This window comes from Saccopteryx bilineata, chromosome 3 (assembly GCF_036850765.1).
Source record: "Saccopteryx bilineata isolate mSacBil1 chromosome 3, mSacBil1_pri_phased_curated, whole genome shotgun sequence".
Lineage (NCBI taxonomy): Eukaryota > Metazoa > Chordata > Mammalia > Chiroptera > Emballonuridae > Saccopteryx > Saccopteryx bilineata.
The window spans coordinates 301,944,758-302,005,705 of NC_089492.1; the positions used below are offsets into that span (position 1 = coordinate 301,944,758).

The 60,948-nt window shown below is 39.4% G+C and overlaps 1 pseudogene; it reads left to right on the top strand.

Moving 5' to 3' along the window:
* Nucleotides 1-4,790: 4,790 nt before the first annotated feature.
* On the top strand, nucleotides 4,791-56,831 carry LOC136330142 (leukocyte immunoglobulin-like receptor subfamily A member 5; annotated as a pseudogene).
* The last annotated feature ends 4,117 nt before the right edge of the window (nucleotides 56,832-60,948 follow it).

Below are 60,948 nucleotides of genomic sequence, written 5' to 3' on the forward strand. Positions count from 1 at the left end.
TGGAGCCTCTGGAAGGAACGCAGCCCTGCTGACACCTTGATTTCAGCCCGTGAGGCCCCTTTCGACCTGCGACCTCCAGATCCGGAAGATCACACACCGTGTTGCTGTGAGCCACCACCGGGTGCTGACCGGTCACAGCAGAAGCAGGAATCTCACGCACCTGGTGTCCGACACTCTGTGGTCTCAGGACACCCTCAGGCTTCTAAATAATCTAGGCCGAGCTTTCCTCAGAAGCCTCTGGCCTCACCCCTGAGCTTTCAAGCAAAGCTCCTCCTCAGAGCTGGAAGTCCAGCCCTGCACACCGAGGGCAGCAGGGGCTGGAGGACGCCTGTAACTCTGAGACACCTGCTGCCTGGTGGCTGGGCTGTCGTGTGCCGGGTCCCTGTGTGACCGGAGCGCAGTCCTCCCTCACCTCTCTCCTGCAGAGCAGGGCTGGGCAGGGTGACCCCGGGCCCTCCCCGGTCCGCAGCACAGGACGGAGACTGTGAGGAGGAGGCTCACTCTGCTGTGACCGAGGTGTCTCCTCTTCAGAAACTGTCGACCCCTTGACCCCTCTGTGCTCCTGACTCTGTGTTCCTCTGAGGGAGGAAGAGGCTCTTCCAACACGGGGGCTGAATGCAAGGCCCCAGCACCCTGCTGGGAGCAGGGACCATCCCCTCTAACAGTGCTGCTCAGCTTCCCAAACGTAGCTCCTGAAGGTCCTTTTGAGGCGGGAGAGTAAGAAGCTGGGGAAATTCCTTGACAAATGGAATAAGGGAGGCTGAGACCACATCAGGAAACAAGGCCACACAATTTGCATAACTCACAGCCAGTGGATGAATCATAAAGTTTTATCCTCCCTAACCAAGGACACTGAGGAGGAAATAGTTTACACATTCCAGACCATTCCAGGCAAATGAGCCTCAGTCTCAGTTCCTCTACAATAACACTTTTGAAAAAATGAAATGATACTGACCAGGAAGGAACCCTAACACCACTTTACACACATTTTGATGACTGAGCATATTGAAGGACAGACCTGGAAAGCTAATAAATATTCTGGTAAGACCCTTACTCTGAGACCTGACCTAGGATTCACGGCCTCTGTCTGCTGAAGAAAGAGAAAAAGCCTCCAGACAAAGAACCCAGAGGCATTCTCAGTCTAGAGCACGCCCATACTTTTTGCTCCTACACTAAGGGTCCCCATGAGACTTGCACCCAGGGAGCAGTGGTGGTGGCAGCTCCTCTCAGGCTAACCCCCTGAACCTGTCTCCAAGGCCTCCTTTTCTGTGACTTCCCAGTGAGCTAAAGCAGCCCTGCCTGGGCTCTCCTGTGGCTTCTCCTGTCCTAAGCCCTTCCTTCATTGCACTGTCCACAGCTGGAATAAACACCCTCCCAAACCACCTGGACTCGTCTGGTGAAATCTTTCCTGCATGAAGTCAAGAAACCTCAGACTACTTGCTGACCCAAGACAGACCTGCTCCGGGCCCAGTCCCCGTCCTGTAATGCTTTCAGCTTCCCGAGGTCCTTTTTGAGACATTTCCTCTTGTCACCTGTGCCCCATTGTCACCTGTGCCCCATTGTGCTTTCTAGATCTGAAGGGAACCCAGGCTTATGTGTGCACCTCCCGCCCTGGACCAAGGGTCCACCTTGTCTCCAAGTTCTTGAGTTTCTTTTACTGGGAACAATACATACTTAGAAAACACGACCTGGGGTTATGTGAACTCGGGGCTATGGAGGTTTTGTTCCGTATGGACCGCTTAGTACCAGGAAGGGTGCACAGTGTAACACCACACAGGTATCCCCACTGGGTGTGACATTACAGGATTCACTTATATTGTATTTGTGTCCCTTATATAAAAACCCAATTCTTAACACAATCTTATAGATCCCTTACAAAAAAAAGTTTATTTAATCACGTGGCTCTGGTCATTGAGCGTAAGCTTATCTTTACTTTCATTTGCTTATATTCATGTCAGGCTGTGCTTCCCAATTCTTAATGGTTTAATTGTGTTTTGGAAGATGTCAAATCCTTTTAGGTTTCAGAAGAGACAATTATGTAGAGTGGTATGTTCAGAGATAACCACTTCGTTCTGTCCCCTTCACCCTACACCCCTACCTATAGGAGGTAACTAGTTTTGTTAGTGTCAGGTTTTCAGAATGAAAATGTAGGTAAAAAACACCTCCTTTCTTTAAAAAAATATTATCAAAGTATATACATTGTCTTGTAACTTGTTGTTTTTCTTGTTTCCCATTGCTCCTGTAAGAAACTCCAACAAACGTCATGCTCAACAAGAGCCACACTTACGATCTGACAGGTCTAGAGCCTGGGCATCTGACACAGGTCCCCTGGGCTGACAGGATGGTGTCTGCAGGATTTGTGTTCTCCGGGGGCTCGAGAGGTGGATTCATTCCCTCACCTTTTCCAGAGTCACAGGTCTCCCCGCAATGCCCCATTCCTCAGTTCATAGCTCCTCCTTCATCTTCAAAGGCAGTAGTCTGTGGCAGGTTGCATTCTCTTCGGCTGCATCTCACTGACCCCTTTTCCATCATTCACTCCACTTCTTTGACACTCATCTGTACAGCTTCTCCTGAGGTGCGGAATCCCACACAACTGGGGAATCCAGAGACTCACTCCCCTGTTCCCCCTTTCGATTGGCTCCCCCTAGGCAGAGGCACAGCATTGAAAAAGCTCTTCCCACGTTCTCAAATGCATCCCCATTTTCTTACTTGACCTACAACATCAAGATGCATAATTCATTTTTTAAATACACGCATCCTAAGACTCAGTTCTCTCTGCAAAGTGTTTAGTTACTTATCTCTTGAGCTGTTCCTATATGGCATTCTCACTTCTTCTTAACTCATGATGGCTGAGACATTTGTCCTCCTCGTTCTAGTTCCAAGGTATCTTGAATTCCCACTTCTGGAATTCGCAGCCTCACAACCTGGAAATTTCCTCCATTTTGTACTCCAGTTTATAAATGTCTCTTCAGCTGTGTCTTGTCCTGGATGGAAAAACTTTCTTTGCTTATCTTCATTCTGCTATGTTGTTCATATCTAAAACTTCCAAATCATCTCAAGGATGTCCTACTCTTCTGTAATAGAGTCCATACTCTTGTCTGAACAATTCAGTATTCCTCTTTATTTTTATCAGATATTTACACATTTCATCTTAAGTCACTCTTACGTTTTCTTACTGACTCTATTTCATTGCATACGACAGTCCCCATTAGTGTAGACCACTATCCTTAGCACTTTGTCATGTATGAGGGTTACTCTACGGTCCATTCTTGTTGGAAGTCTTTTCCCCTCACACACCTGATCTTCCGCAGGTTTCTTCCAAGGCCGTCCTGGGAGTCAGGCTGATGGTGGAGAGGTAACGATAGTAGCTGCTCCTGCTCATTGGTGTCCACTCTTTCAGACCTAGCATCTGCCCAGGGTTGTGTAAGGTGGGGACAGGTAATGCTGGCCTCATGCTCACATTTTGGATGCACTTATGCTACTAAAAATAACCAGTGAGTTTGTGCAATAACTCTGTTTCCCACACCCCATGGGAGGAGTGATTCAGTGCTGACAAAGGGGGTGGGTCCATGAGCAGAGCAAGAGCAGCCCACCCACAAACACAAGGTAAGGGGCACCCCAGCTTCCAGCCTTCACCTGAAGCCCTACCCTTCCTTTTTGCAAGAACCTGACTGGGAAGTCGCATTCTAGGGACCCTTGATGGGCCTGGGCTCTGGCTGCCATTCAGCTTTATTCTCTGTTTTTTTGTTTTGTTTTTTATTCTGGTTTCCTGTCTCTTTTGGGAACTTTCATATCTCTTTTCCCTCAAATGGTGACTTTTGCATATTTCACAAACAGTCTAGTGGCATTTATGAGTATTCGAAGCAGACAAGGGCTCTAGAGTGGATGGAACAAATGTTTCTCTTTGCTGTAGAGTCGGACACCATGATCCTGCTGTGTCTGCACGTGGTCTGAACCAGAACAGTGGACCGGTCCCCTCTCCTGAGCCAGGAACCGGGGACACCGCGACCACGCTGAGGAGAGAGGTTCATGACAATACGATCCAAATAAGGAAAGAGATAAGATGCTACTGTCCGGGTCACACAGGCAGTAGATGACAGATGAATATTTACGTAATGGTTATCTGTTTCTTAAATATTAAACGTTGAACCCAAATAAAAGTTCTCTAAAGCTTACATGCAGGACCGCAAAATGAGGAAGAGAACCCTGCCCAAGGAGCAAGGGGCTCTGAGGGCCAGGAAGGAGTCCGGCTTGTTCCTAGAAAGGAAACCCACACTCTGGGGCTGGAAGGGACATGTTTCTTTCCTTTATTTTTATCTAGTTCCCCTTGGTGCTCATTGTCAGAGACACTGGACCTGAACTGCACAGGGAGACGGTGGACCTGTCCCTGCTGATCTGAGCTCCGCAGTCACCGAGACCCACGTCTTCCTGAAGCATCTCCAGGGCTGGTGACCACTGTCCATGGTGAGGACCCCACAGGGAGGACCTGATGGATGGGCTGAGGATGACGGTGACCCCATGGGGGAGGCTCTGACAGAAAAGGACCTGCCCTGAGTCAGCTCACCTGAAAGAGGCCTCTCAGGAGATTCCAGGTAAGTTTGCCATTTCATCATGAAAGTGAGAGCTAGGTTCCCAGGGAGGGAATGTTCCCCTTTCTGGAAAGCTGTTCATGTGACAAACCTGTGACAGAGAGGGCCAGCCTTCCATGACCCCACCCTGTATGTCTTTTTCTGCTGAGGACCCCATGGTTTCTTCCATCTGCACAGTCAGGACAAGAGAGAAGAGACACCATGACCCCCACGCTCACAGCCCTGCTCTGCCTCAGTGAGAATGAGGAGGGGAGGGGAAGCCCTGGTCTGGGAGGGACCCCAGGACTCAGGAGGCTCACGGGAAAGAGGGTTCTCCTCAGGATTCTGGGCTCAATCTCACATGAAATTACTTCTAGGACTGAGTGTGGCTCTGAGAACCCGAGTGCAGGCAGGTGAGTTGGTCCCCAGGTGTCTCAGGTCCCACTCCTCATGGGGACAAGGGGTCATCCCTGGGAAGTTGTGAATAGAATAAAGAAGTTCTGGGCTGATGGACACGGGGACATCTGAGGTGTTCTGGCTGAGAGCTGGAGACTGGGGGACGGAAATGTCTTGTGACTCAGCCTCTGATTTCCTTTCAGGGACCCTCCCCAAACTCACCCTCTAGGCTGATCCAGAACTTGTCATCCCCTGGGGCAGCCCTGTGACCATCTGGTGTCAGGGGACCCTGAAGGCCCAGGAGTGCCATCTTTACAAAGACAGAAGCTCTGAACCTTGGTACAAAAAGAAGCCACTGGATTCCAGGGACAAAGCCAACTTCTCCATCACACAGATGACAGAGCACTGCAGGGATATATCACTGTCACTATCTCAGCGCCACTGCTGGTCAGAGCAGAGTGACCCCTGAAGCTAGTGGTAACAGGTGAGGGGACACTCAGGGGTACAAGCTTCAGGCTCTGCCTCAGGAAGGGGGTCTGTTCTCAGGGGGTCTCCCCTCTCACAGCCCAGTCATGGGGGATGTGAGGGAGGTGTGAGCCCATCTAACATGCTGCCCTTTCCTCTCCTAGGATTCTACAGCAAACCCAGCCTCTCAGCCCTGCCCAGCCCTGTCATGATCTCAGGCGGGTATGTGACCCTCCAGTGTGGCTCAGAGAAAGGGTTTGGAAAGTTCACTCTCACTAAGGAAGGAGAACACAGGTCCTCTTGGACCCAGGATTCAAAACAACACCCAAATGGGCGGTTCCAGGCCCTGTTCCCTGTGGGCCCCATGACCTCCAGCCACAGGTGGACGTTCAGATGCTATGGCTGTTACAGTAACATCCCCCAGGTGTGGTCACAGCCCAGTGACATCCTGGAGCTCCTGGTCTCAGGTGAATAAGTTTCATTAGTCCCATCCATGGATTTAAGCATCAGACTCATTACTGGCATCATTGCTGTGAGGGAGCCCTATGTGAGAGGGTGGGGGGAGGGAACACTGTGGCTACTGGTCAGAGACCCAGAGAGACAGTGCGACCTGGGCCAGGACAGGAGAAGGCATTGTATGGGAGGAGCAGCCCCCATAACTCACGTCTGGTCTCCCCAGGTGTGTCTCAGAAGCCCTCCCTCCTGACCTAGCAGGGCCCCATCGTGGTCTATGGACAGAGCCTGACTCTCCAGTGTCACTCTAATGTTGGCTACGACAGATTTGTTCTCATCAAGGAGAGAGGACATGACCTCCCCCAGGGCCTTGTCTGCAGCCCCAGGCTGGGCTCTCTCAGGCCAACTTCTCCCTGGACACTGTGAGCAGCTCCCACTGGGGCCGGTACAGATGCTACGGTGGACACAGCCTCTCCTCCGAGTGGTCGGCGCCCAGTGACCCCGTGGACATCCTGGTGGCAGGTGAGGGGCCTGTGGGTTCAGTCAGGGACCCAGACTCTGCACAGGCCCTGCTGGGGGATCTCAGGTGGTGATGGGCAGAGTGAACATGCAGGTCTCCAGGGAGGGAAACAGAGAGAGACAGGGGATGGGAGGGAGGGGAGACTCAGAGAAACAGAGACAGACAGGAAGAGGGTCCTCGGAGAGAAGCCTGCTGACGCTCAGGTCAGAACAAGGTGGCAGCAGCCCCTCACCCACCTCCCTCTCTCTAGGACGGCTCCCAGACAGACCCTCTCTCTCAGTGCAGCTGGGCCCCACGGTGGCCTCAGGAGAGACCATGACCCTTCTTTGGACACAGATCCCGATGGACACTTTCCTTCTGTCCAATGAGTGGACAGCCGATCCCCCCTGGCGTCTTATATCAGAGCTCTGAGCTCAGCAGTACCAGGCAGAGATCTCCATGCATCCTGTGACCTCAGCCCACGGGGGGACCTACAGGTGCTACAGCTCAAACAGCACCAACGTCTACCTGCTGTCACACCCCAGTGAGCCCCTGGAGCTCCTGGTCTCAGGTGAGGGGACACTGACCCTGTCCTTCCTATACTTGGTCCCCTCAGGGCCGTGCCCCTAGGAAAGTCGGGGACAGTAATAAATGAGGGGGTGCAGGAGGTTTCACAGAGGAAGGTCCAGCCCACATGAGGTTGGAAACACACAGGACCTCCCACCCTGAGCCCCCATTTCTGATCTTAGCAGAGATAACAAGGGGCGGGTAGAGTGAGGCATGTGGGAAATGAGCAGGGAGATGATCATGCCGAGCAGAGAGAACAGACCCGGCCCCCACGGGACGCTCTCCTGTAGAGGGAAGTATCCCCACCTGTGGGAAACACTCTGCATGGCCCCTGTGCTCCCCTGGGGGCCTCCAGGCACTCTGTGCTCCCCTGGGAATAAGGAGGGGGTGTGCACAGCTCACGAGGACCCGGGGCCTCGCCCAGACGGTGTGCATTCGTATCAGTGGGCTGTGCACATGGCTCTGTTATTGCTCTTGTGTGAGAACTTCTAGACAACTCTTCAATGTCTAAACTAACAATTTAACTTTTGTTATATGGAGTCACGATTCAAATATAAATAACTCTATTTCCATTTTCATTGGGAGTACATTAAATTCATACACTTATTATTGAGAGTAACATCTTGTTGATATTATTTTTTTATCACACACATTTTCAAATTAGATATAAATCTTTTATTTTTATTTTTTTAGTGAAAGTAGGGGAGGTAGAGACAGACTCAAGTACGCATCCGACCAGGATCCACCTGGCAAGCCCACTACAGGGTGATGCTCTGCCCATCTGGGGCCTTTGCTTTGTTGCAACTCGAGCCATTTTTTAGCACCTGAGGCAGAGGCCATGGCCATCCTCAGCGCCCGGGACCAACTTGCTCTAATCGAGCCATGGCTGCAGGAGGCGAAGAGAGAGAGAGAGAAAGTACGGAGAGGGGGAGGGGTGGAGAAGCAGGTGGCTGCTTCTCCTCTGTGTCCTGGCTGGGAATCAAACCTGGCATATCCATATGCCAGGTGGATTTTCTACCACTGAGCAACTGGCCAGCACTAGGTTTAAACATTTTTGAAGCTAATAAACATCAGAAACATTTGATAGGTATTTGTAAAATTCAGGAAATTTAGAATCTTCTTTAAGAATTGTACGCCTGAGGTGGGGTAAGGAAAAATGAGGTACATTGGGTGTCATGGGAAAAACTGAAGAGAAAACATCAGTTTACAGTCTATTGCAGGTCCCAAGTGAGGCAGAACCACAGCCCAAATATGAGAGCAAAAGTAGAAATGGAAAGAATGTTAAGAGAAAATTAGCTGTTAAAATTGAAAGCTTTAAACTGTAGTATCAGCAGTTTATGCATTTGTAGAATTTCTCTTCATAATTACAGACACACTTCATTTTATCACACATCACAAATGTTGTGTTATTTTAAAAAATTGAAGGAAGACATTCCACCAGCAATAAGATGTTATTTGCTTTGCCGCGGTGCTCTGGAAGGAAACCAGCGATATCTCCTAGGCACGCCTGCACTCTGCAATCCAGATACAAGAGCAGAGTAGACAGATGGTTAAATTGATGTAGGGCTAGAATTTTATATGGTAGTAAGTATAATTGTGAAGGTAGCAAGTGATATGATGGGGCTGGTGAGAAAATAAACAATTTAACATAAATCTTAAATTTGTGTGGTATACCCACAAACCTATTTAAGGATATTTGTGTGGTTTCTACTTTTTGGAAAGGAACGTTCTGAGACATGATAGAACTAGTCTACCTCTTGGTCATGATAATGATCACAAATGACTGTGCAGTTATTAAAACTCATAGGTATTTATACACAAAAAGTGAATTTTATTATTTCTAAACTAAAAAATGCATAGTAATTTGGAAAGAGAGCTATTGAACAATTGATTCAGATATCAGATAAGAACTTGAAGGTCAACTTATAATGTATATACTCACAAACATTAAAAAATAAAATGTTCTGTTATTCAAAAAAAAAAAAAAGAATTGTACGCCTGAAACCAGTATGGCTTTGTTAACAAATGTTACCCCAATAAATTCAATATTAAAAATTTGAAAAAAGAATTACACATCTAATTTGTAATTTGTAAGCAAGCTGTTTGATTCCCTTGTATTTTCTAAATAATAGTAAGTACATATGAGGAAGCTGTTGGTTTGAGCATATTTATTTGATGATCTGCTAGATTTCTTAGATCTTCTTTCTCTGATTGTTTTTTCTTTCTTTTTTAAAAACTTATTTAGAAAATTAAATTTCACAGGGTGACATTGATCAATAAGAGTACATAGGTACCAGTAAACAATTCTATAGCATTTAAACATTTTTTCTTTGGATTTTATTTATTCACTTTAAGAAAGAGGACAGTGAGAGGGTGAGAGAGAGAGAGAGAGAGATAGATATGAAGGCAGAGGAGCAGGAAGCATCAACTCCTATATGTGCCTTGACCAGGCAAGCCCAGGGTTTCGAACTGGCGATTTCAGCATTTCAGGTCAATGCTATATCCACTGTGCCACCACAGGTCAGGCTAGCATTTAAACTTTTGATTATGTTGTATACCCATCTCCAAAAGTCAAATAATTTTCTGTCACCATATATTTCTTCCTCTTTATTCACTTCACCCTCTCCCTCCACCATAGCCCCCTTTCCCAAGAACCACTTCACTTTTTTCTCTAGCCATGAGTCTCAGTTTTATATCCCACCGATATGTGAAATCATATCATTCTTAGCTTTTCCTATTTCATTCAGTATGATGTTCTCAAGGTTCATCCATGTTGTTGTAAATGGCAATGTCTTCATTTCTTATGTCTGAGTAGTATTCTGTTGTATATATATACCACTTCTCCTTTATCCAATCCTCTACCTGGGGACACTGTGGTTGTTTTCATGTTTTGGCCACTGTGAATAATGCTGTGATGAACATGGGGAGGGATACGTGTGTGTTTTTGTCACAATCTTTTTGAGATTTTTGGGGTAGATACCCTGTAGAGAGATTGCTGGGTCATATGGTAGTTCTATTCTTAATTTTTTGAGGAACCTCCACACTTTCTTACATAATGGCGGTACCAGTCTACATTCCCACGAGCAGTGAATAATGGTTCCTTTTTCTCCACAGCATCTCCAACACTTGTTATTACCTTTCTTGTTGATAATAGTCACTCTAACAGGTGTGAGGTGGTATCTCATTATAGTTTTGATTTCCATTTCTCGAATAGCTAGTGAAGATGAACATCTTTTCATATATCTGTTGGCCATTTGTATATCCTCTTGGGAGAAAGGTCTGTTCAGGTCCTCTCCCTATTTTTTTATTGGATTGTTTGCTCATTTGTTACTGAGTTTTGTAAGTTCTTTATATATTTTGAATATTAACCCCTTATAGGAACTGTTTGCAAATATCATCTCCCATTTAGTTGGCTGCCTATTTGTTTTGCTGTAGGTTTCTTTTGCTGTGCCGAAGCTTTCTAGTTTGATATAGTCCTATTCATTTATTTCTGCCTTTACTTCCCTTGCCTTTGGGGTCAAATTCATAAAATGTGCTCCACAGTTAAGGTCCATAAGTTTAGTACTTACATTTTCTTCTCTGTAATTTATTGTTTTAGATCTTATATTTAGGTCTTTGATCCATTCTGAATTAATTTTAGTGCAAGGGGACAAACTGTAGTCAAGCTTCATTCTTTTGCATGTGACTTTCCTATTTTCCCAGCACCATTTATTGAAGAGGCTTTTTTTTCTCTATTGTGTGTTTTTGCTCCTTTATCAAATATTATTCATCCATATATAGGTGGTTTTATTTCTGGGCTTTTTATTCTGTTCCATTGATCTGTATGTCTGTTTTTCTGCCAATAACATGGTGTTTTAATTATTATGGCTCTATAGAATAATTTGAAGTCAGTTGGTGTGATACCTCCAGCTTCATTCTTTTTCCTCAGGATTGCTTTGACTATTTGAGTTATTTTATGGTTTCATACAAACCTTGTAATTATTTATTCTACTGCATTAAAAATAACATTGGGATTTTTATGGGGGTTGCATTAAATTTGTATATTGTTTTGGGTAATATAGCCATTTTAAATATATTAATTCTCCCAATCCATGAACACAAACTATTTTTCCATTTCATTGTGTGTTTTTCAATTTCTTTCTTTTTTTTTTTAAATGTTGATAATTTTTTTTTAAAAAATTTTTATTAATGTTAATGGGATGACATTAATAAATCAGGGTACATATATTGAAAAAAAACATGTCTAGGTTATCTTGTCATTAAATTATGTTGCATACCCCTCGCCCAGAGTCAGATTGTCCTCCGTCATCCTCTATCTAGTTCTCTGTGCCCCTCCCCCTCCCCCTAACTCTCTCCCTCCCTCCCTCCCTCCCATGTCCTCCCTCCTCCCACCCCTGGTAACCATCACTCTTGTTCATGTCTCTTAGTCTCGTTTTTATGTTCCACCAATGTATGGAATCATGTACTTTTTGTTTTTTTCTGATTTACTTATTTCACTCCGTATAATGTTATCAAGATCCCACCATTTTGCTGTAAATGATCCGATGTCATCATTTCTTATGGCTGAGTAGTATTCCATAGTGTATATGTGCCACATATTCTTTATCCAGTCTTCTATTGAAGGGCTTTTTGGTTGTTTCCATGTCTTGGCCACTGTGAACAGTGCTGCAATGAACATGGGGCTACATGTGTCTTTACGTATCAATGTTTCTGAGGTTTTGGGGTATATACCCAGTAGAGGGATTGCTGGGTCATAAGGTAGTTCTATTTTCAGTTTTTTGAGGAACCAAAAACTGCCCTTATCTGAGCTGTTGTTTGAAAATATACTTTCCTCCATAATGGTTGTACCTCTTTACAGTCCTACCAACAGTGGATGAGAGTTCCCTTTTCTCCGCAGCCTCTCCAACATTTGCTATTACCCGTCTTGTTGATAATAGCTAATCTAACAGGGGTGAGGTGGTATCTCATTGTAGTTTTGATTTGCATTTCTCTAATAACTAATGAAGCTGAACATCTTTTCATATATCTGTTGGCCATTTGTATCTCTTCCTGGGAGAAGTGTCTGTTCATGTCCTCTTCCCATTTTTTTATTGGATTGTTTGTTTGTTTGTTGTTGAGTTTTATGAGTTCTTTGTAAATTTTGGATATTAGGCCCTTATCTGAGCTGTTGTTTGAAAATATCATTTCCCATTTAGTTGGCTGTCTGTTTATTTTGATATCAGTTTCTCTTGCTGAGCAAAAACTTTTTATTCTGATGTAGTCCCATTCATTTATCTTTGCCTTCACTTCTCTTGCCATTGGAGTCAAGTTCATAAAATGTTCTTTAAAACCCAGGTCCATGAGTTGAGTACCTATGTCTTCTTCTATGTACTTTATTGTTTCAGGTCTTATATTTAGGTCTTTGATCCATTTTGAATTAATTTTAGTACATGGGGACAGGCTGTAGTCGAGTTTCATTCTTTTGCATGTGGCTTTCCAGTTTTCCCAACACCATTTATTGAAGAGGCTTTCTTTTCTCCATTGTGTGTTGTTGGCCCCTTTATCAAAGATTATTTGACCATATATATGTGGTTTTATTTCTGGGCTTTCTATTCTGTTCCATTGGTCTGAGTGTCTATTTTTCTGCCAATACCATGCTGTTTTGATTATCGTGGCTCTATAATATAGTTTAAAGTCAGGTATTGTAATGCCCCCAGCTTCATTCTTTTTCCTTAGGATTGCTTTGGCTATTCAGGGTTTTTTATATTTCCATATAAATCTGATGATTTTTTGTTCCATTTCTTTAAAAAATGTCACAGGAATTTTGATGGGAATTGCATTAAATTTATATATTGCTTTGGGTAATATGGCCATTTTAATTATATTTATTCTTCCTATCCAAGAACAAGGAATATTTTTCCATCTCATTGTGTCTTTTTCTATTTCTCTTAATAATGCCTTGTAGTTTTTGTTATATAGGTCCTTTACATTCTTTGTTATGTTTATTCCTAGGTATTTTTTGTTGTTGTTGCAATCGTAAAGGGAATTATTTTTTTGAGTTCGTTTTCTAATATTTCATTGTTGGCATATAGAAAGGCTATGGACTTTTGTATGTTAATTTTGTATCCTGCAACCTTACTGTATTGGTTTATTGTTTCTAATAATCTTTTTGTGGAGTCCTTCAGGTTTTCAATGTATAGGATCATATCATCAGCAAAAAGTGATAGCTTTACTTCTTCTTTTCCGATATGGATGCCTTTTATTTCTTTGTCTTGTCTGATTGCTCTGGCCAGAACTTCTAGCACCACATTAAATAAGAGTGGAGAGAGTGGACAACCCTGTCTTGTTCCTGATTTAAGGTGGAAAGTCCTCAGTTTTATGCCATTTAATATGATGTTGGCTGATGGTTTATCATATATGGCCTTTATCATGTTGAGATATTTTCCTTCTATACCCATTTTGTTGAGAGTCTTAAACATAAAATTGTGTTGTATTTTATCAAAAGCCTTTTCTGCATCTATTGATAAGATCATGTGGTTTTTGTTCTTTGTTTTGTTGATATGGTGTATTACATTAACTGTTTTACATATGTTGAACCATCCTTGAGATTCTGGTATGAATCCCACTTGGTCATGGTGTATAATCTTTTTAATATGTTGTTGAATTCGGTTTGCCAGTATTTTGTTGAGGATTTTAGCATCTGTATTCATTAGAGATATTGGTCTGTAGTTTTCTTTCTTTGTGCCATCCTTGCCAGGTTTTGGTATGAGGGTTATGTTGGCCTCATAAAATGTGTTTGGAAGTATTGCTTCTTCTTCAATTTTTTGGAAGACTTTGAGTAGAATAGGAACCAAGTCTTCTTTGAATGTTTGATAGAATTCACTAGTATAACCGTCTGGGCCTGGGCTTTTATTTTGGGGGAGGTTTTTAATAGTTTTTTCTATTTCCTCCCTGCTAATTGGTCTGTTTAGGCTTTCTGTTTCTTCATGACTCAATCTAGGAAGGTTGTATTGTTCTAGGAATTTATCCATTTCTTCTAGATTGTTGTATTTGGTGGCATATAGTTTTTCATAGTATTCTACAATAATTCTTTGTATATCTATGATGTCTGTGGTGATTTCTCCTCTTTCATTTTGGATTTTATTTGAGTCCTGTACCTTTTTTCCTTGGTGAGTCTTGCCAAGGGTTTGTCAATTTTGTTGATCTTTTCAAAGAACCAGCTTCTTGTTTTATTGATTTTTTCTATAGTTTTTCTGTTCTCTATTTCATTTATTTCTGCTCTGATTTTTATTATCTCCTTTCTTCGGCTGGTTTTGGGTTGTCTTTGTTCTTTTTCTAGTTCCTTAAGGTGTGAAGTTAAGTGGTTTACTTCGGCTCTCTCTTGTTTGTTCATATAGGCCTGAAGTGATATGAACTTTCCTCTTATTACTGCTTTTACTGCATCCCAGAAATTTTGATGTCATATTTTCATTTTCATTTGTCTGTATATATCTTTTGATCTCTGCACTTATTTCTTCTTTGACCCATTCATTTTTTAGAAGTATGTTGTTTAGTTTCCACATTTTTGTGGGTTTTTCCCCCTCTTTTTTGCAGTTGAATTCTAGTTTCAAGGCTTTATGATCAGAGAATATGCTTGGCACAATTTCAATTTTTCTAAATTTGCTGATATTGTCTTTGTGGCCCAACATATGGTCAATTCTTGAGAATGTTCCATGTACACTAGAGAAAAATGTATACTCTGTCGCTTTGGGATGAAGTGTCCTGTAGATGTCTATCATATCCAGGTGTTCTAGTATTTCATTTAAGGCCACTATATCTTTATTGATTCTCTGTTTGGATGACCGATCTAGAGCCGTCAGAGGTGTATTGAGGTCTCCAAGTATGATTGTATTTTTGTTAGTTTTTGTTTTAAGGTCAATAAGTAGCTGTCTTATATATTTTGGTGCTCCTTGGTTTGTTGCATATATATTAAGGATTGTTATGTCTTCTTGATTCAACTTCCCCTTAATCATTATGAAATGACCATTTTTGTCTCTGAGTACTTTTTCTGTCTTGTAGTCAGCATTATTAGATATGAGTATTGCTACACCTGCTTTTTTTGGGGTGTTGTTTGCTTGGAGTATTGTTTTACAGCCTTTCACTTTGAATTTGTTTTTATCCTTGTTGCTTAGATGTGTTTCTTGTAGGCAGCATATAGTTGGATTTTCTTTTTTAATCCATTCTGCTACTCTGTGTCTTTTTATTGGTAAGTTTAATCCATTTACATTTAGTGTAATTATTGACACTTGTGGGTTCCCTACTGCCATTTTATAAATTGCTTTCTGTTAGTTTTGTATCTAGTTTGATTCTTCTCTTTTGTTTTTCTATCGTTTGTTTTTGTTTGTTTGTATTCCATTCTTCTTTCCTCCGTTGCTACCTTTTTTAAGTCAAGTGTTTTTGTGGTGGTTTTTTCAAGGGTGGTTACCATTAAGTAATGAAAAGGGTACCTACCATATTCATTGTAGTACCCTATCTTATGAGTATTTCTGCACTTCATCGTCCTTTGCTACTGTTAATCTCCGTCCTCTCCCCCCTTTTTTTCTTTTGTTGTCACAGTTTAAGTTTGGTTTTATTGTGTTCTTGGTGGAGTTGTTACTTGTGGTTTTGTTTTCTTTTGTTCTTTGAATCTGGTTGGAAAACCCCCTTTAGTATTTCCTGGAGTAGGGGCTTTCTGCTGATAAATTCTCTCATCTTTTCTGTATTTGTGAATGTTTTTATATCTCCTTCATACTTGAAGGATAGCTTTGATGGGTATAGTATTCTTGGCTGAAAGTTCCTCTCTTTCGGGGCTTTAAATATTGGGGTCCACTCTCTTCCAGCTTGTAGAGTTTCTGCTGAGAAATCTGATGATAATCTAATAGGCCTTCTTTATATGTTGTACTCTTCTTTTCCCTGGCTGCCTTGAGAATTTTTTCTTTGTCATTGGTTTGTGTCATCTTTATTATGATGTGCCTTGGAGTGGGTTTGTTGGGGTTAAGAAAACTCGGTGTTCTGTTTGCTTCTTGAATTTGAGGCTTTAGTTCTTTCCACAGGCTTGGGAAGTTCTCATCTATTATTTGTTTGAGTATATTCTCCATTCCATTTTCTTTCTCTTCTCCCTCTGATATACCTATTATTCTTATGTTATTCTTTCTGATGGAGTCAGACAATTCCTGTAGGGCTTTCTCGTTTTTTATTATTTTTAAGTCTCTTTCTTCTTCTCTCTGTTGTGCCTCAAGTTGCTTGTCTTCTATTTCACTAATCCTATCTTCTATCTGGGCTGTTCTGTTAGCTAAGCTTGTTACCTCGTTTTTCAGCTCGTGAATTGAATTTTTCATGTCTGTTTGATTTGTTTTTATAGTTTCAATTTCCTTGGTAATATATTCTTTGTGTTTATTGAGTTGTTTTCTGATCTCCCTAAATTGCCTTTCTGTGTTTTCTTGTATATCTCTGAGTATTTTTAAGATTTCTATTTTAAATTCTCTGTCATTTAGCTCCAAGGCTTCCAATATGTTAAATCTTTTCTCCATAGATTTTTCCACATCTATTTGTGTTACCTCTCTATCTTTTGTATCCATAATATTCGATTTCCTCTTTCTTATTGGCATCTGAGGGTGGTCTTGTTGATAGCACTAATTAGAATTAATAAAGAGTAAAAAAAAAAGGTAAAACACCCTACAAAAAAAAACAGTAATAATTTATTATTTCCCGCTTTTTTCTTTCTTCTCTTTCCCTCCTCTCCCCTCCTCAGGGAAATATTGTGATGACCTGTGAATTATATTATGCTAAATGGAACAAAAACTGCCTATAATGGAGGGCCTGATTTGGGGTGAAGTGTTCAATGGGCAAGAAAAGGGAGTAGGGACCTACTAAATGCAAAAAAAAAAGGAGAAAATCTTAGACAAGCATAAGATAATTTGCTTGTAAGTGATGGTCGACTAAGAGATATATTGAGAGGGATAAGAGGGAATCAGAAAAAAGGGGAAAAAAAGAATAATAAAGAAGAAAAAAATAAAAATAAAAAGTAAAAATCTGTTGTAATAAGTGCAGCGAAGACTAAATACAATGGAGACCTTGGGTTGGGAGGAATGCTAGTGAGTTAAGAAGCAACATAAAAAGTACCCAAAATGACACAAAAATAAACAAACAAAAAAAAACCCAAAAACAAAAGCGAAAAAAAAAAACCAAAAAAACTTGAGTCCCAAATTAAATAATTTGTTCGTGATTGAGGATTAAATGGGAGGAAAAGTAAAAGGAGAAAAGAAGAAACGAATAGAAAGGAAAAAATAGGGTAAAGAGAAAAATGAAGGAAGAAAAAAAGGAAGCGAACAAAACAAAATAAAGCAAAAAAAAAAAAAAGGGGGGAGAGAGTGAGAGTTAAGTGTTTTGGAGTGTAACCTTAAAGGGGAGTGAGGATGAAGAAAAGAAATAAAATGTAACACTCATGGGTAGTGTAGTTCAAGAAAAGGGAAGCATAAGATGGGCAGAGAATAAACGGACCAAGGTGGAGGAAATAGAAATAATAATAATAAAGGCAATAAGATAGAAGAAACAAACAACAACAATGAAAAATTAGTGGAACAAGTTATAAAGTCTGTGGATTTTTCTTGATTTTGAGAGGTTAACTTCTTCCTTTTTCTTTTCTCTCCCTCTTCCTGGTCGTTGACTGTACCCCAGGCTCTGTCCCTGTGTCACACTTAGGTAGGGATTTGCAGTTGATGGGATTCTATGGCAATGTTACATAATTGGCTTTAGTCTTCTGGTAGTCAAGGCTTGTTGGCGTTTGCAGGGTCCAACAATGAGAGAGTTTGCTTTCCTGGAGTCTCTCTCCTAGTCTCCCCTTCCTAAATTAGCAGCCTGGTGATCCAGCTATAAGGCTGCTACTGCTTCTGCCTGGGGAGTAAGAGGCTCAAAGAGCTAGGAAATCCCCACTCTATCCCCACTCAGCACAAGGCTTTGGGGAAGGCTCTGGCAGTCAGAGCCTCCAGCATAATCAGGCGGGGCTGGGAGTCAATTGTTGTCAAGGTGACTGTTCAGCGCCTAGCATTCATTTGGACCACTCAACCCAGGCTTTTCACACTTTGTAGCCTGTTTTGGGTGGGAAGAAGAGGCACTAGTCGCTGCTTGCGACTAGTGTAGTATAGTTCTTATCTGCCAAGTCCCTCTTGTTAGCATTTATTCCTGAATATGGAGGCTCTGTCAATCAGAAGTTGCCCCCGCCCCTTTAGTGAGAGGCACTAAAAAATATCACGCCTCTTGTCTTGGATCGCTGAACTGAGAGAGATCTTATCAATTAGAGCCCCGTGGGTGCGCAGATTTCGTGGGTTAAGCTAATTTCAGTGATTGGATCCACAGCTGTGCTCCAGAAAGTATTTCAGGCTGCCCGTGCGCCCCTCCCCCAACACTTGATTGTTAGCTTGAATGGCTGGGTGAGGTGCCCTGCACACGCAGAGAATCTCCCAAGTAGGAAGACCGCCCTGGCGCCTCTCCCGCTCGCCCCGCCACTGGCGGCTGGGGCGCACCAGGTGCGCGGGATAATGGGGCACCCTGGGTGTGCGGCCCAGTGGGGCGCTCTGGGCTCGTGGGACACCTAGGGCACGCGCACGAATGGGGTGCTCCAGGCACCGGTGGCTGGGGACTCTCACTCGCAGTGCGCCGGGCCGCTGGGGACCCTGGCGGTGCTCGCTCTGTGACCGGACCGCGCGCACCAGCGGCTGCTCGCCGCTCCCAAGTGTGGGCCGACTCACCACAGGCGCACTCCCTCCGCGGCTTGAATGAACGTCCCTGCGGTAGTTAGCTTCCTCCACACCCTCGTCTCTCAGATTCAAGTGATAACAGTCCTTTCACTTTCAGTTTGTGTGGAACTCCGGAATGCTCCGAGGATAAATTTTTCTGTTTCTAGTTGATAAATTTGTTGAGATTTTGGGGAGATCTGTCAGACGTGCTGCTCACGGCACCATTTTCGTGACGTCACTTTTCAATTTCTTTCAATAACATTTTGTAGTTTTCAGTATTTAGGTTCTTTCCATCTTTGGCTAAGTTTATTCCTAGGTATTTAATATTTTATTTATTTTTTGCATTTGTAAAAGAAATTGTATTTTTGAGTTCATTTTCTGAAATTTTATCATTGACATATAGAAAAGAAATAACCTTTTGAATAATATATTGACTTTGTATTTTGTGACTTTATTGTATTGGTTTATTATTTCTAATAAGATTTTGGTGAAGTCTTTGGGGTTTTCTATACATAGGCTCCTGTGATCTGCACAAAGTGATACCCTTTACTTCTTTCCTAATATGGATGCTTTTTATTTCTTTCTGTTGCTTGGTCACTCTGGCTAAAACTTCCAGAACTCTGTTGAATAAGAGAGGAGAGAGTGGGCAGCCATGTCTTTTCCTGAATTTAGAAGAAAAGCTTTCAATTTTTCACCATGTAATATGATAATAGGTGATGGTTTGTCATATATGGCCTTTAGTATAGTGAGATACTTTTCTTCTATTCTGGTTTTATTGAATGTTTTAAACATAAATGGATGTTGTATGTTATTGAACTTCTTTTCTACATCTATTGATAGGGTCATATGACTTTGGTCCTTGTTTTATTGATGTGGTATATTATGATGATTAATTTTCATATGTTGAACCATCCTTGTGCTTCTGGAACGAATCCCACTTGATCATGATGACTTATTTTTTAAATGTGTTGTATTTGATTTTTTAATATTTTGTTTAGGATTTTGGCATTTGTGCTCATTAAAGATATTGGTCTGTAGTTTTCTTTTTGTGTGTTGTCCTTGCCAGGTTTTGGTATGAAGGTTATGTTGAACTCATAAAATGTGTTATGGATTATTGCTTCTTGTTTGATATTTTGGAAGACTTTGAGAATTATAGGTACCAAATCTTCTTTGAATGTTTGGTAGATTCACTAGTATGGTCATCTGATCTTGAAATTTTTTGGGCGATGTTTTTTTTTTTTTTTTTAATAAATTTTTATTAATGGTAATGGGATGACATTAATAAATCAGGGTACATATATTCAAAGAAAACATGTCTAGGTTATTTTGTCATCAAATTATGTTGCAAACCCCTCGCCCAAAGTCAGATTATCCTCCGTCACTCTCTATCTAGTTATCTGTGCCCATCCCCCTCCCCCTAACTCTCTCCCTCCCTCCCTCCCATGTCCTCCCTCCCCCCCCCACCCTTGGTAACCACCACACTCTTGTCCATGTCTTTTAGTCTCATTTTTATGTTCCACCAATGTATGGAATCATGTAGTTCCTGTTTTTTTCTGATTTACTTATTTCACTCCGTATAATGTTATCAAGATCCCACCATTTTGCTGTAAATGATCTGATGTCATCATTGCTTATGGCTGAGTAGTATTCCATAGTGTATATGTGCCACATCTTCTTTATCCAGTCTTCTATTGAAGGGCTTTTTGGTTGTTTCCATGTCTTGGCCACTGTGAACAGTGCTGCAATGAACATGGGGCTACATGTGTCTTCACATATCAATGTTTCTGAGGTTTTGGGGTATATACCCAGTAGAGGGATTGCTAGGTCATAAGGTAGTTCTATTTTCAGTTTTTTGAGGAACCACCATATTTTCCTCCATAATGGATGTACTACTTTACAGTCCCACCAACAGTGAATGAGGGTTCCTTTTTCTCCACAGCCTCTCTAACATTTGCTATTACCCGTCTTGTTGATAATAGCTAATCTAACAGGAGTGAGGTGGTATCTCATTGTAGTTTTGATTTGCATTTCTCTAATAACTAATGAAGCTGAGCATCTTTTCATATATCTGTTGGCCATTTGTATCTCTTCCTGGGAGAAGTGTCTGTTCATGTCCTCTTCCCATTTTTTTATTGGATTGTTTGTTTGTTTGTGGTTGAGTTTTATGAGTTCTTTGTAAATTTTGGATATTAGGGCCTTATCTGAACTGTTGTTTGAAAATATCAGTTCCCATATAGTTGGCTGTCTGTTTATTTTGATATCAGTTTCTCTTGCTGAGCAAAAACTTTTAATTCTGTTGTAGGCCCATTCATTTATCTTTGCCTTCACTTCTCTTGCCATTGGAGTCAAGTTCATAAAATGTTCTTTAAAACCCAGGTCCATGATTTTAGTACCTATGTCTTCTTCTATGTACTTTATTGTTTCAGGTCTTATATTTAGGTCTTTGATCCATTTTGAATTAATTTTAGTACACGGGGAAAGGCTGTAATCGAGTTTCATTCTTTTGCATGTGGCTTTCCAGTTTTCCCAACACCATTTGTTGAAGAGGCTTTCTTTTCTCCATTGTGTGTTGTTGGCCCCTTTATCAAAGATTATTTGACCATATATATGTGGTTTTATTTCTGGGCTTTCTATTCTGTTCCATTGGTCTGAGTGTCTATTTTTCTGCCAATACCATGCTGTTTTGATTATCGTGGCCCTATAATATAGTTTAAAGTCAGGTATTGTAATGCCCCCAGCTTCATTCTTTTTCCTTAGGATTGTTTTGGCTATTCGGGGTTTTTTATAGTTCCATATAAATCTGATGATTTTTTGTTCCATTTCTTTAAAAAATCTCATAGGGATTTTGATGGGAATTGCATTAAATTTGTATATTGCTTTGGGTAATATGGCCATTTTGATTATATTTATTCTTCTTATCCAAGAACAAGGAATATTTTTCCATCTCATTGTGTCTTTTTCAATTTCCCTTAACAATGCTTTGTAATTTTCATTATATAGGTCCTTTACGTTCTTTGTTATGTTTATTCCTAGGTATTTTATTTATTTTTGTTGCAATCGTGAAGGGGATTATTTTTTTTAGTTCGTTTTCTAATATTTCATTGTTGGCATATAGAAAGGCTATGGACTTTTGTATGTTAATTTTGTATCCTGCGACCTTACTGTATTGGTTTATTGTTTCTAATAATCTTTTTGTGGAGTCCTTCGGATTTTCGATGTATAGGATCATATCATCAGCAAAAAGTGATAGCTTTACTTCTTCTTTTCCGATATGGATGCCTTTTATTTCTTTGTCTTTTCTGATTGCTCTGGCCAGAACTTCTAGCACCACGTTGAATAAGAGTGGAGAGAGTGGACAACCCTGTCTTGTTCCTGATTTAAGGTAGAAAGTCCTCAGTTTTATGCCGTTTAATAGGATGTTGGCTGATGGTTTATCATATATGGCCTTTATCATGTTGAGATATTTTCCTTCTATACCCATTTTGTTGAGAGTCTTAAACATAAAATTGTGTTGTATTTTATCAAAAGCCTTTTGTGCATCTATTGATAAGATCATGTGGTTTTTGTTCTTTGTTTTGTTGATATGGTGTATTACGTTAACCGTTTTGCGTATGTTGAACCATCCTTGAGATTCTGGGATGAATCCCACTTGATCATGATGTATTATTTTTTTAATATGTTGTTGTATTCGGTTTGCCAGTATTTTGTTTAGTATTTTAGCATCTGTATTCATTAGAGATATTGGTCTGTAGTTTTCTTTCTTTGTGCCATCCTTGCCAGGTTTTGGTATGAGGGTTATGTTGGCCTCATAAAATGTGTTTGGAAGTATTGCTTCTTCTTCAATTTTTTGGAAGACTTTGAGTAGAATAGGAACCAAGTCTTCTTTGAATGTTTGATAGAATTCACTAGTATAACCGTCTGGGCCTGGACTTTTAATTTTGGGGAGGTTTTTAATAGTTTTTTCTATTTCCTCCCTGCTGATTGGTCTGTTTAGGCTTTCTGCTTATTCATGACTCAGTCTAGGAAGGTTGTATTGTTCTAGGAATTTATCCATTTCTTCTAGATTGTTTTATTTGGTGGCATATAATTTTTCATAGTATTCTACAATAATTCTTTGTATATCTATGATGTCTGTGGTGATCTCTCCTCTTTCATTTTGGATTTTATTTATTTGAGTCCTGTGTCTTTTTTCCTTGGTGAGTCTTGCCAAGGGTTTGTCAATTTTGTTGATCTTTTCAAAGAACCAGCTCCTTGTTTTATTGATTTTTTCTATAGTTTTTCTGTTCTCTATTTCATTTATTTCTGCTCTGATTTTTATTACCTCCTTTCTTCGGCTGGTTTTGGGTTGTCTTTGTTCTTCTTTTTCTAGTTCCTTAAGGTGTGAAGTTAAGTGTTTTACTTCGGCTCTCTCTTGTTTGTTAATATAGGCCTGAAGTGATATGAACTTTCCTCTTATTACTGCTTTTGCTGCATCCCAGAGATTCTGATATGTCGTATTTTCATTTTCATTTGTCTGTATATATCTTTTGATCTCTGCGCTTATTTCTTCTTTGACCCATTCATTTTTTAGAAGTATGTTGTTTAGTTTCCACATTTTTGTGGGTTTTTCCCCCTCTTTTTTGCAGTTGAATTCTAGTTTCAAGGCTTTATGATCAGAAAATATGCTTGGTACAATTTCAATTTTTCTAAATTTGCTGATATTGTCTTTGTGGCCCAACATATGGTCAATTCTTGAGAATGTTCCATGTACACTAGAGAAAAATGTATACTCTGTCGCTTTGGGATGAAGTGTCCTGTAGATGTCTATCATATCCAGGTGTTCTAGTATTTCGTTTAAGGCCACTATATCTTTATTGATTCTCTGTTTGGATGACCGATCTAGAGCCGTCAGCGGTGTATTGAGGTCTCCAAGTATGATTGTATTTTTGTTAGTTTTTGTTTTAAGGTCAATAAGTTGCTGTCTTATATATTTTGGTGCTCCTTGGTTTGTTGCATATATATTAAGGATTGTTATGTCTTCTTGATTCAACTTCCCCTTAATCATTATGAAATGACCATTTTTGTCTCTGAGTACTTTTTCTGTCTTGTAGTCAGCATTATTAGATATGAGTATTGCTACGCCTGCTTTTTTTTGGATGTTGTTTGCTTGGAGTATTGTTTTACAGCCTTTCACTTTGAATTTGTTTTTATCCTTGTTGCTTAGATGTGTTTCTTGTAGGCAGCATATAGTTGGATTTTCTTTTTTAATCCATTCTGCTACTCTGTGTCTTTTTATTGGTAAGTTTAATCCATTTACATTTAGTGTAATTATTGACACTTGTGGGTTCCCTACTGCCATTTTATAAATTGCTTTCTGTTAGTTTTGTATCTAGTTTGATTCTTCTCTTTTGTTTTTCTATCATTTGTTTTTGTTTGTTTGTGTTCCATACTTCTTTCCTCTGTTGCTACCTTTTTTAAGTCAAGTGTTTTTGTGGTGGTTTTTTTAAGGGTGGTTACCATTAAGTAATGAAAAGGGTACCTACCATATTCATTGTAGTACCCTATCTTATAAGTATTTCTGCACTTCATCGTCTTTTGCTACTGTTAATCTCCATCCTCTCCCCCCTTTTTTTTCTTTGTTGTCACAGTTTAAGTTTGGTTTTATTGTGTTCTTGGTGGAGCTGTTACTTGTGGTGTTGTTTTCTTTTGTTCTTTGAATCTGGTTGGAAAACCCCCTTTAGTATTTCCTGGAGTGGGGGCTTTCTGTTGATAAATTCTCTCATCTTTTCTGTATTTGTGAATGTTTTTATATCTCCTTCATACTTGAAGGATAGCTTTGATGGGTATAGTATTCTTGGCTGAAAGTTCCTCTCTTTCAGGGCTTTAAATATTGGGGTCCACTCTCTTCTAGCTTGTAGAGTTTCTGCTGAGAAATCTGATGATAATCTAATAGGCCTTCCTTTATATGTTGTACTCTTCTTTTCCCTGGCTGCCTTGAGAATTTTTTCTTTGTCATTGGTTTGTGTCATCTTTATTATGATGTGCCTTGAAGTGGGTTTGTTGGGGTTAAGAAAACTCGGTGTTCTGTTTACTTCTTGAATTTGAGGCTTTAGTTCCTTCCACAGGCTTGGGAAGTTCTCGTCTATTATTTGTTTGAGTATATTCTCCATTCCATTTTCTTTCTCTTCTCCCTCTGATATACCTATTATTCTTATGTTATTCTTTCTGATGGAGTCAGACAATTCCTGTAGGGCTTTCTCGTTTTTTATTATTTTTGAGTCTCTTTCTTCTTCTCTCTGTTGTGCCTCAAGTTGTTTGTCGTCTATTTCACTAATCCTATCTTCAATCTGGGCTGTTCTGTTAGCTAAGCTTATTACCTCGTTTTTCAGCTCGTGAATTGAGTTTTTCATTTCTGTTTGATTTGTTTTTATAGTTTCAATTTCCTTGGTAATATATTCTTTGTGTTCATTGAGTTGTTTTCTGATCTCCCTATATTGCCTTTCTGTGTTTTCTTGTATATCTCTGAGTATTTTTAAGATTTCTATTTTAAATTCTCTGTCATTTAGCTCCAAGGCTTCCAATATGTTAAGTCTTTTCTCCATAGATTTTTCCACATCTGTTTGTGTTACCTCTCTTTCTTTTGTATCCATAATATTCGATTTCCTCTTTCTTATCGGCATCTGAGGGTGGTCTTATTGATAGCACTAATTAGAATTAATAAAGAGTAAAAAGTAAAAAAAAAAAAGGGTAAAACACCCCACAAAAAAAAACAGTAATAATTTATTATTTCCCCCTTTTTTTCTCTCTTCTCTTTCCCTCCTCTCCCCTCCTCAGGGAAATATCGTGCCTATAATGGAGGGCCTGATTTGGGGTGAAGAGTTCAAGGGGCAAAAAAAAAGGGAGTAGGGACCTACTAAATGCAAAAAAAAAAAATAAAAAGAAGAAAATCTTAGACAAGCATAAGATGATTTGCTTGTAAGTGATGGTCAACTAAGAGATATAATGAGAGGGATAAGAGGGAACCAGAAAAAAGGACCAAAAAAGAATAATAAAGAAGAAAAAATAAAAATAATAAGTAAAAATCTGTTGTATTAAGTGGAGCGAAGACTAAATACAATGGAGACCTTGGGTTGGGAGGACCCAAAATGCCACAAAAATAAACAAACAAGAAAAAAAAAAAACAAAAGCAAAAAAGAGAAATAAAGCCAAAAAAAAGCCTTGAGTCCCAAATTAACTAATTTGTTCGTGATTGAGGATTATATGGGAGGAAAGTAAAATGAGAAAAGAAAAAACGAATAGAAAGGAAAAAATAAGAAAAAGAGAAAAATGAAGGAAGAAATAAAATAGGAAGAGAAAAAAACAAAATAAAGCAAGACAAAAAAAAAAAAAACAAAAGAGGAGAGAGTGAGAGTTAAGTGTTTTGGAGTATAACCTTAAAGGAGGGTGAGGATGAAGAAGAAAAATAAAATGCAACACTCATGAGTAGTGTAGTTCAAGAAAGGGGAAGCATAAGATGGGCAGAGAATAGAAGGACCGAGGTGGAGGAAATAAAGGCAAAAAGATAAACAACAACAACAACAAAAAAAAAATTAGTGGATCAAGTTGTAAAGTCTGTGGATTTTTCTTGATTTTGAGAGGTTAACTTCTTCCTTTTTCTTTTCTCTTCCTCTTCCTGGTCGGTGACTCTGTACCCCAGGCTCTGCCCCTGTGTCACTCTTAGGTAGGGATTTGCAGTTGATGGGATTCTATGGCAATGTCATATAATTGGCTTTAGTCTTGCTGGAAGTAAAGGCTTGTTGGCGTTTGCAAGGTTCAACGATGAGAGAGTTTGCTTTCCTGGATTCTCTCTCCTAGTCCCCCCTTTCTGAGTTAGCAGCCTGGTGATCCAGCTATAAGGCTGCAACTGCTTCTGCCTGGGGAGTAAGAGGCTCAAAGAGCTGAGAAATCCCCACTCTATCCCCACTCAGTGCAAGGCTTTGGGAAAGGCTCTGAGAGTCAGGGCCTCCAGTGTAATCAGGCGGGGGTGTGAGTCTATTGTTGTCAAGGTGACTGATCAGCGCCTATCATTTAGTTGGACCACTCAACCCAGGCTTTCCACACTTTGTAGCCTGTTTTTTCAGGGAAGAAGAGGCACTAGTCTCTGCTTACGACTAGTGTAGTATAGACCTTATTATCTGCCAAGTCCTTCTTGTTAGCTTTTATCCCTGAATATGGAGGCTCTATCAATCAGAAGTTGCCCCCGCCCCTTTAGCGAGAGGCACTAAAAAATATCACGTCTCTTGTCTTGGGTCACTGAACTGAGAGAGATCTTATCAATTAGAATCGAGGGTGCGCAGATTTCATGGGTTAAGCTAATTTCAGTGATTGGGTCGCAGCTGTGTTTTCGAAGGTATTTTAGGCTGCCTGCGCGCGCCCCTCCCCCAACGCTTGATTGTTAGCTTGAATGGCTGGGTGAGGTGCCACGCCCATGGACAGAATCTCCCAAGCCTCTCCCGCTCGCCCCGCCGCTGGCAGCTGGACCGCACCAGGTGCAGGATAATGGAGCCCCCTGGGTGTGCGGGCCAGCAGGGCGCCCTGGGCGCATGGAATGCCCAAGGCACGCGCGCGAATGGGGCGCTCCGGGCACCGGTGGCCGGCGACCCCCACTCGCAGTGTGCGGGCCGCTGGGAACGTCAGTGGTGCTCAACCGGACCTGGCGCGCATGCGGCTGCTCACAGCGGCTCGCAGCGGTGGCCGCTCGCGGTGGTGGTTCGCGGCGGCCGCTCGCGGCCGCAGCTCCCGGGGGCTCGCGGCGACTCATGGTGGCGGCTCGCGTCAGCCGCTCGCGGCGGCTCGCGGTTCCCAAGTATATGGGCTGACTCACCGCAGGCGCACTCCCTCGCGGCTTGAATGAGCATCGCTGCGGTAGCTTCCTCCACACCCTCGTCTCTCAGATTCAAGTGATAACAGTCCTTTTGCTTTCAGTTTGTGTGGAACTCCGGAATGCTCCGAGGATAAATTTTTCTGTTTCTAGTTGATAAATTTGTTGTGATTTAGGGGAGAGCTGTCGGACGCGCTTCTCACGGCGCCATTTCCGTGACGTCACTGGGCGATGGTTTTTTTTATAATTGTTTCTATTTCCTCCTGCTTATAGGTCTATATATGTTTTCCACTTCTTCATGATTCAGTTTTAGGAAGATTGTATAGTTTTTGGAATTTTCCATTTCCTTTAGGTTGTTGAATTTAGTGGCATACAATCCTCTGATCCTTTGTATATCTGTGATATCTGTAGTAATTTCTCGTCTTTCAATCTGGATTTTGTTTATATGAATCCTTTCTTTTTTTCATAATGAGTCTAGTCAATGGTTGGCTGATTTTATTGATCTTTACAAAGAACCAGCTCTTTGTTGTATTAATTTTTTCTATAGATATTTTTGTTCTCTATTTCATTTAGTTCTGCACTAATTTTTATTATTTATTCTTTTCTGCTAACTTTGAATTGCCTTTTTATTTTTCTAGTTTTTTAAGACATGATGTTAGGTTTTTTCCTTGGGATCTTTATTGTTTCTTGATATAAGCCTATGATGATATAAACTTTCCTTTTATTACTCCTTTTCTGCATTCCATAGTTTTGATATGTTATGTTGTCATTCTCATTTGTCTATTTATATCTTTTGATCTCTGCTCTTATTTCTTCTTTGACCAAGTCATTTTTTAGTTTCTTATTTTTTTAATTTTCATGTTTTTGTGGGTTCCTTTACCTCCTTTTTGCTGTTGAATTCTAATTTCAAAAATTTATGGTCAGAAAATATGTTTGGTATGACTTCAATCTTACTGAATATATTGATGTTAGTTTTGTGGCCCAACGTATGGTCTATCTTTGAGAATATTTCATGAACCTTGGAAAAGAATGTATAATCTGATGTTCAGGGATCAAATATTCTGTAAATGTAATTATTGACCCTAGGGGATTTCCTACAGCCATTTTATGTTTTGTTTTCTGGTAGCTCTATGTCTCCTTTGTTTCTTCTATGTTTTTGTCAGTTTTATTTTATTGGTATTCCATACTTTCTCCTCTGTTTCTTCCTTTTTTATGGTATGTGTTTTAGTACTGTGGGCGTTTTCTTGTGGTTGGTTACTATTAGGCTATTAAAAAAATATTTGTATGCACAGGAGTCCTTTGTCTTATTAGTGCTTCTCCACTCTATCCTCCTTCGGTACTGTAAATCTTTATCTTCTCCCCTTTTATGTTACTGCTGTCACAGATTTCCATGGTTTTACCTTGCTGGAGCTTTTACTTGTAGTTTTGTTTTTGTGTTGTTCTTTGTATCTGAAAGAATAACCCCCTTGAGTATTTTCGGCATTGGGGGATTTCTGGTGATAAATTCCCTCAGCTTTGGTATGTCTGTAAAAGTTTTTAATTTGCCTTTATTTGAAGGATAACTTTGATGGGAATAATGTTCTTGGCTGGTAATTCCTCTTTTTTTTGTTGTTGTTAATTAAATGTCTGGTTCCACTCTCTTCTGGCTGTAGAGTTTCTTCTGAGAAGTTTGAGGAAAACTCAATTGGCCTTTCTTTATATGTTATGTTCTTCTTTTTCCTGGCTGTTTTGAGGATTTTTTCTTTGTCATTAATTTCTTTTATTAATTTATTGTATTTACATAGATTCTAATGTCACCCGTGTTCCCCAATATATCCCCCCGTCTCCCTCCCCATAATGCCCTCCCCCCTTTCTTCTAGGATTTACTTTTCTGCTCTTGTCCCATTCTATCGCCCTATCATCCCCTTTCCCTCTGTCTGCTTTCCTTCTGGATCCTTTGAATCCTCCTCTGTCTCTATTCTGCTCCTCAGTTCATACTGTTCGTCAGATTCCTCATATGAGTGAGGTCATATATTTTTTTTCTCTGTCTGGCTTATTTCCACAGTGGCTGCACCAGTTTGCATTCCCACCAGCAGTGTAGGAGGGTTTCCTTTTCACCACATCCTTGCCAGCACTTACTCTGTGTTGTTTTGTTGATTAGCGCCACTCTTTCTGGTGTGAGTTGACATCTCACAGTGATTTTAATTTGCATTTTTCTATTGATTAGTGATGTTGAGCATTTTTTCATATGCCTATTGGCCATCTGTATGTCCTCTTTGGAGAAGTGTCTATTCATCTCTTTTGCCCATTTTTTGGTTGGACTGTTTATCTTCCTGGTGTTGAATTTTACAAGTTCTTTTCTCTCTCTCTCTCTCTTTTTTTTTTTTACAAGGACAGAGAGAGAGTCAGAGAGAAGGACAGATAGGGACAGACAGACAGGAACAAAGAGAGATGAGAAGCATCAATCATCAGTTTTTCGTTGCGTGTTGCAACCCCTTAGTTGTTCATTAACTGCTCTCTCACATGAGCCTTGACTGCGGGCCTTCAGCGGACCTAGTAACCCCTTGCTCGAACCAGCAACCCTGGGACCAAGCTGGTGAGCTTTTGCTCAAACCAGGTGAGCCTGCTCTCAAGCTGGTGACCTCAGGGTCTTGAACCTGGGTCCTCCACATCCCAGTCCGACACTCTATCCACTGTGCCACTGCCTAGTCAGGCAGAGATTTACAAGTTCTTTATAAATTTTGGTTATTAACCCCTTATCAGACGTATTGTCAAATATGTTCTCCCATTGTGTGGTTTGCCTTTTTTATTTTGTTCATATTGTCTTTAACTGTATTCTCTTTTGTTTTTCTATCATTTGTTTTTGTTTGTTTGTGTTCCATACTTCTTTCCTCTGTTGCTACCTTTTTTAAGTCAAGTGTTTTTGTGGTGGTTTTTTTAAGGGTGGTTACCATTAAGTAATGAAAAGGGTACCTACCATATTCATTGTAGTACCCTATCTTATAAGTATTTCTGCACTTCATCATCCTTTGCTACTGTTAATCTCCATCCTCTCCCCCCTTTTTTTCCTTTGTTGTCACAGTTTAAGTTTGGTTTTATTGTGTTCTTGGTGGAGCTGTTACTTGTGGTGTTGTTTTCTTTTGTTCTTTGAATCTGGTTGGAAAACCCCCTTTAGTATTTCCTGGAGTGGGGGCTTTCTGTTGATAAATTCTCTCATCTTTTCTGTATTTGTGAATGTTTTTATATCTCCTTCATACTTGAAGGATAGCTTTGATGGGTATAGTATTCTTGGCTGAAAGTTCCTCTTTTTCAGGGCTTTAAATATTGGGGTCCACTCTCTTCTAGCTTGTAGAGTTTCTGCTGAGAAATCTGATGATAATCTAATAGGCCTTCCTTTATATGTTGTACTCTTCTTTTCCCTGGCTGCCTTGAGAATTTTTTCTTTGTCATTGGTTTGTGTCATCTTCATTATGATGTGCCTTGGAGTGGGTTTGTTGGGGTTAAGAAAACTTGGTGTTCTGTTTGCTTCTTGAATTTGAGGCTTTAGTTCCTTCCACAGGCTTGGGAAGTTCTCGTCTATTATTTGTTTGAGTATATTCTCCATTCCATTTTCTTTCTCTTCTCCCTCTGATATACCTATTATTCTTATGTTATTCTTTCTGATGGAGTCAGACAATTCCTGTAGGGCTTTCTCGTTTTTTATTATTTTTGAATCTTTTTCTTCTTCTCTCTGTTGTGCCTCAAGTTGTTTGTCTTCTATTTCACTAATCCTATCTTCAATCTGGGCTGATCTGTTAGCTAAGCTTATTACCTCGTTTTTCAGCTCGTGAATTGAGTTTTTCATTTCTGTTTGATTTGTTTTTATAGTTTCAATTTCCTTGGTAATATATTCTTTGTGTTCATTGAGTTGTTTTCTGATTTCCCTATATTGCCTTTCTGTGTTTTCTTGTATATCTCTGAGTATTTTTAAGATTTCTATTTTAAATTCTCTGTCATTTAGCTTCAAGGCTTCCAATATGTTAAGTCTTTTCTCCATAGATTTTCCCACATCTATTTGTGTTACCTCTCTTTCTTTTGTCTTTAACTGTGCAAAAGCTTTTTAGTTTGATACAGTCCCATTTGTTCATCCTGTCCTTTATTTCTCTTGCACGTGGAGATAGATCAGCAAATATATTGCTGTGAGTTTTGTCGGAGAGCTTATTGCCTATGTTTTCCTCTAGGATGCTTGTGGTTTCATGGCTTACATTTAAGTCTTTTATTCATTTTGAGTTTATTTTTATGAATGGTGTGAGTTGGTGGTATAGTACTATTTTCTTGTAGGTAGCCTACCAATTTTCCCAACATGATTTGTTAAAGAGACTGTCCTTACTCCATTGTATGCTATCACCACCCTTGTCAAATATCAATTGTTCATAAAGGTGCGGGTTTATTTCTGGGTTCTCTATTCGGTTCCATTTATCTATATGCCTGTTTTTATGCCAGTACCAGCCGTTTTGAGTACAATGGCCTTGTAGTATAACTTGATGTCTGGAAGTGTGATACTACCCACTTTATTCTTTTTTTCCCCCAAGATTACTGAGGCTATTCGTGTTCTTTTTTGGTTCCATATGAATTTTTGAAATATTTGTTCTATATCTTTGAAATATATCCTTTGTATTTTAATAGAAATTGCATTGAATTTATAAATTGCTATGTGTAATATAGACATTGTTTTTTAACTTTTGAAAAAATCTTTTCTTTATTTTTTTGTTTCTTTTAATAGTTTTAATGGGGTGACATTAATAATTCAGGGTACATATGTTCAGAGAAAACATCTCCAGGTTATTTTGACATTTAATTATGTTGCATACCCATCACCCAAAGTCAAATTGTCTTCCATCACCTTCTATCTGGTTTTCTTTGTGCCCTTCCCCTCCTCCTTTCCCTCCTTTTCCTTCCTCCCCCCTCCACCCAGTAACCACCACACTCTTGTCCATGTCTTTTAGTATCATTTTTATGTCCCACCTATGTATGGAATCATGCAGTTCTTAGTTTTTTCTGATTTAGATATTTCACTCAGTATAATGTTATCAAGATCCATCCATGTTGTTGTAAATGATCCGATGTCATCATTTCTTATGGCTGAGTAGTATTCCATAGTATATATGTACCATATCTTCTTTATCCAGTCATCTATTGAAGGATTTTTTGGTTGTTTTCATGTCTTTGCCACTGTTAACTATGCTGCAATGAACACAAAACTGCATGTGTCTTTTTTTTTTTTCTGAAGCTGAAAACGGGGAGAGACAGTCAGACAGACGCCCACATGCGCCCGACCGGGATCCACCCAGCATGCCCACCAGGGGGCGATGCTCTGCCCACCGGGGGGTGATGCTCTGGCCGTCCGGGATGTTGCTCTGTTGTGACCAGAGCCACTCTAGTGCCTGGGGCAGAGGCCAAGGAGCCATCCCCAGTGCCCGGGCCATCTTTGCTCCAATGGAGCCTTGGCTGCGGGAGGAGAAGAGAGAGACAGAGAGGAAGGAGAGGGGGAGGGGTGGAGAAGCAAATGGGCGCCTCTCCTGTGTGCCCTGGTCGGGAATCGAACCTGGGACATCTGCACACCAGGCCGATGCTCTACCACTGAGCCAACTGGCCAGGGTGAGACTGCATGTGTCTTTACGTACCAATGTTTTTGAGTTTTGGGGTTATATACCCAGTACAGGAATTGCTGAGTCATAAGGTAGTTCTATTTTTACTTTTTTGAGAAACCACTATACTTTCTTTCATAATGGTTGTACTATTTTATATTCCCACCAACAGTGGATGAGGGTTCTTTTTTCTCCACAGCCTGTCCAACACTTGCTATTACCTGTCTTGTTGATAATAGCTAATCTAACAGGTGTGAGGTGGTATCTCATTGAAGTTTTGAGATAATAAAACTATTTCTCTAATATTTCTCTAATAACTAATGAATATAAGCATCTTTTCATATGTCTGTTGGCCATTTGTTTTTCTTCCTGGGAGAAGTGTCTGTTCATGTCCTCTTCCTATTTTTTTATTGGATTGTTTGTTTGTTGTTGAGTTTTATGAGTTCTTTGTATATTTTGGATATTAGGCCCTTATCTGAGCTATTGTTTGAAAATATCATCTTCCATTTAGTTGGCTGTCTTTTTGTTTTGTTGTCAGTTTCTCTTGCTGTGCATAAACTTCTTAGTTTGATGTGGTCCCATTCATTTATCTTTGCCTTTACTTCCCTTGCCTTTGGAGTCAAATTCAAAAAATGCTCTTTATAACCAAGGTCCATGAGTTTAGTACCTATGTTTTCCTCTATGTACTTTATTCTTTTAGGTCTTATATTTAGGTCTTTGATTCATTTTGAATTAATTTTAGTACAAGGGGAAAAACTAGTTGAGTTGCATTTTTTTTTGTATGTGGCTTTCCAGTTGTCCCAGTACCATTTGTAGAAGAGGCTTTCTTTTCTCCATTGTGTGTTGTTGGCCCCTTTATCTAAAATTATTTGACCATATATATGCAGTTTTATTTCTGGGCTTTCTATTCTGTTCCATTGGTCTGAGTGTCTATTTTTCTGCCAATACCATGTTGTTTTGTTGTCATGGCTCTATAATATAATTTGAAGTCAGATATTTTAATGACCCCAGCTTCGTTCTTTTTCCATAGTATTGCTTTGGCTATTTGAGGATTTTTAAAGTTCCATATAAATCTGATGATTTTTTGTTCCATTTCTTTAAAAAATGTCATTGGAATTTTGATGGCAATTGTATTGAATTTTTATATTGCTTTAGGTAATATGGTAATTTTGATTATATTTATTCTTCCTATCCAAGAATAAGAAATATTTTTCCATTTCATTTTATATTTTTCGATTTCCCTTAACAATGCTTTGTATTTTTTATTATATAAATTCTTTACATTTTTTGTTATGTTTATTCCTAGGTATTTTGTTGTTGTTGCAACCATGAAGGGGATTATTTTTTTTAGTTTGTTTTCTGATGATTCATTGTTGGCGTATAGGAAAGCAATGGACTTTTGTATATTAATTTTGTATCCTGTGACCTTACTGCATTGGTTTATTGTTTCTAGTAATCTTTTTGTGGAGTCTTTGGGGGTTTTGATGTATAGGGTCATATCATCTTAAAAAAGTGAAACCTTTACTTCTTCTTACCCAATATGAATGCCTTTTATTTCTTTCTCTTGTCTGATTGCTCTGGCTAGAACTTCCAGCACCATGTTAAATAGAAATGGAGACAGTGGACAACCCTGTCTTGTTCCTGATTTAAGAGGAAAAGTCCTCAGTTTTATGCCATTTAATATGATGTTAGCTGATGGTTTATCATAAATGGCCTTAATCATGTTGAGATATTTTCTTTCTATACTCATTTTGTTTAGTATTTTAAACATAAAATTGTGTTGTATTTTATCAAATCCCTTTTCTGCATTTTTTAATAAGATCATTTGGTTTTTGTTCTTTGTTTTGTTGATATGGTGTATTACATTAACCATTTTACATATGTTGAACCATCCTTGAGATTGTGGGATGAATCCCACTTGATCATGATGTATTATTTTTTTAATATGTTGTTGTATTCGGTTTGCTAGTATTTTGTTTAGTATTATAGCATCTGTATTCATTAGAGATATTTGTCCGTAGTTTTCTTTTTTTTGTATTGTCCTTACCAGTTTTCGGTATGAAGGTTATGTTGACCTCATAAAATGTGTTTGGAAGTATTGCTTCTCCTTCCATTTTTGGGAATACTTTGAGTAGAATAGGAATCATGTTTTCTTTGAATGTTTGATAGAATTCACTAGTATTGCCATGTGGCCCTGGACTTTTATTTTGGGGGAGGCTTTTAATAATTTTTTTTCTATTTCCTCCTGCTTATAGGTCTGTTTAGGCTTTCTGCTTCTTCATGACTCAGTCTAGGAAGATTGTATTGTTCTAGGAATTAATCCATTTCTTCTAGGTTGTTGAATTTTGTGGCATATAGTTTTTCATAGTATTCTACAATAATTCTTTGCATATTTATGATATCTGTGGTGATTTCTCCTCTTTCATTTTGGATTTTGTTTATATGAATCCTTTCTCTTTTTTCCTTAGTGAGTATTGCCAAGGGTATGTCAATTTTGTTGATCTTTTCAAAGAACCAGCTCCTTGTTTTATTAATTTTTTCTATAGTTTTTTGTTCTCTATTTCATTTATTTCTGCTCTGATTTTTATTATTTCCTCTTTTCTGCTGGTTTTGGTTTGTCTTTGTTCTTTTCCTAGTTCCTTAAGATGTGACGTTAACTGCTTTACCTGAACTCTTCTTGTTTGTTCATATAGGCGTGTAGTAATATGAATTTCCTCTTATTACTGCTTTTGCTGCATCCCAGATATTCTGATATGTTATATTGTTATTTTCATTTCTCCGTATGTATCTTTTGATCTCTGCACTTATTTCTTCTTTGGCACACTCATTTTTTAAAAGTATGTTGTTTAGTTTCCACAGTTTTGTGGGTTTAGCACTTTTTTGCAGTTAAATTCTAGTTTCAAGGCTTTATGATCAGAGAATATGCTTGGCACAATTTCAATTTTTCTGATTTTGCTGATGTTATTTTTGTGGCCCAACATATGGTCAATTCTTGAGAATGTTCCATGTACACTAGAGAAAAATGTATACTCTGGCACTTTGGGATGAAATGTCCTGTAGATGTCTATCATATCCAGTTGTTCTAGTGTTTCATTTAAGGCCAATATTTCTTTATTAATTTTCTTTTTTGAATGAACGATCTAGAGCCTTCAGTGGTTTATTAAGGTCTCCAAGTATGATTGTATTTTTGTCGGTTTTTATTTTTAGGTCAGTCAGTAGCTGTCTTACATATTTTGGTGCTCCTTGGTTTGGTGCATATATATTAAGAAGTGTTATGTCTTCTTGATTCAGTGTCTCTTTAGTCATTATGAAATGACCATTTTTGTCTCTGATTACTTTTGCTGTCTTATAGTCAGCATTGTTAGATATGAGTATTTCTACACCTGCTTCTTTTTGGATGTTATTTGCTTGGAGTATTGTTTTCCAGCCTTAAACTTTGAATTCATTTTATCCTTGTTGCTTACATGTGTTTTTTGTAGGCAGCATGCAGTTGGATTTTCTCTTTTAATCCATTCTGCTACTCCGTGTCTTTTTATTGGTGAGTTCAATCCATTTACATTTAGTATAATTATTGACACTTGAGGGTTTCCTATTGCCATTTTATATATTGCTTTCTGTTAGTTTATATCTTGTTCCTCTCTTTTGTTTTTCTATCATTTGTTTTTGTTTGCTTGTTATCGATACTTCTTTCCTCTATTACTTCTTTTTTCAAGTCATGTGCTTCTATGGTGTTTTTTCAGGGGTGGTTACCATTAAGTAATGGAAAGGGTATCTACCATGTTCATTGTAGTACACTATCCTATGAGTGCTTTTGCACTTCATCATCCTTTGCTACTGTTAATCTTCATCCTCTCCCCTTTTTTGTTTTTGTTGTCACAGTTTAAATTTGGTTTTATTGTGTTCTTGGTGGAGCTTTTACTTGTGAGATGGTTTTGTTTTGTTCTTTGTGTCTGGTTGGAAAACCGCCTTTAGTATTTCCTGAAGTGGGGATTTTCTGATGATAAATTTCCTCATCTTTTCTGTATCTGTGAATGTTTTTATTTCTCCTTCGTATTTGAAAGATAGTTTTGATGGGTATAGTAATTTTGGCTGGAAGTTCCTCTCTTTTAAAACTCTATATATTGGGGTTCACTCTCTTCTAGCTTGTAGAGTTTCTGCTGAGAAATCTGATGATAATTAATAGGTCTTCTTTTATATGTTGTATTCTTCTTTTCCCAGGCTGCCTTGAGAATTTTTTCTTTGTCATTGGTTTGTGCCAATTTCATTATGATGTGCCTTGGAGTAGGTTTGTTGGAGTTAAGATAACTTGGTGTTCTGTTTGCTTCTTGAATTCGAGGCTTTAGTTCCTTCTATAGACTTGGGAAGTTCTTGTCTATTATTTGTTTGAATATGTTCTAAATTTCATTTTCTCTCTCTTCTCCTTCTGTTTTACCCATTATTCTTATGTTGCTCTTTCTGATGGAGTCAGATAATTCCTTTAGGGCTTTCTCATTTTTTTAAATTTGTGAATCTCTCCTCTTCTCTCTGTTGTGCCTCAAGTTGCCTGTCTTCTTTGTCACTAATTCTCTCTTCTATCTAGCCTGTTCTAATAGCTAGGCTATTTACCTCATTTTTCAGTTCATGAATTGAGTTTTTCACTCTGTTTGATTTGTTTTCATAGTTTCAATTTCCTTGGTAATATATTCTTTCTGCTCACTGAGTTGTTTTTTGAGCTCCCTAAATTGCCTTTCTGTGTTTTCTTGTATATCTCTGAGTATTTTTAGGATTTCTATTTTAAATTCTCTGTCATTTAACTTCAAGGTTTCCAATCTATTAAAAATATTTTCTATAGATTTTTCCTCATCTATCTGTGCTATATCTCTGTCTTTTGGATCTTTGATATTCAGTTTTCTTGTCCTTAATGGTATCTGAGGGTGGTTTTGTTAATAACACTAATGAGAATTGATAAAGAATAAAAGTAAAAAAATAAAACAATTTAAAAATTCATTTTTTGAGAAAATACCATGAAAAACTGAGAATTATATTGTACTAAATGGAAAAACTACTTAGAACATTGGGCCTGAGTTGGAGAGAAGTGACAAAGGGGCTAAAAGCATGGAAAGGACCCACAAAATGCAGAAAAGAAAAAAATTGGATCAAGAATAAAATAATTGATGTCACGAAAATGGTGCCATGAGCAGCACGTCTGACAGATCTCCTAAAAATCACAATAAATTTATCAACTAGAAACAGAAAAATTTATCCTTGGAGCATTCTGGAGTTTCACACAAACTGAAAGCGAAAGGACTGTTATCACTTGAATCTGAGAGACGAGGGTGTGGAGGAAGCTACCGCAGTGACATTCATTCAAGCCGCGAGGGAGTGCGCCTGTGGTGAGTCAGCCCACACTCGGGAGCCGTGAGCAGCCACGGGCGCGCGCCCGGTTCGGTTGCAGAGTGAGCACCGCCCACACTCCGGAGCGGCGAGCAGCTGCTGGCGCGCACCCGGTACAGTTGCAGAGCGAGCACCGCCCACACTCGGGAGCAGCGAGCAGCCACCGGGGCGCGCCCGGTCTGGTTGCAGAGCGAGCACCGCTAACGTTCCCAGCGGCCCACGCACTGCGAGTGAGAGTCGCTAGCCACCGGTGCCCGGAGCAACCCATTCGCGCGCATGCCCTGGGCATTCCACGCACCCAGAGCGCCCTACTGGCCCGCACACCCAGGGTGCCCCATTATCCTACGCCTGGTGCAATCCAGCCGCCAGCAGCAGGGCGAGCGGGAGAGGCATCAGGGTGGTCTTCCCTACTTGGGAGATTCTCTCTGTGGGCGGGGCACCTCACCCAGCCATTCAAGCTAACAATCAAGCATTGGGGGAGGGGCACATGCAGGCAGCCTAAAATACCTTCGGGAGCACAGCTGCGACCCAATCACTGAAATTAGCTTAACCCATGAAATCTGCACACCCTCGGTTCTAATTGATAAGATCTCTCTCAGTTCAGTGACCCAAGACAAGAGGCGTGATATTTTTTAGTGCCTCTCGCTAAAGGGGTGGGGGCAACTTCTGATTGATAGAGCCTCCATATTCAGGGATAAACGCTAACAAGAAGGACTTGGCAGATAATAATATCTATACTACACTAGTCGCAAGCAGAGACTAGTGCCTCTTCTTCCCAGCCAAAACAGGCTACAAAGTGTGGAAAGCCTGGGTTGAGAGGTCCAACTGAATGCTAGGCGCTGAACAGTCACCTTGACAACAATTGACTCCCACCCCCACCTGATTACACTGGAGGCCCTGACTGCCAGAGCCTTTCCCAAAGCCTTGCACTGAGTGGGGATAGAGTGGGGATTTCCTAGCTCTTTGAGCCTCTTACTCCCCAGGCAGAAGCAGTTGCAGCCTTATAGCTGGATCACCAGGCTGCTAATTCAGGAAGGGGGGACTAGGAGAGAGAATCCAGGAAAGCAAACTCTCTCATCGTTGGACCCTGCAAACGCCAACAAGCCTTGACTACCAGCAAGACTAAAGCCAATTATATGACATTGCCATAGAATCCCATCAACTGCAAATCCCTACCTAAGTGTGACACAGGGGCAGAGCCTGGGGTACAGAGTCACCGACCAGGAAGAGGGAGAGCAAAGAAAAAGGAAGAAGTTAACCTCTCAAAATCAAGAAAAATCCACAGACTTTACAACTTGTTCCACTAATTTTTTTTTGTTGTTGTTTGTTTCTTCTATCTTATTGCCTTTATTTCCTCCACCTCGGTCCTTCTATTCTCAGCCCATCTTATGCTTCCCTTTTCTTGAACTACACTACCCATGAGTGTTACATTTTATTTCTCTTCTTCATCCTCACCCTCCTTTAAGGTTATACTCCAAAACACTTAACTCTCACTCTCTCCTCTTTTGGTGTTTTTTTTTGTTTTGCTTTATTTTGTTTTTTTCTCTTCCTTTTTTATTTCTTCCTTCGTTTTTCTCTTTTTCTTATTTTTTCCTTTCTATTCATTTTTTCTTTTCTCGTTTTACTTTCCTCCCATTTAATCCTCAATCACGAACAAATTAGTTAATTTGGGACTCAAGGTTTTTTTGGCTTTATTTTTCTTTTTTGCTTTTGTTTTTGTTTTTTTCTTGTTTGTTTATTTTTGTGGCATTTTGGGTCCTCCCAACCCAAGGTCTCCATTGTCTTTAGTCTTCGCTCCACTTAATAAAACAGATTTTTACTTGTTATTTTTATTTTTTTCTTCTTTATTATTCTTTTTTTGGTCCTTTTTTCTGGTTCCCTCTTATCCCTCTCATTATATCTCTTAGTTGACCATCACTTACAAGCAAATCATCTTATGCTTGTCTAAGATTTTCTTCCTTTTTTTTTTTTTTTTGCATTTAGTAGGTCACTACTCCCCTTTTTTTTGCCCCTTGAACTCTTCACCCCAAATCAGGCCCTCCATTATAGGCACGATATTTCCCTGAGGAGGGGAGAGGAGGGAAAGAGAAGGAAGAAAAAAGGGGGAAATAATAAATTATTACTGTTTTTTTTTGTGGGGTGCTTTAACTTTTTTTTTTTACTTTTTACTCTTTATTAATTCTAATTAGTGCTATCAACAAGACCACCCTCAGATGCCAATAAGAAAGAGGAAATCGAATATTATGGATACAAAAGAAAGAGAGGTAACACAAATAGATGTGGAAAAATCTATGGAGAAAAGACTTAACATATTGGAAGCCTTGAAGCTAAATGACAGAGAATTTAAAATAGAAATCTTAAAAATACTCAGAGATATACAAGAAAACACAGAAAGGCAATATAGGGAGATCAGAAAACAACTCAATGAACACAAAGAATATATTACCAAGGAAATTGAAACTATAAAAACAAATCAAACAGAAATGAAAAACTCAATTCACGAGCTGAAAAACGAGGTAACAAGCTTAGCTAACAGATCAGCCCAGATTGAAGATAGGATTAGTGAAATAGAAGACAAACAACTTGAGGCACAACAGAGAGAAGAAGAAAAAGACTCAAAAATAATAAAAAACGAGAAAGCCCTACAGGAATTGTCTGACTCCATCAGAAAGAATAACATAAGAATAATAGGTATATCAGAGGGAGAAGAGAAAGAAAATGGAATGGAGAATATACTCAAACAAATAATAGACGAGAACTTCCCAAGCCTGTGGAAAGAACTAAAGCCTCAAATTCAGAAGCAAACAGAACACCGAGTTTTCTTAACCCCAACAAACCCACTCCAAGGCACATCATAATAAAGATGACACAAACCAATGACAAAGAAAAAATTCTCAAGGCAGCCAGGGAAAAGAAGAGTACAACATATAAAGGAAGGCCTATTAGATTATCATCAGATTTCTCAGCAGAAACTCTACAAGCTAGAAGAGAGTGGACCCCAATATTTAAAGCCCTGAAAGAGAGGAACTTTCAGCCAAGAATACTATACCCATCAAAGCTATCCTTCAAGTATGAAGGAGATATAAAAACATTCACAAATACAGAAAAGATGAGAGAATTTATCAACAGAAAGCCCCCACTCCAGGAAATACTAAAGGGGGTTTTCCAACCAGATTCAAAGAACAAAAGAAAACAACACCACAAGTAACAGCTCCACCAAGAACACAATAAAACCAAACTTAAACTGTGACAACAAAGGAAAAAAAGGGGGAAGAGGATGGAGATTAACAGTAGCAAAGGACGATGAAGTGCAGAAATACTTATAAGATAGGGTACTACAATGAATATGGTAGGTACCCTTTTCATTACTTAATGGTAACCACCCTTAAAAAAACCACCACAAAAACACTTGACTTAAAAAAGGTAGCAACAGAGGAAAGAAGTATGGAACACAAACAAACAAAAACAAATGATAGAAAAACAAAAGAGAAGAATCAAACTAGATACAAAACTAACAGAAAGCAATTTATAAAATGGCAGTAGGGAACCCACAAGTGGCAATAATTACACTAAATGTAAATGGATTAAACTTACCAATAAAAAGACACAGAGTAGCAGAATGGATTAAAAAAGAAAATCCAACTATATGCTGCCTACAAGAAACACATCTAAGCAACAAGGATAAAAACAAATTCAAAGTGAAAGGCTGGAAAACAATACTCCAAGCAAACAACACCCCAAAAAAAAGCAGGTGTAGCAATACTCATATCTAATAATGCTGACTACAAGACAGAAAAAGTACTCAGAGACAAAAATGGTCATTTCATAATGATTAAGGGGAAGTTGAATCAAGAAGACATAACAATCCTTAATATATATGCACCAAACCAAGGAGCACCAAAATATATAAGACAGCTACTTATTGACCTTAAAACAAAAACTAACAAAAATACAATCATACTTGGAGACCTCAATACACCGCTGACGGCTCTAGATCGGTCATCCAAACAGAGAATCAATAAAGATATAGTGGCCTTAAACGAAATACTAGAACACCTGGATATGATAGACATCTACAGGACACTTCATCCCAAAGCGACAGAGTATACATTTTTCTCTAGTGTACATGGAACATTCTCAAGAATTGACCATATGTTGGGCCACAAAGACAATATCAGCAAATTTAGAAAAATTGAAATTGTACCAAGCATATTTTCTGATCATAAAGCCTTGAAACTAGAATTCAACTGCAAAAAAGAGGGGGAAAAACCCACAAAAATGTGGAAACTAAACAACATACTTCTAAAAAATGAATGGGTCAAAGAAGAAATAAGCGCAGAGATCAAAAGATATATACAGACAAATGAAAATGAAAATACGACATATCAGAATCTCTGGGATGCAGCAAAAGCAGTAATAAGAGGAAAGTTCATATCACTTCAGGCCTATATGAACAAACAAGAGAGAGCCGAAGTAAACCACTTAACTTCACACCTTAAGGAACTAGAAAAAGAAGAACAAAGACAACCCAAAACCAGCCGAAGAAAGGAGATAATAAAAATCAGAGCAGAAATAAATGAAATAGAGAACAGAAAAACTATAGAAAAAATCAATAAAACAAGGAGCTGGTTCTTTGAAAAGATCAACAAAATTGACAAACCCTTGGCAAGACTCACCAAGGAAAAAAGACACAGGACTCAAATAAATAAAATCCAAAATGAAAGAGGAGAGATCACCACAGACATCATAGATATACAAAGAATTATTGTAGAATACTATGAAAAATTATATGCCACCAAATACAACAATCTAGAAGAAATGGATAAATTCCTAGAACAATACAACCTTCCTAGACTGAGTCATGAAGAAGCAGAAAGCCTAAACAGACCAATCAGCAGGGAGGAAATAGAAAAAACTATTAAAAACCTCCCAAAAAATAAAAGTCCAGGCCCAGACGGTTATACTAGTGAATTCTATCAAACATTCAAAGAAGACTTGGTTCCTATTCTACTCAAAGTCTTCCAAAAAATTGAAGAAGAAGCAATACTTCCAAACACATTTTATGAGGCCAACATAACCCTCATACCAAAACCTGGCAAGGATGGCACAAAGAAAGAAAACTACAGACCAATATCTCTAATGAATACAGATGCTAAAATACTAAACAAAATACTGGCAAACCGAATACAACAACATATTAAAAAAATAATACATCATGATCAAGTGGGATTCATCCCAGAATCTCAAGGATGGTTCAACATACGCAAAACGGTTAACGTAATACACCATATCAACAAAACAAAGAACAAAAACCACATGATCTTATCAATAGATGCAGAAAAGGCTTTTGATAAAATACAACACAATTTTATGTTTAAGACTCTCAACAAAATGGGTATAGAAGGAAAATATCTCAACATGATAAAGGCCATATATGATAAACCATCAGCCAACATCATATTAAACGGCATAAAACTGAGGACTTTCTACCTTAAATCAGGAACAAGACAGGGTTGTCCACTCTCTCCACTCTTATTCAACGTGGTGCTAGAAGTTCTGGCCAGAGCAATCAGACAAGACAAAGAAATAAAAGGCATCCATATCAGAAAAGAAGAAGTAAAGCTATCACTTTTTGCTGATGATATGATCCTATACATCGAAAACCCGAAGGACTCCACAAAAAGATTATTAGAAACAATAAACCAATACAGTAAGGTCGCAGGATACAAAATTAACATACAAAAGTCCATAGCCTTTCTATATGCCAACAAGTGAAATATTAGAAAACGAACTCAAAAAAATAATCCCCTTCACGATTGCAACAAAAAAAATAAAATACCTAGGAATAAACATAACAAAGAATGTAAAGGACCTATATAATGAAAATTACAAAGCATTGTTAAGGGAAATAGAAAAAGATACAATGAGATGGAAAAATATTCCTTGTTCTTGGATAGGAAGAATAAATATAATCAAAATGGCCATATTACCCAAAGCAATATACAAATTTAATGCAATTCCCATCAAAATCCCTATGAAATTTTTTAAAGAAATGGAACAAAAAATCATCAGATTTATATGGAACTATAAAAAACCCCGAATAGCCAAAGCAATCCTAAGGAAAAAGAATGAAGCTGGGGGCATTACAATACCTGACTTTAAACTATATTATAGAGCCACGATAATCAAAACAGCATGGTATTGGCAGAAAAATAGACACTCAGACCAATGGAACAGAATAGAAAGCCCAGAAATAAAACCACATATATATGGTCAAATAATCTTTGATAAAGGGGCCAACAACACACAATGGAGAAAAGAAAGCCTCTTCAACAAATGGTGTTGGGAAAACTGGAAAGCCACATGCAAAAGAATGAAACTCGACTACAGCCTGTCCCCGTGTACTAAAATTAATTCAAAATGGATCAAAGACCTAAATATAAGACCTGAAACAATAAAGTACATAGAAGAAGACATAGGTACTCAAATCATGGACCTGGGTTTTAAAGAACATTTTATGAACTTGACTCCAATGGCAAGAGAAGTGAAGACAAAGATAAATGAATGGGACTACATCAGAATTAAGAAGTTTTTGCTCAGCAAGAGAAACTGATATCAAAATAAACAGACAGCCAACTAAATGGGAAATGATATTTTCAAACAACAGCTCAGATAAGGGCCTAATATCCAAAATTTACAAAGAACTCATAAAACTCAACAACAAACAAACAAACAATCCAATAAAAAAAATGGGAAGAGGACATGAACAGACACTTCTCCCAGGAAGAGATACAAATGGCCAACAGATATATTAAAAGATGCTCAGCTTCATTAGTTATTAGAGAAATGCAAATCAAAACTACAATGAAATACCACCTCACCCCTGTTAGATTAGCTAATATCAACAAGACGGTTAATAGCAAATGTTGTAGAGGCTGTGGAGAAAAAGGAATCCTCATTCACTGTTGGTGAGACTGTAAAGTAGTACAACCATTATGGAGGAAAGTATGGTGGTTCCTCAAAAAACTGCAAATAAATCTACCTTATGACCCAGCAATCCCTCTACTGGGTATATACCCCAAAACCTCAGAATCATTGATACGTGAAGACACATGTAGCCCCATGTTCATTGCAGCACTGTTCACAGTGGCCAAGACATGGAAACAACCAAAAAGCCCTTCAATAGAAGACTGGATAAAGAAGATGTGGCACATATACACTATGGAATACTACTCAGCCATAAGAAATGATGACATCAGATCATTTACAGCAAAATGGTGGGATCTTGATAACATTATAAGGAGTGAAATAAGTAAATCAGAAAAAAACAAGAACTACATGATTCCATACATTGGTGGAACATAAAAACGAGACTAAGAGACATGGACAAGAGTGTGGTGGTTACCAAGGGGGGGGGGGGGTGGCAGGACATGGGAGGGAGGGTAGGGAGAGAGTTAGGGGGAGGGGGAGGGGCACAGAGAACTAGATAGAGGGTGGCGGAGGACAATCTGACTTTGGGCGAGGGGTACGCAACATAATTTAATGACAAAATAACCTAGACATGTTTTCTTTGAATATATGTACTCTGATTTATTATTGTCCTCCCATTACCATTAATAAAAATTTATTTAAAAAAAAAGAATAAAATAATTTTCTTGTAAAAGACAGTTGAATGAGAGATATAGTGAAACAGATAAGAAGAAAACAAGAATAAGAAAAAATAATATTGTTATTATGTGAAACAAGAACTGCATAGAATGAAAAGCTGGTTTTGGGCATATGCTAATGAGTTAAAAAGCTAAGTGAAAAGCACACCAAATGCCACAAAGAAAAAATTTGAGTCCAAAATAAATAATTTGTTTGTGAATTAGGATCAAATGAGAGGAAAAGTGAAAGATAAAAGAAGAATCTAAGAGAGAGAGAAAAAAAAGAAAAAGAAGAATATAAAAAGGGAAAGAGTTAAGGTTTTTGGAGTGTAAACCTCATAGAGAGAAAGAAAAAAGAAAAGAAATAATAATGGGAGATGTAACACCTATGGGTAATGTAGTTCAAGATGAAGAGAAAAGAATAAGATGAGCAGAGTTTAAAAGGACCAATGTGGAAGAAAAAAAAAAAAGAAAAGAAATAAATAAAGATAAGAAAATGAAAGAGCCTGACCTGTGGTGGCGCAGTGGATAAAGCGTTGACCTGGAAATGCTGAGGTCACTGGTTCAAAACCCTGGGCTTGCCTGGTCAAGGCACATATGGGAGTTGATGCTTCCTGCTTCTCCCCCTGTTCTCTCTCTCTCTCTCTCCTCTCTCTAATAAAAATGAATAAATAAAAAATCTAAAAAAGTAAATAAATAAAAAAAATTAAAAAAAATAAAACCCCAAGAAAATGAAAGAAACAAAAGAAAGTGGAAAAAATTATAAAGACTGTGGATTATTTGATTTTGAGAGGTTATCTTTTTTATTTTTCTTTCTTCTCCCTCTTCCTGGTCGGTGGCACTGTACTCCAGGCTCTACCCCTGTGGCATGCTTAAGTAGAGATTTTCAGTTGATGTGTCCCTATGGTGATGTCATATACGAGGCCTCAGTCTCGTTGGTAGTTGGGGCTTGTTAGAGTTTGCAGGCTCCAACAATGAGAGAGTCTGTTTTCCTGAAGCTTCTCTTCAAGTCTCTCCTTCCTGAATTAGCAGCCTGGTGATCCAGCTATAAAGTTGCCTCTGCCACTGCCTGGAGAGTAAGAGGCCCTAAAAGCTGGCAAATCTCCACTCTATCCCCACTCAGCACAGGGCTCTGGGTAAGGCTCTGCCAGTTGGAGCCACCGGCATAATCAGGTATGGCTGGGAGCCGATTGCTCTCAAATTGTCTTTCTATGAGCCTACAGGCATGTCTAGTATGCCTCAGCACTCTGTGGGATCATTATCCCCAGGCTTTTTGCACTTTGTAACCTTTATTGGCTGGCAGGAAGATGCCCTAGCCGCTGCCTGCAAGAATAGGAGGTCTTAAAAGCCGCCAAGTCCCTCCTTTTAGCACACAGCCCTGAGTATAAAAGCTCTGCCAGTCAGAGCCACCAGCTTAAGCAGGTAGGGGGGTGTGTTGTCTTCTGTTCAGGCTCCTTTCTAAGGTTTCCCAGGTATGTCTAGTTAAATTTACCTTAGTGTTCTGTGGGATTGCTCTCTGCAGGCTTCTTCCTTGTTAAAAAGCCTACAGCGTAGCCTGCCCAATTTCTGCCATGTTCTCTGAGGTCTGTTTCATAGGAATGTGTTTTTCACCCTGTATCAGCTGGCATGAAGTAGCCCGAGCTACTGTGAGTAGAGCAAGAGGCCCTAAAAAATATCACGTCTTTTCTCTTAGATTGCTTACCTGAGAAAGAAGACCTTGTCATCCAGAGCCGCTGCTGGCGTAAGTCAGTTGGGCAGTGAGCAGACTGTGGGTTAAGCTAATTTCAGCCATTTCAGCCATTGGATTCCTGGATCTGCTCCAGAGACTGTCTGCAAGCTCCCTGCATGCCCCTCCCTCTAGCACTTCTGCATTTTTTCTTCCCTGGGAATGTGCTTTGTTAGCCTGTATGGCTGGCGGAGGTGCACCACCCACCCAGAGAGGTCCAAGACTAGGGAAGATGGCTTTTCTGCACTCCCTATGTGCTGTTGTTCGGAAAGCAGAGATTACACTGAGACTCTGGTCACAGCCCACTCAGAAGGCTACTGCTGACAGTCTCTGACCCTAGCCCTCTGTCCAGAAACATGGCCGCCCATGCTCAGGGCACTAGAAGGAACCACTCGCACACTGTCCATGCTCGCACACCAGGATATCGAGAGTAATGAAGGCCAGTGCTCACCTGCCTCTGCCAGCGTCCACTCACATGGGCTGACCTGCTGTGGGCACACTCTCTCCTTGGCTTGAACGTCTCTGCCTCAGCCCAGCTCTTTCTACACCCCCAGCCCTCACTTTCTCTGTTCCAAGTGAAAGCAGCCCTTCAGGTCAGTGTTTTGTTCTCCATCTTTTTTCCTTCAGGGTCGATTATATATAAATATTTAGCCACCCTTTTGCCCAATCGTACCTTTATTCAGTGTGTAGGTCTTACAGACGCTCCTGGGATCATTTTTCTGTCTCTAGTTGTCGAACTTGTTGAAGTTTTGGGGAGAGGTATCGGTAGCCCTCCTCACAGTGCCATTTCTGTGACATCACTCCAATATAGACATTTTAATGATGTTTATTCTTCCTAGCCATGAACACAGTATATGCTTCCACTTGTTTGTATCTTCTTTGATTTCTTTTATCAATGTTTTATAATTTTCTGAGTACAAGTCTTTCACCTCCTTGGTTAAATTTACTCCTAGGCATTTTATTTTTTTCTTGCAATAGTGAAGGGGATTGTTTTCTTAATTTCTCTTTCAGACAGATCATTGTTGGTGTATAAAAATCCCTCTGATTTCTGAGTATTAATTTTATATCCTGCTACCTTGCTGAATTCATTTATCAGGTCCAGTAGTTTTTTTTTACTGTGACTTTAGGGTTTTCTAGGTATAGTATCATATCATCAGCAAATAATGATAGTTTTACTTCTTCTTTTTCAATTTAGATGCCATTTATTTCTTCTTGTTGTTTGATTGCTTTGGCTAGGACTTCCAGAACTATATTGAATAAAAGTAGTGAAAGGGGGCACACCTGCCTTGTTCCTGATCTTAAGGGGATTGCTTTTAACTTTTTCCCATTGAGTATGATGTTGGCTGTGGGCCTGTCATAGATGGTCTTTATCATGTTGAGGTATGTTCTGTGTATTCCCACTTTGCTGAGAGTTTTGATCATAAATGGGTGCTGGATTTTATCAAATGTTTTTTCTGCATCTATTGATATTATCATGTGGTTTTTGTCCTTCCTTTTTTTATGTGATAAATCCCATTGATTGATTTGCTAATATTGCACCAGCCTTGCCTCCCCAGAATAAATCCCACTTGATCATGGTGTATGATTTTTTTCATGTATTGCTGGATCTGGTTTGCTAATATTGTGTTGAGAATTTTAGCATCTAAATTCATCAGGGATATTGGCTTATAGTTTTCTTTCTTTTTGTGTCTTTGGTTTTGGAATCAGAATTATGCTCACCTCATAAAAGGAGCTTGGAAGTTTTTCCTCCTTTTGAATTTTTTGAAATAGCTTGAGAAGGATAGGAGTTAGTTCTTCTTTGAATATTTGGTAGAATTTTCCTGTGAAGCCATCTGGCCCAGGGCTTTTGTTTGCTGCTAGTTTTTTGATAACTGTTTCAATCTCTTTTATTGTAATCAGTCTATTTAGGTTTTCTGATTTTTCCAGATTGATTTTTGAAAGCTTAAATTTTTTAAGGACTTTGTCCATTTCACCTAGGTTGTCTAATTTTTTGGCATACAGTTCTTCATAGTATTTTTTTTTCAATCCTTTGTATTTCTACTGTGTCTGTTGTTACTTCTCAACCCTCATTTTTAATTTTACTTGAGTCCTTTCTCTTTTTTTTTTGCTGAGTCTGGCTAAGGGTTAATCGATCTTGTTCACTTTTTTAAAGAACCATCTCTTGGTTTCATTGATCCTCTGTACTGTGTTTTTAGTCTCTAGGTCATTTATTTTTGCTCTGATCTTTATTATTTCCTTTCTTCTACTTCTTCTAGACTTTACTTGCTGTTCTTTTTTATAGTTTTTTTAGTTGCATGATTAGGGGTTTATTTGGTTTTTGTTTTTGGTTTTGGTTTTTTTTTAGCTTTTTCTAGCTTCTTAAGGTATGACTGTAATGCTATGAACTTCCCATTCAGGACTGTTTTTGCTCTGTCTCATAGATTTTGAGTTGTTGTATGCTCATTTTCATTTGTTTGAGGAAAATTTTTTATTTCTTTCTTGATCTCATTGTTGACCCAGTCGTTGTTTAATAACATGCTGTTTAGTTTCCAAGTGTTTGAGTGTTTTTCAGTTTTCCTATTGTAGTTGATTTCTAGTTCATGCCATTGTGGTCAGAGAAGATGCTTGATATGGTTTTAATCTTCTTAAATTTGTTGAGACTCGTTTTATGCCCTATTATGTGGTCTATCCTAGAGAATGTACCACGAGCACTTGAAAAGAATATATATTCTGCTGCTTTAGGGTGAAGGTTATGAAGATATCTATTAAATTCAGTTGATCTAGTGTATCCCTTAATTCTGTTGTTTCTTTGTTAATTTTCTTTCTTGAGGATCTATTCATAGATGTTAGTGGGTTATTGAAATCTTCTACCATTATAGTATTGCTGTTGATCTCTCCCTTTATGTCCATCAAAATCTGCTTTATAGGGGCATGCAACATAAGTAAATGTCAAAATAATCTGGAGATGCTTTCTCTGAACATATGTACCTTGATTTATCAATGTCACCCCATTGAAATTAATTTTAAAAATCTACTTTATATATTTTGGTGCTCTTATAGTAGGTGCATATATATTTATAATGGTTATCTCTTCCTGTTGGATTGCACCCTTTATCATAATGTAGTGACCTTCTTTATCTTTTACTATAGCTTTTGTTTTAAAGTCCATTTTGTCTGATATAAGTATTGCTACTCCAGCTTTTTTTTTTCATTTCTATTTGTATGAAATATTTTTTTCCATCCTTTTACCTTTAGTCTATGTGTATCTTTTCTTTTGAGGTGTGTCTCTTGTAGACAGCATATGTATGAGTCCTGTTTTCTTATCATTGCAGCTACCCTATGTCTTTTGATTTGTTCATTTAATTCATTTACACTTAAGGTTATTGATATGTAGTTGTTTATAGCCATTTTATTCTTTAAAGCTATATTCCTCTTTTACTATTTTCTCTTCCCCCTTTGTTTTATTTAGAACAGGCCCCTTTACATTTCTTGCAGCATTAGTTTGGTTGAAATGAGTTCCTTGAGTTTTGTGTGTTTTTAATTTGCCTGGGAAGCTTTTTATTTCTCCTTCAATTTTAAATGATAGCCTTGCTGAATAAAGTAGTCTTGGTTGTAAGTTATTGTTCTGCATTACTTTGAATATTTCTTGCCATTCCCTTCTGGCCTCAAGTGTTTTTGTTGGGAAGTCAGATGTCATTTTTATGGGGGCTCCTTTGTAGGTGATAGCCTTTTTTTCTTTAGCAGCTTTTAATGTTTTCTCTTATCTCTTAGCTTTGGTATTTTAATTATGATGTTTCTTGGTATAGATTTTATTTTCTGGTTTCTCTTTAATGGAATTCTCTGTGCTTCTTGAACTTGTGTGACTTTTTCCTGCATCAATTTAGGGAAGTTTTCAGCTATAATTTTATTGAACAAGGTCTTTAAGCCTTGTACTTTCTCTCCTTCTTCAGGAACCCCTACGATGTGGAAGTTGTTTCTCTTTACGTTGTCACAGAACTCTCTTAGAGTTTCCTCAGATTTTTTTAGTCTCTTTTCTTTCTGCTGTTCTGCTTCCATGCTTTCACTTATCTTGTCCTCTAAGTCACTGATTCGATCCTCTGCTTCATCTAGCCTGCTTTTAGTTCCTTCCAGTGTAGTCTTCATTTCTGATATTGTGTTTGTCATTTCTGTCTTGTTCTTCTTTATGATTTCTGTGTCCTTTTCAATGCTTTCAATTTCTTTACTGAAGTGTTCATTAAGTCCATCCATTGTAGCTTTGAGATCTTTAAGCATTCAAAAAATCATTTATTATTCTCTGCATCTTATAATTTGATAACTTCCGATTTGTCTAAGACTTTATCAGAGGATTTATCTTGTTGAAGCATATGACTTATGCTTCTCTGCCTACCCATTATTTTCTATGACTTGTAGGCTTCTTTCAGCTGTGATCTCCTTACCTAGTAAAGCCTCTTTGAAGTCTTGATTTGTTTGTTTTCTTCCCAGTTTTCTTAATTCAGTGGTAGTCTAGTTTACTGATCTCAACAGGGGTCTTATTTGAAACTGTATTCAGGAATGTGGTGGTTGTAACCTGAGACACTGAAGGCCCTATCTTCCAACTTCCTTCTAAGGGCAGGGTGCTTTCTACATATCAGTAGGGGGAGGTGTATCTCAGATCTCTATGGAGACTTGAGTTACTGACCCTCCTCCCCACTTCCTGTTTTCAGCTGTGTCTTATTGCTCTGATTAAAGTTGGAGAGCTTTCTGGAGGTGGGTCACCTGGAACCACTTTAGGCTTGTGCTTTTTTGAGGGTTCAACCCCTCCCCCAGCTATAGCTGCCTCCAGCACTGGATGAGTCAGCTTCTCAGGTCCTCCAATGCATTGTCTGTCTCTCTCTCTCCCCTTTCCTTTTGGAAGATAAGCCAGCCCTTTCAATACACCTCTTTCCCAGGTCCCCAGGCAAGTGGCTGTGAGCAATATTTACTACTATTTTCCTTGGAATGAGAGCCCTTCTGAGCTCTCAGCCTCACACCCCCTTTGTTCCTGTAAACAAGGGAGACTCATCGCTCCTCGGAGCTCCCTACCAGGTTCAGTGTGGCTTCTTCTTTGCTCCTTGGTTTTTGAGATCTGGTCTTGTAGTCCAGAGTTGGTTTTCATGCTGATTGTACCTAAATTAATTTGTAATCCAGTTTGGTGGTGTGAGCTGGGAGTCTGTGCATCTTCCTACTCTGCTGCCATCTTCAGGTCTCTCTAGAACAAGTTTTTAAAAAGTTGTTAACATCAAACCCTGACCCTGACTCTGACTGAGGCTACAAACTCAGTTTCTGCTCTACTACTTACCCTAACGCTATCCCTAGCCCTAACCATACCTTTAATTATCTATTTTTTATTTATTTAAAAATATGGTTAACATGTATATTTATTTTCCCTGTTTCTCTTTTTTTTAAGGGGCCTAAATATGGTTAACATTTATTTCTATTTTTCCTGTTTCTCTCTTTTTTTTAAGGGACCCAATATTTTCTTCTGCACCCAGGGCCCCAACCAACCTTAATTGGCCTCTGCCTGTAACCATTGTTTTAAACCCTGCATCTGGCATTTTGTTTGTTTCCAGTTCATTTAATTCTTTTTCTGTGGATTTCCTTCTTCTTTCATTTGGTGCATATTCTTTCTCTCCTCATTTTATCTCTCTGTGTTAAGTATCTTCATTGTGACTCTCAGACTTCTTATGATGTTTTTCTGGTGATGGTGGCTTGTTGGGCTTAGGGGCACAATCATTCACATGACCTGAGTTCCATGCTCCAGGAATGTTTCTTTTGGGTTGTGTGCACCCTCTGTTGTAGTTGAGTCATGAATGCTGATGACTTTTTGTGGATGGAGTTAACCCTTCGGGCTGGCTGACTATAAGGATAAACCTCAATCACTGTTTGAAGACATGCTGCAGAGGTTCTCCCTCAAGGTGGTGCTCTTCCTAGCAGAGTCTTGTGGCTGCCGAGATCTCTCTTTGGGTGTGCTGCTTGTATGGCTACCTGGGTCAAGATTAAGTGTAGCCTGAAGCCCACCAGTGGTTGTTTTGTTCTGGGTCCACTTGGATGTGGTTCAGGTACAGGCTGATATTGGACACTGTGTGTGACCTTGGTCTACCTGTCTGGAGCTACCATGCTGTTCACTGTTTGTGGCTTCATCTCCCAGGCCTGAGTGTGCATGGAAGGGGTCAATCTATGTACAAGGGTCAGCTTCCTCCAGCTTAGAGCAGGGGGCAGATCTATAAAATGGCTGAGGCTCGCTGAGGTTTGCCTCCACCTGTCAGGTATTCTGTCTCTCCTTGAGGTTGCCTGATCTTTTTCCAGAGCCTTCTGAAGAAAGACCACAGCCTTTTTTTTACTCATTGTGAGCTCAGTAGGGTTGGGCAACTGGAACTGGAGAGGATGGATATAGTAGGTCCTCTGTGTGGGGGTCATGCAGTGAGAAACTTCGTGATAGGAAAGTGGCCAATACTCCAGAGTCAGGTCTCACAGTCTATGCCAGCATTTCTGACTAGCCCCCTCAGGAGGGGCAGGATATATGTTCAAGTTGCATGTAGCCAGTCATCCCTTCTACAGGAGCCAGCTCAGTCAGGTGGGACACTGGGCTCAGGATAATGAATCAGAAAAGTCTCCCATAGGGTTGATGTTAGCCCAGCCTGCAGGTGGAGGTCAAGGTCTTCACGCTAGTCCCAGGCAATAGCTTTCAAGAGATTCACACTCAAATGTCCCAACTCCCAGCAGCTCCCCCTTTCAGCTGCACAACTAAGCTCTGAGTGTCAGGTATCTGGAAGTTGGAAGGACAGATCCAAACAATCTGCTTGGGAGAGTGTAAGCTGAGCTCACAGGGGAGATAGGAGTGCTGCCCCCTCAATGGAGGGCTTGGCCCTGGGAAGGTGGCATCTACATCTCCAGCAGACTCCTTTTTCTCCTGGTGGACCAAACCCCCACTGGTTTTCACCACCAGATGCTGTGTAGGCTCTCCTTCCCATATCTGTTGTTCTGGGTTGGGGAGCTCTTCGTGGAGTTGAGACCCCATGCTCCTGGGGGGAGAAAGTTTTCTAGCCCAAGGTATTTCTCCAGCTTTTCAGCTGCCACACCAGGATGCAGGGTCTAGCCCTTTATGCATTTCCACCTTCCTTCCAGTCTCTATGTGGTTTCCTCTGTAAATCCATAGGTAGAAAACCTCAGTTCAGCTGTCCTCTAGTTGAGTATTTAGGTTCATTGCTTTGTAAGTTAGCTGTAAGTCTGGCTTGGGCCCAGGAGCAGGAGAGTTTAGTTTTCACTGACTCTGCAGCCATGTTGGAATCTGTTGGAATTTCACTTTTTTTATTCCAAACTGTATACCTACCTTTCTCACTCCAAATTCCTGATGATGAAATGGTGGAGTAAAATGTTTTAGAGCTTTACCTCATGAAAACAGCTTAATTTATACCCAAAATTATTTCAAGGGAAAACTATTAAGAAATCTATATTTTATACTGAAAGTATTATTTTTTAATAATTTATTTAGAAAATTAAATTTCATCGCAGTATTATTCACATGGCCAAGATAGAAAAACAACCAAATTGACCCTCGAAAGCATTACTGACTTTACATTTCCATCTGTTTTTCTGTTTTATTAAGGTTTTATTAGTTGTGCTATCTTGTTCTAACAGAAACACATCTCTTAGAAATTATCTTTTTTTCTCTGGTTACAAGGCACATGAGACACATTACAAAGGCTTCCTGGTTGCAACCATTTGGACATTAACCCAAGAGAATAACAGTTATCATCCATGTGCATTTCCTGAATTGTGTGAGCTGATATTTAAATTTTTTGCATGGATTTTTGTAATTGGGATACTTCAATAATACTTTTTTAATCTTTCTTTTTCTATCAAGATGGTTTGACAGATTGACATAATTTCCTACTTTTTGTGCTCATTAAATATTATAATTTGGTGGAATTTCTCTGTTCCTTAAACCTTGAAAACCAGAACTGTGGACATCCTTGTTTGTGACATTTAAATTTTTTTAATTAATTATTTTATTTATTCATTTAGAGAGAGGGGAGAAAGAGAGAAAGAGAGAAGGGGGAGGAGCAGAAAACATCAACTCCCATATGTGCCTTGACCAGGGAAGCCTTGAGCTTTGACCTGGCAACCTCAGCATCCAGATTGACGCTTAAACCACTGCGCCATCGCAGGTCAGGCTTATGACATTTGATAAGGGGTGCATGGAGGTTGCCTTTTGGGATAAAAATTACATCATTACCCATCCATTTAGCTCTCTCTCCTTCTCTCCTCAAATACACAGCACACGCAACACACACACCCACTACATATTGGTACAGCACACACATATGTAGATATAAATGATGATATGTAATTCTAGTATTTATGAAAGAATATATATATGCCACTATATATACTGATATATTTTACACACTATTTTATAGTATACTACAAAAATTGTATATATATTATATATTACATGTATATACATATATTGTGTTTCTGACATTCAGAGCCCCTGACAGCAACCCCTGCTCCTAGATCCCTGGCTCCCAACTATTGAAATGTGGGATCTCTCAGCTATAGGTAATAAGCTTTTGAGACTTTGAGTCTCAGACTGAATGCAGAACACACAGTTCTTAAATATTTCCAAATTGAGACAGTTTTTTTTCCACTAATCCTAAGCTCTTGGACACAGGTAACTCTTATCACAGTGGCTCAGAGCAGGTTCTGAATTCAGACGTCACAAGGATGCTGAGGCCAAGGGGTGGTGGGACCCTGGGGTGGACATCAGACCATGGAGAATTGGGTCTTTCCTAACCACAGTGACCTCTATATTCATATTTTCTAGCCCAAGTACCTCAGGACTACACAGTGGAGCACCCTATCCAGATAGGCATGGCTGCATTGATCCAGCTGGTCCTTAGAGTGCTGCTGTTTCATGCTCGAAACAGCCCAGGAAGGACCCACGATGCAACCAGGTGGTGACCACAGAGGGAACAATGCAGTGTTCAGAGAGGTGGAGCCTTGGAGCACATGTGATGGTCCAGGAGGTAGCGAGAGAAAGTCCGGACCACAGTTGGGGACACTATCTGCTGAAAATGTCCAGGGGAGAGACTGTGATTGGGGTGCAGGGAATGTGTGCTGTGTTCCTGTGGAGGACGCCTCCTCCACCCACTGGGGACCTTCCTCTTTTTCACCACTGACTCTCCCTGACTGTCCTTCCGTTTTCACCCCTGTGATACGAGGGTGCACCCACATGCCTGGTTTGGATCCACATCTATACACCCCTTCACTCCTGACCACATTCACATCGACAAACTGTAGTGTCTTCAGAGCACTGAGATTTTTAAACAATAAAGAACAATGCATTGCCACCTGCTGCACTGTTGGGTGAATGTAAAAATTATGCCGCTAAATGACAGAAGCCAGACACATTTTGTGAGATTCCTTTTACATGAACTGTCCAGGAGAAAGAACCCCATAGACACAGAAATCAGGTTTGTCAGGGGCTGCGCTGGAAGGGAGATTGCAGACTGAGTGCTTTGTGTTCATTGGGGGATGACAAAATTTTCTTGAAAGTGGAAAGAAGTTGTGGTTGAGATATTGTGTATTTACTCTATTCCATTGAATGATATGCTTCGAAAAGCTGAATTTCCTGTTATACTAATTTTATGTCAATAAAAGGAAGTGCGCCCTGGACAGTTAGCCAAGTCTGTTAGAGCATTATCGTGAAATTTCAACGTTGCAGTTTTGATCCTTGGTCAGAGTAGACATGGGACAACAATGAATGAACGATTGAGTGTAACAACAAATAAATGCTTTTCTTCCCCCTCCCCTTTCTCTTTCTTCTGCCCATTTACCCTGCATATCTGTACATCTAGCTATGTGTGTCAGTCTATCTATCAATGTTTTTATCTATCATCTATCTATCTATCTATCTATCTATGTATCTATCATCGTTCTATCTACTATCTACCTATGTAGCTATCTACTTACCTATCTATATATCGTTTATCATCTATCTATTTATCTTTATGTCTATCTCCATCTGCCACTCAATCTCTCTGGCCTTGACAATCTGAACTAATAAAATAAATATAGTTTTCTTGAACCACATTGTAAGTTGTCATTTGCTATGATAACCTTAACAAACTAATTCAATGTCTCTTTCTCTCTCTCTCTCTTTCTCTCTCTCTCACTTTTTCTCTTTCTCTCCATAGTGACAGGTGGAACTGAGTTTTGGCTCACACACAAGAAATAATTTCATCGGAAACAATACAAAGCAAATTGCTCAGGTTTTATTCTCTTCGAAAAATGCAGAATCAAGCTGTCCACTTTGTTTTTGTTTGTCACAGACTAAAATATAGTACAAGGCCTAATTAATATGTGGTTGAAAATGGACTTCATATTTCTTCTGAAAATTGTTTCACATCATTAATCATTTCATATATTAGCTTGGCCAAGTGATATTAAATGTCATTCACTGGAAAATTGATATGACTTTTTTTCTGATTACATGATTTTATTGAATATATTGGGATGACTGTCGTTAATAAAATTATATAGGTTTCAGGTGTACAGTTCTATCATACATCATCTGTATATTGTTTGTGTGTACTACCCAGAGTCAAGTCTCCTCCCGTCACCATTTATCCCCCTCTACCCTCTTCTCCCTCCCTTCACTCCCCTTTCCCTCTGGTAATCATCAAACTATTGTCTGTGCTCATGAGTCTTTCTTTTTCTTTTCTGAATACCTTCTCCAGTCTCACCCAGCCCCTAACTACCTCTCTTCTGACAGCTGTCAATCCTGTTCTCTGTACTGAATAATTGCTATGATTTTCACATGGCAGCAAACTATGCTAAAATCAATATGTAATTGTAGAATTTAGGAAAACTATTTGTGACACCTTACACAGGAGTTGTGCTCAGTAATGTGGTTCAAACAAAACTTGCAAAACACACTATTTTTACGATGAGAAGAAGCTGATCCTCTTCCTATAGGACAGGAACCTTGCGACTGACACAACTGTGGTGTGAGGACACTGCCACCAGACCCTGCGGGTCTGTCTCCTGAGCTTCTTTAACATCTGAAAAATAACTCATGAAGAGCTCTGTGATAAAAACCGTTTTGGGACTTTACCGCATTTTCTGATGGATAAACAACACTAACATGATACTGCAAAGTAAATTCAAAATTCTTACCATGAAACATGCAAGTCGGGGCAGCTCTCCAGTTTCCCTTGACCAGAAACATGCAGATGTATCTAGAAGGTTTGCCTTAAGACCATGGACCATCACATTTCCCCTAACTACCTATCATTTTGTATGTGAATCCTAAGAGGGTGAGAGCAAATTCAGCACTGGGTTATGGACAATTCCACAACCAGATATATTTTGTATCCAGAGTCCTTGTTTTTGATATAAATGGGAAATAGAAATATGAATATAAGGTTTGCATGGTTTTGTGTACTATATTTCATAGGTACATGTTTTCTTTAATAACTCACATGTACTACAAGTGCATTTTAAGCACTTGTAGGTATTTTATATTCCTTTGTGTGTTGAGCACCAAGAACACATTTTATAGGACTAGCTAAAGATTCTTTTTGTTTAATTTTTTAATTTTATTTACAAAATTAACTTTAACTTGACTGGGTCAGAACAGACCTTTCATATATCTGGCCAACAGATATATGAAAAGATGCTCATCTTCACTAGCTATTCAAAAAATTCAAATAAAAAATTACAATGGGATGCCACCTTACACCTGTGTGATTGGCTATTATTAACAAGAAAGGTAATAACAAGTGTTGGAGACATTGTGGAGAAAAAGGAACCCTCATTCATTGCTGATGGGAATGCAACTTAGAATAACCATTATGGAAGAAAATATAGTGGTGTCTCAAAAAATTAAGAATAGAACTATCATATAACCCAGCAATTCCTCTACTATTTACCCAAAACTTGAAAACATTGGTACATAAAGACATGTGCACCCCCATGTTCATCACTAGAGCTTATTTCAAAAGAAATACAGGAACTTAGAGTTCAGTTGAGGTCCAAGGACAGAGACCCTTGGAAGTAGGGTAGTAACTGAGCTGAAGATGAAAGGACTATAGATTCACCTTGATCAGGAGTTGAGATTGCTCCTTCTCACTCATTATTTTACTCACAGAAAAGCATGGTGAGGTGCTGGGGCCAATGTTTGTTGAACTCTCTCAAACACATCAAAATAATTAGTTGTCCCTTAAAAATGTTAAATACTCCTGTTTCACAATCAGTGTCCTGTTAAGAAGGACATAAAACTTCTCAGTAGACTAGAATATCTGGGTGGATGAACCTGTGAAATATGACTGTTTCCAGTTCTGCGTTTCCCATGACAAAAAACAAAGTGAGCCTCTCAAATCCTAGTTTCTAGAGTAAGCAACTTCTCAGGAGCATTTTCAAAAATTTAAGATGAAGCATCACAAGATTATGCTTTAAATATCAAAGAGCTGGAGATGACATCAGAGTAATGGTGGGGTAGGAAGCGATACCGATAAATCTCCCCCAAAACTCAACAAGATCTTCAACCAGAAACAGAAAAACCTATACTTGGAGCTTCCAGATGCTTCGCAATACACCCAAAGGTATGATTGAGTGAAAAATTGGCTAAATATATAACCAAACCCCGAAGGAAATAGGGAGTAAGAAATGCTCTGCCTTCCTCACTAACCTAAACAGGGCGGTTTTCTCTGGTAACTGTGAATATAGAAACTGAGGCGGGCAAAGGGAGTGAATAGATCCAGGCCGCCGCGGCACAAACGGCCGAACCAGGCTGTGGCACGGAGATCCAAGCCGAGGAAAATCTGGTCCTGTGGCAACCCGGGCAATACAAGCTAACACTCGCGGCAAACCCAAACAAAGACAGACAAGCGGAGCGGCCATTTTACCCGGTCTCCTGGTCGGTGCGCAGTTAGTGGGCGAGAATTTCTTCCTAGGCCCCGAGAGTGGGTGCCCATGTTGCCCCACGGAGGGGCAGGATCAGAGGCCTTTCTGTGGGCCGAGGGCAGAGTCTCTGGGCAGCCCCAGCGCCCTGGGAAAGCCACGCATGGGAGGGAGT